Source organism: Malus sylvestris, chromosome 12 (assembly GCF_916048215.2).
Source record: "Malus sylvestris chromosome 12, drMalSylv7.2, whole genome shotgun sequence".
Classification (NCBI taxonomy): domain Eukaryota; kingdom Viridiplantae; phylum Streptophyta; class Magnoliopsida; order Rosales; family Rosaceae; genus Malus; species Malus sylvestris.
This window is the reverse complement of record NC_062271.1, coordinates 4,263,109-4,332,053: the sequence shown is the minus strand read 5'-3', so window position 1 is coordinate 4,332,053 and position 68,945 is coordinate 4,263,109. Positions and strand designations below refer to the sequence as shown.

General features: G+C 37.7%; 7 protein-coding genes and 1 long non-coding RNA gene across 13 annotated transcripts in view; 4 read left to right on the top strand and 4 right to left on the bottom strand.

Moving 5' to 3' along the window:
- Positions 1-4,881, top strand: part of LOC126593147 (nuclear transcription factor Y subunit A-10-like) — a 5,211-nt gene extending 330 nt beyond the window's left edge. The window contains exons 2-6 of the mRNA XM_050259057.1: positions 681-1,015; positions 2,929-3,020; positions 3,149-3,217; positions 3,674-3,814; positions 3,940-4,881. Coding sequence (XP_050115014.1) covers positions 754-1,015; positions 2,929-3,020; positions 3,149-3,217; positions 3,674-3,814; positions 3,940-4,344 — 969 coding nt within the window. The 5' untranslated portion in view covers positions 681-753 and the 3' untranslated portion in view covers positions 4,345-4,881. The remainder of the gene's footprint in view (positions 1-680; positions 1,016-2,928; positions 3,021-3,148; positions 3,218-3,673; positions 3,815-3,939) is intronic.
- A 3,098-nt stretch (positions 4,882-7,979) lies between these two features.
- On the top strand, positions 7,980-9,933 carry LOC126593144 (33 kDa ribonucleoprotein, chloroplastic-like). The gene is made up of 4 exons (XM_050259051.1): positions 7,980-8,613; positions 8,696-8,797; positions 9,002-9,313; positions 9,491-9,933. The coding sequence occupies exons 1-4, from the start codon at positions 8,056-8,058 to the stop codon at positions 9,677-9,679; spliced, it is 1,161 nt and encodes a 386-aa protein (XP_050115008.1). The 5' UTR covers positions 7,980-8,055; the 3' UTR covers positions 9,680-9,933.
- Positions 9,934-10,046: 113 nt separating this feature from the next.
- LOC126593146 (uncharacterized) lies at positions 10,047-14,227 on the bottom strand. Of its 3 annotated transcripts, none has more exons than XM_050259054.1 (13): positions 14,189-14,227; positions 14,073-14,141; positions 13,940-13,960; positions 13,717-13,817; positions 13,568-13,625; positions 13,402-13,445; positions 13,197-13,277; positions 12,964-13,034; positions 12,729-12,839; positions 12,239-12,342; positions 11,242-11,458; positions 10,597-10,680; positions 10,047-10,372 (listed from the first exon to the last, which is right to left on the bottom strand). In XM_050259054.1, exons 2-13 carry the CDS (start codon positions 14,092-14,094, stop codon positions 10,306-10,308), a joined length of 981 nt encoding a protein of 326 aa, XP_050115011.1. In that variant the 5' UTR covers positions 14,095-14,141; positions 14,189-14,227; the 3' UTR covers positions 10,047-10,305. The 3 variants fall into 3 exon arrangements, with proteins under 3 accessions (XP_050115011.1, XP_050115012.1, XP_050115013.1); XM_050259055.1 differs by having other exon boundaries at positions 12,260-12,342; positions 14,189-14,207; XM_050259056.1 differs by lacking the exon at positions 13,940-13,960 and having other exon boundaries at positions 14,073-14,198.
- Positions 14,228-15,239: 1,012 nt separating this feature from the next.
- On the bottom strand, positions 15,240-17,578 carry LOC126593149 (syntaxin-121-like). Its single transcript, XM_050259059.1, has 2 exons — positions 16,948-17,578; positions 15,240-15,770 (listed from the first exon to the last, which is right to left on the bottom strand). The coding sequence occupies exons 1-2, from the start codon at positions 17,471-17,473 to the stop codon at positions 15,418-15,420; spliced, it is 879 nt and encodes a 292-aa protein (XP_050115016.1). The 5' UTR covers positions 17,474-17,578; the 3' UTR covers positions 15,240-15,417.
- Positions 17,579-21,068: 3,490 nt separating this feature from the next.
- On the bottom strand, positions 21,069-22,988 carry LOC126593145 (syntaxin-121-like). The gene is made up of 2 exons (XM_050259052.1): positions 22,212-22,988; positions 21,069-21,634 (listed from the first exon to the last, which is right to left on the bottom strand). The coding sequence occupies exons 1-2, from the start codon at positions 22,780-22,782 to the stop codon at positions 21,201-21,203; spliced, it is 1,005 nt and encodes a 334-aa protein (XP_050115009.1). The 5' UTR covers positions 22,783-22,988; the 3' UTR covers positions 21,069-21,200.
- A 1,245-nt stretch (positions 22,989-24,233) lies between these two features.
- LOC126593141 (uncharacterized) lies at positions 24,234-45,805 on the bottom strand. 4 transcript variants are annotated; one of them, XM_050259046.1, is made up of 28 exons: positions 45,421-45,805; positions 45,201-45,295; positions 44,444-44,543; positions 44,110-44,214; positions 43,764-43,926; positions 33,745-33,862; positions 33,545-33,607; positions 33,341-33,421; positions 33,137-33,231; positions 32,883-33,033; positions 32,608-32,694; positions 31,483-31,602; positions 31,183-31,311; positions 30,999-31,096; positions 30,779-30,902; positions 30,087-30,194; positions 29,046-29,187; positions 28,757-28,867; positions 28,597-28,654; positions 27,807-27,882; positions 27,014-27,199; positions 26,806-26,916; positions 26,333-26,494; positions 26,082-26,240; positions 25,680-25,913; positions 25,388-25,549; positions 25,060-25,172; positions 24,234-24,955 (listed from the first exon to the last, which is right to left on the bottom strand). In XM_050259046.1, the coding sequence occupies exons 1-28, from the start codon at positions 45,581-45,583 to the stop codon at positions 24,412-24,414; spliced, it is 3,858 nt and encodes a 1,285-aa protein (XP_050115003.1). In that variant the 5' UTR covers positions 45,584-45,805; the 3' UTR covers positions 24,234-24,411. The 4 variants fall into 4 exon arrangements, with proteins under 4 accessions (XP_050115003.1, XP_050115006.1, XP_050115005.1 ...); XM_050259049.1 differs by lacking the exons at positions 44,110-44,214; positions 44,444-44,543; positions 45,201-45,295; positions 45,421-45,805 and having other exon boundaries at positions 33,341-33,461; positions 43,764-43,911; XM_050259048.1 differs by lacking the exons at positions 43,764-43,926; positions 44,110-44,214; positions 44,444-44,543; positions 45,201-45,295; positions 45,421-45,805 and adding an exon at positions 34,471-34,732 and having other exon boundaries at positions 33,341-33,461.
- Positions 45,806-45,919: 114 nt separating this feature from the next.
- Positions 45,920-52,791, top strand: LOC126593142 (DExH-box ATP-dependent RNA helicase DExH1). The gene is made up of 16 exons (XM_050259050.1): positions 45,920-46,241; positions 46,603-46,748; positions 46,893-46,992; positions 47,069-47,293; positions 47,379-47,474; positions 48,155-48,430; positions 49,069-49,272; positions 49,368-49,523; positions 49,763-49,855; positions 50,037-50,251; positions 50,593-50,752; positions 50,885-51,158; positions 51,235-51,427; positions 51,519-51,711; positions 51,911-52,279; positions 52,406-52,791. The coding sequence occupies exons 1-16, from the start codon at positions 45,960-45,962 to the stop codon at positions 52,535-52,537; spliced, it is 3,114 nt and encodes a 1,037-aa protein (XP_050115007.1). The 5' UTR covers positions 45,920-45,959; the 3' UTR covers positions 52,538-52,791.
- An 11,421-nt stretch (positions 52,792-64,212) lies between these two features.
- Positions 64,213-65,461, top strand: LOC126593157 (uncharacterized). Its single transcript, XR_007612889.1, has 3 exons — positions 64,213-64,549; positions 64,958-65,118; positions 65,372-65,461. It is a non-coding gene; the product is annotated as an uncharacterized LOC126593157 (long non-coding RNA).
- The last annotated feature ends 3,484 nt before the right edge of the window (positions 65,462-68,945 follow it).

The window sequence follows — 68,945 nt, the reverse complement described above, 5'->3', positions numbered from 1 at the left end:
TCTTCAGTTGTTTAGCTTCTACGGTTGTGATTTCCGGTTTTCGCTTCTGGTTTTCGCTTACATGATTGTTGCTCTCTCTTCTAAGTTATAATATTTTTGCTACCTCACTGCTAAAAAGGGTCTGTTCAGAATCGTTAGACCTGTTTCTATGCTTTCTTTCTTTTCTTTCAGTTATTTAGCTTCTACGGTTGCGATTTCCGGTTTTCGCTTACATGATCGTTGTTCTCTCTTCTAGGTTATCATATTTTTGCTAATATCTTTCACAATTCAGTATCTTTTGTTGAGTTCGTTTTACTCTTTCTGGTATTTTTTTTTTTTTTTTCCCGTTATCTAATTTTTATGTATGTCTATTTTCTTCTCTCTTTTCTTTCGAAATATTCCATTTATTTATTCCCTAAATTCAGCTTGTTTTCATCTTCTATGTACCAATTGGAAGCTCATATGAGCAGTTAGTCATTCTTTTCTTATATCATAGGAACATTTTAGTTGCATATTGTTGTCAAATATTTCATTAAAATCACACACAGAAGAGGCATGTTGATATTCGAGCGATTAGTAACAGAAGGAAAATTGTCCTCTTTGGTGGATTTATTTCAGTAGATACATTTCAGTCCTTTTCCTTCTTTAGCTGAAAGGTAGCATAATTGGTATGTTTTTAACATTCAACTTTGAATTTGCAGGCATATTGTGTGGAATATTTGAATTAGAATTAAGTAAAACTCATTGCTGGGATCATTAGTTTTGGAGGACAATATGGCTATGCAAACTGTGTATTTCAAAGGACATGAAGGAATTGCCCCTAATCCCATAGGCCAGTTTTCATCAGCATTGTCAGGACCTTGGTGGAGTTCCTTGGGATCTCAACCGGTGTATGGTGAATCCTGTGGTCTGTCGAAACCTTCTACTAAGGAGCAGCCTAATACTGGGGACCATTTCAATGCCACTAAACTTGCCGGGCGGGGTACTGAACAAGGACTGGAAAAAGGGAACACAAATCAGTTCACTATCTTTCCTGGTAATAATCTCCTCCTTTACTTTTGATGTCTTTCCTTCTCTAAAAGACTTCTCTTTATGAAGTCTTTTGGTCTATAACATTTACATAGTGGTTTTGAAAAGAAAAAGAAATGCTTTACTAGCTTCTTTTTTGTCGCTTAAATTTATGTCTGAAGATAAGGTTCGTATCCTTCGTCATGAAGATCCCTCGTTGTTTCCTTGTTCATCATAGACCGATTGGAGATGGGCTAAAATGTGGGGTCAGGAAACGTGTTTTTTCTTTTCGTATCAATACATTTAAGGATTCCCTTTTGGCGATGATTGAAGGTAAAGTCAGTAACAAACGTTTAGTCATATTTGGTGAAGAGAGTGAGTGTAGTTAGTACTTGAGAGATACTAGAGGGGGTATGAGAATCTTTCTATGCCAACCTCAAGGTAAGGTTTTTTTTTTTTTTTTTTTTTTTTTCATGCAAGCTTGTCGATAAGTTTTCTTAAATATCATTGCTGTTCCGCAGCAAATCATGAAGAAACTAGCTAACAAGGTGTGTGGAAGATGAGAAATGAGATAGTAGAAGAAGGTTTATGAAAAAGACGCACCATTACATGTTCGAATAATATCCCTTTCGGGATCATATGTCAGAGCTTATGCTGCGATGATCTTAGTGTTAGAGGTTTTAGGAAGTTAAGGTGGAGTTTCTTTTACTATAGTCTCTTTCCCAATAAATTTGATTATGCTGATGCGATATTGGATATCTTATAATTTTTTAAGTATGATCTTCATCAGGTTTAGAAATAATAAAGAAGGGGCTTATCTTTCCCCTAAAGATCGGAGCCTAAATGTCGAACCATCTAGATTCATTCATTGCTTATATGTTATAGGACGCTACTAATTGTAACTTCATTTGGAGTATTCTCATGAATCCCAGGGAGAGTAAGAAAACTATGAAACTGGACGCATAAGGTTTAGGTGATTCTCTAACATTGCCTAGGAAATCAGTGACAGCAATAACATTAACCATGTACCTCCACTAAGAACTTCTCTATGCCCCTCCCTCACCACTCATTCGAGCTCTTCTTTACTCTGAAGCCTGATTGTGTAGCCCACCCTTGTCCCGGCTTAATTATGAAGAAGAGGCTGTCTCAGATCACGTGGGAGTCGGAGCCCTGCTGCCGAGAGTTATTTAATTTTAACTGTTTTTGAGTAATCTGGGTGAGAGGAATATGAAGGACCCATGAGAGACTGGTGAGGGTTTTGACGTGAGCAGCATTAAAGCGAGCTTTTAATCCTTTTTTGACGCTTCTATTCCAAACTGCTCTCCAAATGTCACCTTGTAGGAATTAGGTACAAAATTTGGTTGTCAATTTCCGAAGCATTCTGAGGGTCATTTCCAATGCAATACTATTGGCTGCAACTATAGAAAATGATTCGTAGAAGTGTGCGAGTGTAGTTCGCAGTATTATTATGGAAATTAAATGTAGACTTGGTAGAGTAAGCTTTTCTCCTGCTGAGTAGACATGCCAGTATGAAGGAAATTACTTTATAAAAGAAAAAATGGTTACAAAGAATGGATGTAGATGCTGTAGGAACAAAGTCTTAGCAGTTGATGTTGTCCACTCTACGTGCTTTGAAAGATCGAGTTCTTACTCAACGACGAAATAGTTGTTGATAATTGCATTATTAGTTACACTTGTTTTCTCACCTTTTCTGACCTTCTGTGGCAATAGAGATTGTTAAACTGGTTTGCCATTACAGAAAACCTTCCATCCTCCCTCACAAGCCCTTGTTAACTAGAACCGATGAATAAATTATCAACTCGTTTACATTATCGTTCTTTCACAACTTGTTCAAAATGATTTACTTCTCAAACAGAAGTTATTTTTAGTCATGGATAACCAGCCAAGTAGTTTCTCATTCAGGTGAATGTTAATTTTCAGGGGATGGACAGAAGTCCCAGGCAGCAATCTCTCTGCAATCATCGCCAGGAAAATATCATGGTCATTTTGAGCTCGGATTCAGCCAGCCAGTGGTAAGCTTTTCTTTTTCGATTACTTTCATTTGTTTATTTGTGAATCAATAACTGTTTTAGGAATAATGAATATGGTTCTTGTCACAATTGCTGATAAGTTGATTCTTTGTTTGGAACTTAAAATGTAGATCTGTGCAAAATATCCATTTATGGATCAATGCTATGGACTCTTCTCAACCTATGGACCTCAAATTTCGGTGCTTCTTCCATCTCTTCTCCTACCTCACTATATATGGAGCTATTACTTTTTCAATCATGTTAATTCCTTGAAAACAATATTTCTATTTCTCTGTAACCTGCTAATTTTGGAATATACTATCGTTTTCTTGCTAGTGCATTAAAATGGAAATATGAGAAATAGAACCAGTTTAAGAAGCATGAATCTCTATTTACATTCTTGGTTCTCTACGATAATTTTAGTTTTGCGAACTAGAAACCATTTAGGATTTAACTTAGAAAGTCTCTCTTAGCACCCCTCTGTGTATTTTCGTGAGTTAGAGTAAGCACGTCTCTGCTTGTCTTTGAGTTTTACTCTTATTAAAAGTCGGAACAATGTCAAGACAAGCAGAGAATCCGTTTCTCTGCGAAAGAGGCAGTTCTTTGAGTGTAGCATATTTACTGATGCACGTACTTATCCGTTTGCAATGGATTAGGGACGCATTATGCTGCCACTGAACTTGACTGAGGATGAAGGACCAATCTATGTAAATGCTAAGCAGTACCATGGAATCATGCGTCGCCGACAATCCCGTGCGAAGGCTGTCATTGAGAACAGAGCAGCTAGACTGCGTAAGGTATGACATCTGAATTCGGTAGGATGCAAGTTTGAGAAACAAAATGCACATCTGATGCAAAAATATTTCTCTTGTGCAATGACATAGTCAGTTAGAATGACCTACGATCTATTTTTTTTCTACAGCCGTATATGCATGAATCGCGCCATCGTCATGCAATGCGCCGACCAAGGGGCTGCGGTGGTCGTTTTCTGAACACTAAGACTATGAACAATGGGGACAAGGGAACTGAAGGGAAGCAAGTTGGTGATGGGCAGCTGTTTAGGCTTTCGGGTTCTCAGAGTTCTGAAGTCCTGCAATCCGACAGTGGAACTTTAAACTCGTCAAAGGAAACGAATGGCAGCATTTCAAACATATCCGGGTCAGAGGTGACAAGTATGTACTCTAGGGGAGACCTTGATTGCTTTTCAATCAATCATCTCGGTCCCTCCCTGCACTCTCTCTCAGACATGAGAGATAGTGCGCGTGGTATGGTCATTCCCACGAAATGGGTTGCAGCAGGAGATAACTGCTGCAACCTCAATGTTTGATAGCAAAGGAAAAGATGGGGTTGGTGCCAACTCCGTTGCCTCAACCCCATCTACTCGGCAACCAGATGGAGAAGCTGGGTTGCAGTTTCTGTTACGGCTGTTGCAACAGGCTTTCGGTTCTAGGATTGTCCTGCCCCCATTTGGTTGCTATCAAAAGGCAACTCATTCTTGGCTAATGCTTGCGGAAAAGTTTTCCTGCCGTTCGATGCAGTCAACCTGTTCGGGCGGCTAGCGAAAACAGCGGAAACCTTGAAGCAGCATGAATTAATCAGTAGACTATATATATGGCTCTCTTCCCATAAGAGGAATCAGAACTTGAGAGTCTGGTGTGTGTTTGTGCTAAAATTAAAAAATTAAAAAAAATGCTAAATTTCTTGTGTAACACTGTAATATCTTAGTGTCTGGATTTTTGACCTACTTGGTTGGTGTGATGTATAACTGAATGTTTGTGTTGTGTTCCGAACGTTTGGAAGAATAATGTATCATATTTTAAGACATATTTCTTGACTTGTTGATGTCAAGGAAGATGCTTTTCAAGTGTGGTGATACTCAAGCCAAGCACCTAAACAACACATATAGCATATTGTTCTAAGAATTCCCATCTAGACGCTACGTGGTTGGCCATCGTCTTGATTAATCCCTAAGCATTTGAAAATTAAGAAATGACGTCTAGACCTGCTTAGGCGCCGATCTAGCCGGTCCAGACCCGCCTAAGTTGTGACTCTCATTTGGACAAAAAATAAATAACTTTCAATGAATTTTTTTTTTGTTCAATAAATTGTAAGAGACTTGTTGATGATTTAGATAAACTCACATTATATGCTTATTCCCCATTGTTTCATTATGTTCTAATACTTTATAATCTATATGTTATTCTATTTTGCAATTTATATATCCTAATGTAATTATGTACTTTTTAAGTGTAAGAAGAAACTTATTTAAATGATAATATAATAAATTTACTTAAATCTGTCGAGTCCGCCTAGGACCCCGCCTACGCCCAGCCTAGGCCCTGCTGCCCAACTAGCGCCTACCTTCTTTTAGAGCAACTCCACCGTTGTTTATTGCCTAATTGGGGATAGGCAACCCAATCCACTCTCCCCTCCCCCAAAACACTCCAGCCCACTTGGGCAATAGGACCCAAGGAGAGCCCGATGGAGAAGTCAAACAATAATCGCCTAACTTAGTGCCCTACCTATATAATGTAAGGCTGACATCAACCACAATTTAAATTATTAAAAAATTAGAGAGAATATAAAAAATTATAAATAAAAAAAAAACTAATTTTTTTTCTATAAAGACGTAACCATGTTCTTCCATGTTACAGATACATAGCCACGTTCTTCCACTTTACATTACATTTCAATATTTTTGAATACTTTCAACTAATCTTTTATTATTATATGAAATTAAAAATAAAGTTATCTTTTATTATTTTATAAAATAAAAAATATTAATATTTTAATATGAATTGCCTGGGCTATTCAATTTAGGGGTGGAGATGAACTCGGACAGTTATTATTCATTGCAGGCAATTATAATTCATTTAAGGGGATTGAGTTGCCTATTGCCCAGGAGGCCTTCCTACATTGGAAGTGCTCTTAGAGCCTTGATATCAGGTGACGTTGATCAAGGCTCATTACCAAATTCACAGAGTAATACTTCACCATGGAATTTTGATTAGGGGTGGGTTCAAAAAACCGAAAACCGAAAAAAAAAAAACAAATCAAACACCGAACCAAGATAGAAAAAACAGAACCGAACTGAATTCTTTTGGTTTGGTTTCAGTTTTAGTGGTCTAGAAACCGAATCGAATTAATTAAATTAATTTTTATTTTATTTTATTTATTTAATTATCTGTTTTGGATATATATGTATGTGTGTGTGTGTTGGAATGTGTAATAGGTAATTATTATATTATTAAAATAACTAAAATTGGTTGACAAAAGTTGTATCAAGCACATGAGTGCTTGCTTTCTAAAGACAGAAATCTATCTCTCTCTTATTTTCTGTTGCCTCAGACTACTACCCATTTCTGAGATCTAGCAAAGAGCCATCTTGAGCCCAGAGCCAAACGGCTCTCTTCCACATTTCCATCAGTCCTCTCCCTCAAAACAACACATGCCTCCATTTCTCTTCTCTCAGCACAAATCTCATCGCTGCAACCAAAATCACAGAGCCTCCAAGGGTGCACAAGTCTGCAAACGAAATTGCAGACCTTGTTGAAGGATCAATCCCAAAAACAAACCCCCAAGGTAAAAATCTCTCTTGGCTGCTATCTAGTTTAGTGGGTTTATTTTCATGGAAAATCAAAGAACTAACACATGCATGCATTTTCTCTGCGAGAGCTCTCAGACCCACAACAAAAAAGACACACTGACACCCAATAATGTTAGATCCATGGCCGATCGTCCAACTCCTGATCATCAGTCATAGAAACAAAACCCCACTCCCAATCATCAATCATAGAATCAAAACCCTTATCAGGTGTATAGCTTCCATCTGCTCTTGACTGCCCAGTTAAAAAAAATCATGGAAAAACCGAACTGGACTGAAACCAAACAAAAAAAACCGAAGAAAAACTGAACCGAACAGTAACTTCGATTTGGTTTCCGATTTCGGCCAAAAATCAAACCGAACGGAACCAAACCTACCCCTAATTTTGATTATCTTCACGAATGTGTGACGAAAGAGAGTGGAGTGTCAGAATCAGGAGCCTCTTTCATCACTCAAGGGTTTAGTATTTAGGGTTTAGGGTGTGTTTTACTATTTCAAAAATATCCTCAGTAAACAGTGTACATGAATCTCTCTGCAGACCTGCCTCTCTCTCTCTCTAAAGTATCTCCCTCTTCTCTCCCTCGCCAAGGTCTTTACCCATAAACTCTGGTTCCCAGCCGCCGGCCCCTCTTTTGGTTGGGGTCGGTGGCAATCCTTAAGTTTGCTTTTCCTGCAACTCTTAGCTTTCCTTACTTTTCTTGCTTTACTTTTGATCCTTGTATTTGAGCTCGGTCTCACTTTCCCTTAGCTCTGTCTCGGTTTCCTGGGCTCTGTCTCAATTTTCCTGGGCTGTTAGGCCTTTACCTTATATTTTATTTGGTTGCATTATTGCTTGGTTGTTTTGGTTTTTCTACGGACTTTCCTAACCTTGTATTAGGCTTTATTTAATGAACTTCACTTCTTTTGGTAAAAAAACAAAAAAAAACAGTGTACATGTATGTAAATAAAGGATATGGATTGTATGCCCTCCCCATCTCATACCCTCTTCATGTCCTCTTATTTCTGTGATCACGATTAAATCACGTCAACATTTTATATTTCAATTACTTTTTGTCTTATTATTTTTATAAAAAATCAATATAAAATGCTGACTTGGTTTAACCTTTACCACATAATATAGAAGGGTATGGGATGAGGAGGGCAGACAATCCATGTCTGTAAATAAAGGACTTGAATTGTTTGCCCTCCCCATCTCATACCCTCCACATGCCCTTCTATTTCTGTTGTCACGGTTAAGTCACGTCAACATTTTATATTCCCATTACATTTTGTCTTACTATTTCTATAAAAAAATCAATATAAAATATTAACGTGGTTTAACCATGACCACATAATATAGAAAGGAATGCGATAGAGAGGTCAGACAATCCAAGTCCGTAAATAAATCCATAAAGTGGGTGGGGGGGGGGCGGGGGGGGGGCGGGGGGTTATCAAATGAAAATCCAAAAATCCAGAAAGCTTATCCATGTCCCACACGTGGGCATTCGTCTTAGTCAAATGGGAAGCCCCTCGTCCCGTCTTCTGCCACTCGAAGACCTTCCATCCCCAAACACCATTTCCTCCCACACAATGCTATCCATGGCTTCCACAAGCACTTCTTGTTCTTCTCCCCTCTGCAACAAAATCCCCAACTTCTCAATCTCCCGCTCACTCACTCCAATTCCCACCCACTTCCCACCACACATTAAACTCCTAAAACCCCTCGAGCTCAAAGCCTGTTTCCACAGCTTCCCTCACCTCTCTCCTTCCCCCAGTTTCCGCCGCTCGTTGGCGGCGTTTGACGGCTTCGAAGTCAAAGAAGATAGTGAAAGCCAAGCCGAACTAGACCCAGAAGCAGAGCTCCATGAAAAGCAAGAAGAAGAAGAAGAAAGAGAGGAAGTGCCAAAGAGCTCAGACGCCGGGAGGCTATATGTAGGGAATTTGCCTTATAATTTGACTTCGACCCAATTGGCTGAGGTTTTCGGGGAGGCTGGCACGGTGGTTTTCTCAGAGGTTTGAGCTCTTCTTCTTCATGTTTCCATTGTTTGATTTGATGGGTTTGTAAATTGTTGGTGATTGTGTTTGTTTGGTGTAGATTATTTATAACAGGGTCACAGATAGAAGCCGGGGATTCGGATTTGTCACAATGTCAACTGTTGAGGAAGCTCAGGATGCCATTAGGATGTTTGATGGCTCTGTAAGTATCAGCGAAATGTGTTTCTTGTGTTAGTTGATTCTTTTAACACGAAAAAACTCGAGAACTGTTATTGACGCTCCAAGAATGTCTATCCTTCACTTCACCAAGTGCGATATGATATTTTTGGAATGTCAGTAACAGCTCCCAGAAACTCGAACTCTTTTCGGTTTGTTAATTGTGTGGGATGGTGGCAATGGTTGACAGCAAGTAGGAGGTAGAACTGTGAAGGTGAACTTCCCAGAAGTGCCAAGAGGAGGTGAAAGGGAAATTTTAGGACCCAATAGCACAAGGACAGGGTTCAAGGTGTACATAGATAGTCCACACAAGGTTTATGCAGGAAACCTTAGCTGGGGTTTAACTTCACAGGGTCTTAAAGATGCCTTTGAAGAGCAGCCAGGGCTGTTGGGTGCCAAGGTCATATATGAGAGGGTTTCTGGACGATCCAGAGGTTTCGGGTTTGTGACATTCGAAACTAATGAGGCTGCGGAATCAGCTGTCGCTGCCATGAATGGAGTGGTAAGAAAAGTTTGTTAATAGGTCTTTGGTACGCCGTATTGGACTTTGTGTATCTTATTACGTTGCCAGACTGAATACGAACAGTTGGTTATTAGGTTAATTCTTAAATCAACCTGCGGTCTAGGTTCACATGGTTCCGTAATAATCCGTGTGTTCGTGTATGAAATTGCAAAACAGGAGGTTGATGGGCGGCCTTTGCGATTAAACATGGCGGCAGAAAGAGCAAGGCATGTTGCTTCCTCTCCGGCAGCACCAGAAACAACTGCACAAGACACAGATAGTAGTGAATTGGTCTCGCCTCCTGCATCGGAAACAACCACAGAAGACGGAGACAGTGGCGAATTGGTTTCCAGCGTTAGCATCTGAATTTAACATTGCACTAAAGGGCAGCCTAGTACCAGTTTTACCAAACAAAATGATACCGAGGCTGTGGTGATTTTTCGGTTGCAGGGGCAAAGTGAGACTCGAGTTTTTCCAAGGAGCGAATAATTAGGCCTTAATCATGTATAAACGAATGGAAAACAATTTCAAAGTAATTTTGTTTCATGTATAAAATAAATCAATACAAATGTACCTATTATTTTAAAATGGGGCCGACAACTCGTTGGAATTTTTCTTCAGGTTCCCTGAACAATGGAGGTTTTCTTGTTTTAATGGTCAATTTTGTTAACATGGAACTGCATCGAGTTTTTATCATAACAACCACAATGATTAACTTCGTACTAAAACGTAATGCAGCCTGAGAACAAACAAATTAATCTCTTAAGCAAATTTAGGACAACTCCCAACTCCTCGGAGTAAGATAAAATCTCAATTTTCAGAGCCAGAGGCAGCTAGCAAATAAATACAGAATGCAGTTTAACTAATTTCCCTACCATCCATCAATGTTGTTGAGTATGTCACTTTTAGAAGAAAAAGAAGAGGTTTACGCATTGACATCCCAATAAAAAAGAGGAACTGAATAACCTTCGGCACGAAGGAGTTTGGCTTTATCACTGAGGGTCATGACCATCAAGTAAAGAATCTGCTGCAGAATCCAAATCCTGAGGAAAGAAAACCCTGCACAACAGTATGTTGTTATTAATCAAAGCTCATACTGTGCGGTGATTGATTCTTCTGGCAGATATGGTGTGGAAAAACTGGCACGATCATGATCAGCTTGCACTAACAAAATTCATAAAAGCCAAAATACACAGCGAGAGGTAAGGTTTACTCCATGAGGTTCACTGCACATCTAAAGCAAACACAGACTAGTACAAAATCCAGAGTCCAGGAACATTTACCTGCAAGTATTGTGATACAATGTCCGGCTCAGCTGACCTATGTCATTGATACCCTTACAACCAGCTACCACCTCAAGAACTTGCCTGAAAGAAAGAAAAAAAAAACCTCATGTTGAATGACGAAGCAGATACATAAATTAGGAGCTAAAACAAAATTCACTTCAGATAAACATGCACTTGCTAACAAGGAAATTGTCATAACTGGTATGGTCAAACTAAATTCCATGTCCTAATGTCAAGTTCATGAAATGAAAAATAGACGGACCACAATGTCTTAATATCAAGTTGAGCCAAACAAGAATGTAAGAGACGGACTTTTCCTGACAAAGATAAATGCATGTGTACTGCAGATGTCAAAGCCCAAGGTTGATGATCACTCAATTGACGCTGCAGATAGTATCTTCCCAATAAAATTTGGCTTGAGTCCCATCTATTATTGTACAAAATTATGCAGTACTATGGCTTCCTAAGCAGTAAATGGTTCGTGTTAGGGGAAATACTATTCATTGAACAGTAGAACAGTCCAACATCACGCTATAAGAGTTTTCTTCTTACACATTACAGGTTCATTATTCTTTTTACCACAAGAATAAAAGAAAAGAAATGGAGTTCATAATATGGTGGTAGAAAAATATTTCCACTTACCGAACCAAACACGGTTCATTGCGGTCTTTAACAATGCACTCTTGATCATACTTCTCTTTCTTCTTCGAAGGCCAAATGGACTTCACAAATTTAATCCCAGCACTTGTGTTCTTGATTCCACAATAAGGAGAGTCTGTCTCAATCATCATCCTCTCAATAGGAATGTCCCTCACAACGTCGAGATTCTCAGTTGTCTTCAGAGAGCAACCATTTACTCCTGTTTAGAACCAAAAGGTATTCATGACCTCTATCTAAACCAAGATAAAGTGTTCAATATGTCCATCGTAACTAGCAATTAAAAACTACTATTTTATATTCAAAGAAGCAAAAGAGGAACTTTGTTCTCTCCTTTCAAACTTCAGATATGCAATAAAATCAGAAAATTAAAAACGTCAATGCAAAACTTGTTGCTCTATTTGCACAGGTCACAAAAATTATATATAATCTTTTTTAGAAAATGATTTGTTAATTCGATCAGAAATTCATTCTTATGGTGCTCATTACTCAAGATTAAAATAACCAAGTGGCCATATGTGTTGTATAATGAGGAAAGAGAATCGGTAAATTATATAGGGCAATGAGACAAGTTAGACAAAAGATACCCCTGGCCCTAAAAAAGTAAATATTTAACCAAAATCCAGTCTATAAAAAAATAACTTTCTGCTCAACCCCATTTTGCCTGCACTGGGGTCATATTATTCTCTATAAAGCCCCCAAAATTTCCAAGTACCAGGGAATGTAGGCTAAATTAGTCATAGTGCACTACAGAATATTAGATAGAGGGATTTGTAAATGACTACTTGAAATGAGTCATTTGAAAATCCTTTATTTAGTGGCTTTGTAATGCTCATGTAGTGTGTTTTCAATCTCTCCTATTTAATGTTTTGTAGTGCATAACCATCAATTTTTAAGCATTTATCTACACATAGGATTTATAGAAAGAAACAGACATTGTAAACTTTTGCAGGCATAGAAAGATTTGTCTTAGAAGACATACTATTTTTTATAATTTTTTCACCTATATACATGTTGTTGATGGAAAGAAGTTTATCACGATCTTCTGCACTGCCAGTAAATGAGTGGGCGACCCCAGCACTGAATCTGTGAAATGGTAGAGGAAATGTGACACATCACGCACACATGTACAGCAGGCCACCATCACATAGAATTGAAAGACTATCATAAAAATTCATTTAGTGCAGTACAAGGCAAAATGGAAAGAAAACAGGGACGAGATAAACTTGCAGCTATTCTTTTCCTCATTAACAGAAATGATTATTCATCAGAAAACTAAAATGTCCAGCTGGTATTTCAGTTGTCAAAAGTGCAAGTTCAATCCAATTGTCCAGTTTATTCTGCATCCCCAGTCTAGTAACTTTGGAATTTGAGGGTGAACAAAAATTAAAAAAATAAATAAGAAAATAAAAACAGTGATGATGTTAACCACCACATTTTGACTCTAGAATTATGGTGCTAAGGATTCTCACCTGCCCCTGTTTCTCTCTACAATTTCACAGAAATCTGGAGCAGCTGCACGCATATGCAGAAACATGGGAAGCTTAGTGGTGTGTGCCAATTCAAACTGCTTCTCAAAATACCTGGAGTTCACAATACAGAAAAAAAGATGGAAAAGACAGAACGTATCTTGTAACAGAACGAAAGTAAAAGCATGCAAGCGGAAACAGATAATAAGAAAATCTACTTTTTTCAGAAACCACGTACTTTTTTTGGATCTCTGCTGGGCAAAACTGAAGCCTGTCATAGTCCAGTCCACACTCACCAATTGCAACCACCTTACAAGCACAAGAGAACGAAATAAGCAGTATAAAATATATTGCTCCATGATATGAATATCTGACCAGACCACTCTCTCAAAGATGTTTTAATGACTTGAAACCCTATAATGCACGCCTCATGTTCCTTGTGATATAAAGAACTTAGGGTATGGGGCACACCTTTCCCTTCTCGATGCCCTCTTTGGCCAATGACAGAAGCGCCTGAAAATGCTTATCTGGATCCCCACTCTCTTCAAATTCCTAAACAGAATAGACAATTATCCTAATTCTCAAGCATCTCTAACCAAAACCGGAAATCAATAGACACACATATCAACTTCTTCCGCAGTTAAAAGTAAAAAGTGAGAAAGAAAAAAGGGCAAACCTTGCATCTAGTGGGGTGCACACCAACCGTACAAAAAAGCCTTGCTGCAAAAAAAACAAAGAAGAAACCCCCCAATTGTAGCTCAAATCGACATTTTTAAAACTTGGCAATGACATTTATTCACAACAATACAGTAACAGTAACAAACAGAGCAAGCAAAAAAAACCATCGGTTTCCGCAATTGTTAGAGCTTCCTTTGATTCCTCAAGTGATCCACCAGTGACCTACATTATCCATAAGCCTAGTTCCAATTTCAGAGCGCATTAAACCACAACAATTACTTAACAATTCAAATCGAAAAGGAAAGAGAGTTACGATAATGCGGTCGACGCCGGCAGTCCAAGCCCTGCTCAAAACCGTGGCTATATCCGAGACATGGCACTGCTTTCCATTGTATACTCCTCTGAACATTCCATCTGTAATTTGCATTTCTTCAAAATTTCAGTTTCGATAGTCGGATTTGACAAGTATGAAGTTTGATTTTTGGTAAGACAAAACTGGCATGCCAAGTGTTCGATGAAATGCCTGAGTGACTGACCTGTGAAGTTGACGGCTATGTCTATATTGGGCATCACCAAAAACAGCAGAAAGAGAGAGAGAATTTAAGAAGAATGAATGGAGGTATGAATTGAATTGTTGCAGAAAGCAAGGATATAGGAAGAGATACTTGCCTATCATGCGGATTGTTGCCATGGCCACGGCGAGAGGGAAAGGAAGAGCTGGTGCTGTAATTCTACAAAGGACTTGGATTCTCTGCCCTCCCAATTCGGTGCCCTCTCCGTGCACAATGTTTGGTCTCTGGTTTTTGTATCGGTTAGGATCCGGTTTGGTTCGGTTTAAAACTCATATTGTGAACAAAATCAATCGAACCGGTGTATTGGTCAAATCATGATCGAACTTTGTTGGGTTGGTTTTTCTTTTTACTAGATGGAACGTAACTATAATTAATGACACGTTTGCGTATAAATTGAATTAAATTAAATTCTGATTACAAAGTGCTCCAATATTTACTAAATATTGGAGAATAAAAATGTGATGGGATGCAAATAAATTTTGGAATTCAATTCCTCATTTTGGAGGAATTGAACACTGTATATAGGTGGCATTCCAATTCCGAGTGATGTTAAAATTCCAGAATGAAATTTTTTAGTTATTAGGGTTAAACTGATTTCATGTGAATTTTAAATCGATTTCATCTGTTACAAAATTAATAATAAGCAGCCATTGATGCATTTTCTTTTTTTGTAATAATTAGGCTAACGAAAATGAAAAATACAAAAAGAAAAGGGAATTTGGCTTAGGACCAAACCGCCAGAACAGGTATTGTTAAAACTTAAGTCAAACCAACCGGTATATTTCAATTGGTTCGGCTTCAATTTTAAAATAAAACTGATCCAATCCAAACTATTCTCACCCCTACTTAGCATCCACATGGACCACGTTTCTTTTGTTCATATCATTGTTCGTATCATTGACTGAGGGCTCATTTGGAAGTGTTATTAAAATGACTAGAAGTGTTTTTAGCAAAAATATTTTGGGGTTCTAAAAGCATTTAAAGTGCTTCTTGCAATTGTGCTTCTTATATGACGCATTTTAAGTGCTTTTTGAAAATTCACTTACATTTTTACTAAAGATTGGTTCCAAAAACATTTTAACCAGAAGCGCTTTCAGTTATTTTAAAAGCACTTCCAAACGAGCTCTAAATCTATGAATGTCTTTGCTCTTTCGCCACTACTGCAAACTATATAGATATCCTTCTCTTTAATTAAAAAAAAAATACAAAATGTCATAGAAAGATCACTATATATGAAAATAATGCACTCTTCAACCAATCAACCTAACCAAAAAAAAAAATACAAGTATATATATACACAATACAATATACATACAAAAGAAATGGAGAGAAAAATAAGAACAAAAATGTATATGGACCACAGACATATCTCAAGCAAAAAGGTGAAAATTTAAAGCTAAAGAAACGAAATGGTAACCAAATGATTGTGAAATTATGATTTACTATTTAGGCAGCGTCGCGGCCAATATAATCCCAACGATGATGAGCAAGAGTATGATGCCATAACAAGTCCATTTACGACTGTTTTTCTGGAAGAACCTGGCCTTCTGCAACTGCTGGGTGCCAGCATGCACGTACGAGTTAGCTCTCTCCACATGACCCTGAATGTCGTCCAACTGGTCACCTTGAGCTTGCACAAGAACTGCCATGTCCATGAACACCTGGTGCAACTCATTCAGATTCCTTTCCATGGCCTTCACACCATCATGTCTCTCTTGAATCTCTTGTATGGTGTCCAAAACCCTCCATCTTCCTTGCTCTTGGATTGCCTTCTGTAAAAATGTCTCGCTCTCACCTATGTACATATGCATATATAATAGTTTGCAAATTAGTATTTAGTTGTACGAGCATCATTGACACTCCACTCACTAATTTTGCTCAGGGGTAGAGGTAATTAATAACTTAATACATTACTAATCACTACTCGTAACTTAATTAATATAGTACTAATCATTACTCTATAGTTTCATAATCGATCATTTTTTAGGTATTGAAAAATCGTCCTACAAAATTCATTTCAATCGTAAGTGGTTTGGTTGTCAAACTCTGACCTAATAAATAAACTAATATAGTATTATTAGTAATTAAACAATGAAATGTTCATAATAATAATATTCAAAGGGTTAAATGATTTCTAAATTGAGAAATTTGTTGCAAAGATGATCTATGAATGAAAACCTAAATAAATCAACAAATTAGATTATCATATTATGTTGTGGAGGGAACTGGACTTACGAAATTATTATCGTTTCCTATGTATATAGATACATGTACACATTACGTATATGGCATGACATCTTAATACGGTGTACAAATTTACACGAATTATAACATGTGTATTATATATTATTAAGGGTTAATCTCAGTTTACTATACCCTGAAATTTCTTGGCTTTCAATATTTCATACATCAAGTTTTTTTTGTCCCAGTCTGGTACCTAAAGTCATAATTTTGGGACCCTGTCATACATCCGTTAAGTTTTCCGTCAGAACATCCGCTAACTAATGACGTGAATGATGACTGGACACCACATGGACATTAAAAAATTAAAAAATTAATGTCCATGTGATGCTCAATCATTATCCACGTGGGCGTCACACTATCAGTTAATAGAGGTTCTGACGGAAAACTTAACGGATATATGAAAGCGTCCCAAAATTATGATTTTAAGTACCAAACCAGGACGAAAAAAATTAATATATGAAATGTTGAAAACCAAGAAATTTCATAATAGTAAACTAAGATGAACCGTAATATTAATATCTAACTTCTAAACCTCAAATGAATCCAAGATCTGCACGCCCAAGTGTATCAAATATATGAACCAATAGTCTTTCATATCTGTAGCACTCAAACCTAGATTCACTCTAGAACTCGCTTCTAGGGACAAATCATTTGTTGAATAAATTTGGTGGGCGTAACGTTATTGACCTGCTATTTTTATTTCACATATTTCACACACGTTATGTTACCTGTAGAGATGAGAAGGTCTAGGGTTTTGTCGTCGGGGTTATCTCCGGTGACCGTGAAGTACCTACGCTGAACGGTCTCTCTATGCTCCGATGAGATCTTGTTCCTCAAGTCGTTAAAGCTATCCATGGAATCCTTTAGCTTCTTCCTCAGCCCGTTGACCACCGACGTCCGTGTCCGGTCAGATGAGGAGCCAGGACCGCAGCCAGGCAAGCTCCGATTGGCGGCGTTGGACTTGTCCAATGCATCCAACTGCACCTTAAGAACCTTAGCGGTCTTAAGGGCGGTATGGACGTCCGCGTCCATGCGGGATCGGAGGTCCTTGACTGCCTTGGAGTTGTGGAGACTCTTGCTCTGCTCGTGTGCGCTTTGCAAGCTCTTATTGATCTTTTGAAGCTCATTGAGCTCGTTCTGGACCGACTCCACGTCCTGGAAAAACTTGTTGAGTTCGGTGGATGTCGCCGCCATTTCAATGACATGGTGGTCCGGCGAGTCCTCGGAGAAGGAGCTGGAGAGCAAATCGTTCATTTTCCGATGCCGTAATTTGCTCCGAGATCATAAACTCTCAGAAGTTAAGCTTTTCTCTCTGAGTTTCTATGCACTCAAAATTTAGGTTTTGGATACATGTTATACACACAGAGATGTTTTGGCAGTCTTTCTTGACCTGTAGGTCAGGTCTTGGCTGCGTTTCAAGTTTTCAACTACCAACTTTGAAGGGTTCAAACAAACATTATCCCCCAAGTACCAAGTACATTCCTAGCAGCCAAGGACCATGTTTTTTCCAACCTTCTGGAATCTATTTGGAGAAATGTAGGACCGTTGTTGTAGACTATAGTGGGAACATGTGCTACTAATCTACCATGATAAAGGAGTTTTAACAAAAAATCTGCGATACTATTCACTTTAACGAAAAATCATATTTTTACACTAAAAAAATCAAACCTGATACTATTCACTTTACCCTTTATTTTGTCATTATCGTTAAAACTCAAAGTTTTCAAGCACTTTTTATTAATTTTCTTTTTCTTTTCAGAGCTTTTAGAGATAAAGACTTACTAAAGATGATTTTTAGAATATGACCTGCAAGGTTTATAACATTTAAAATGATCTTTCATTTTAATGCACCATGACATGCATGTCACCTATAATAATACCACATATTTTACCACAATTTACATGGTTGCCATCTTAATTTTTTAGAATGTAACCTACACTTCCTGATTTCAAAAAACGTAATAGAAGGGGCGAGAAAACATTCATATCACAGAATTGAAAACAAGACGTGAAAGCAGGCTACAATTGCATCTGTAATCAATGAAAATTTTCAAATTTTTAAATGGCAACTGTCACAAAACAGTATGTTAGGTATTGTTACCTTCTACATCTCCATAAAAAATCTATTTGAAGCTACAATAAAAAGAGAAATTATTGTTCAGGTTAACGATTCGCTGCCTTCGTCGGAACCCAAGAATCACTTGTAAGCTCACAACAGTGGGTACGGTTTGTGTTGTTGTTGTCTTAATCATAAGGTATATAGTGTGGAAAATGTGTGTAGCTCTCATAATCAACACACCAGTTGATACTTGTGTAGCTTTTTGGTACAGTTGGTATGTTTAGGTTCGATAGTTTTCTTTGTTTTAGCAAGAATAGATTATTTTGCAATGCACACCATACCATGTGTTTGTTGAAATCCTATGTGGTAAATTTGCATTTGGTGGTTTTGTTTTTAATTTAGGTACGACCAATTAGGTAGGTCCGATCGATTCAGTACAGTCAGTTAGGTACGCTATATAGGATGTGAAGCACAGATGGAAACATTGTAAGTAGAATAGGATGTGATGTGAAGGTGGGGGATGAAATCTCAATTAAAAATAGTGTAATGTACATCGTAGCTGGGTAGGGATTGAGGATATGGCCTAAAGTATTTGCTGGCTGTGAAGTGCCATCATTTTTTTGAATTTTTATACGGTCATTTAAGTCCAGTCGATTCAGTATGATCAGTTAGGTACGTTACTTAGGATAGGTTCAATCGTTTTGGTACAGTCAATAAGGTACGGAAAACTTATGTTTGATTCCAAAAAACATAGTTCTATCAATTTCGGGTTCAGTATATAGAAAAGAAGCGTGAACATTGTCATCAGTAGAGAAGGAGGAAAAAACTGCATTGCCGCCAAAGATGGGGAATTCCATTGTAACCAGAAGAGAAGAGATGTGAAGAATCAATAAATACAAAACACTAAAACATTGATTTGTAGGAAACTAAACTACAATAATTCTATTAAAAAATGATATGGAATACTATAATCTGACATGGATGACTATTTTTAGTTTTTAATCTTACATAGGGTTTACTGAAAAAATAATCTTATTTAGGGATTAAAATGAAGTTTTCTACATTTTTTTTCCTCAAGGTTTAGGTTTGGAAATCATTTGCTCTATCTTGGAAGTAGGAAATCTTACATGCCCCAATCACAGATTGACATGTCTGCAATAACTTTTCTTTCTATATTTTTTATGAGTTATTTTTGTGTACATGTCAAATTGTGATTAAAATGTAGAAAGTCTTTGCATATAAATTAAACTAAAGTTGATTAATTCTATCTAAACACACACACACACACACACACACACACAAAATGACAAACTATCTAATACAGGTAAATCTCATATACAACCGTATTATGGATTGATCTTTGGGGTTACCGTAACTTCCTTTCACTAATTTTGCGATTAACAATCAAAATGAAAGGTAACAAAGGACATCGATTGCTAAGCTTAAGTTTTGACCCCAAACAAACAGCACGAAAGTAGAATTACAAGCTTAAGTCATTTACAACACAACGGGGTACGCACAATATACGCCATTTACAAAATTTAAATTTAAAACTTTTTATTTATCAATGACGATGGATACCACTTGATCGTAATACCAAGTGACTTCTTAATTATGTCATTTTCTTGATGCCACCCTAAGAACCATTTGTGACATCCAATATTTATTAATATTTGGTACTACATAATTATCACTCATCTCAATTTTCAGATTCCACGGAGAAAATAAAAAAGAAAAGAACAAAAAGAGCATTTATACGTTTGATAATTGTCTAGTTGCACACTTCCACGTTTAATGTCCATCCTTCAAGTTAGCAAGTTAGAGTCAAAATTGATCTGCCCCCTTGACCACCAGGCCTCTCCAATATTGATCAGAATTGTCCATCCTTCAAGTTAACTCATTATTTTGGCATAGAGGATGCAAAAGGATACAAAAATAGTAACTTCATATTACGGTCGAGCAATATTTTTCTTTATTTTTTACTTGTAAGTGAAAGTTTTAAGTTAGAATCACATGGCCTTTTCCCCCCAACTGTTAGTTTTTTATTATTCTGTCCAAATTTATGTTAAATATAAGCATGTGCACAACATGTAAGGGTAGTTCGGTCGCTTTATTCTTTAAAATAATTGAAAACCCTAAATTTCGAAAATGTCGACCTATGCAAATTTGTGTGATTATGTAACTTTTGTGTCTAAATGTCTAGCGAAATGTCATTTTTTTCTTCTAAACAAACAATATTATCTACACTAAATAAGTGGACTAAGTCTCACAATTGACTAGTAATACACCTCTCAAGGTACCCACCTAGCAATTGCTAGAGTTTCTTGCCTACCAAATGTTGTGGGGTCAGGCGGGTGGCCTAGTGAGTAGTCGGGTCAAAGACCCGGAGACACTAGTTTCAAAAAAAAATAATAATAATAATAATAATAATAATGTAGTTCAAATTCACTTGGCTTTAAACCGTATATAAGACATCTCATTTATAAGTAAAGAGAAATATCACTAAACTATAATCCTAAGTGGCTACATTCTAACTTTTAAGTATTTTAAATCTCCGACCACTTTTCCCACCACACGTTTGACTCTAAACTGACCTTTACAAAGGAGAAGGATCCCCGTGATCGTTACCGTTCATCTTACGCAATGAACCTATACAAGAGCTTGTATTTTAATTTTTAATTTTTTTTTTAAACAAAACGATATTTGAAGCTATCTTAGTACCGAAAAGAGATTTAAACTTGATACGAGTAAGCAAACACAACTCTGATCAACTGGTGAAACCTAACAAAATAAAATGAAGAAACCCCTATTATAAAAAATAAATCAATGTCACAAAAATTTAACACAAACAATAGGAATGTGGAATATGAACAAATCACGATACTCTTTACTCTCTCCTCTCCTCTCCTCTCCTCTCCTCTCCTACTGCGGTTGCGGTGGCGGTGGCGCGGCGGGCGTCGGATTATTGATATTATTATTGTTGTTATTGCTACCGCCACCCCAATTCCAGGGCTTCAAGCTGAGGATCACGATCAGAATAATAACCAGCAGCAGAATAATGGCGAAGCAAGACCACTTGCGGGTGTTCTTCTGGGAGGCCCTGGCCTTGGTGAGCTGCTGGGTGCCACTGTTGACGAACGAGTTGGCTCTCATGACGTGGTTTTCGATGTCGTCGATCTGCTCCCCCTGCGCCTGCACCAGCACGGCCATGTCCAGGAACACCTGGTGCAGCTCCTGCAGGTTCCTCTCCATGTCCTTTACGGCGTCGTGTCGCTCCTGGATCTCCTGAATCGTGTCAAGGACTTGGCCCCTCCCTTGCTCCTGTATTGCCTTCTGCAGAAACGTTTCGCTCTCTCCTGCAGATTTAATTCCCAATTTGGTTAATCAAATACTTCATTAAGCATTTATTTTTTCAACCAAAAAAATAGTTCACTAAGCACTAAAATTGCAGGATTAGTTTTTAAATTGCGACGGAATTGGAGCTTTGGTCCTTAAATTAAAAATGATTGAAACTGGTATTGGAATTCACACAAAATGTGAAGCCTTGGTCCTTCGTGCCAATTCACTAAGAATTTCCGTCACAATTAAGCGACGGTTATAACAAAATCGAGTAACATAATTCTTTAGGCACTTCCGCTTTGCATGCTTAATTTTGACGGAAATTCTAATTAGAATTATGGTTGCACTTTAAGGTTTTAAATACTACATCCCCGTAATTTTGACGGAAATTCTTACTAAAGTTATAAATAAAGATCAATGCTCTACATTTTGTCAAATTTAAATCGAATTTTAATGAATGTTTAGTTTTAAGGTAAAAGCTATAATTTAGTCAAAGTTTGGGACTAATGTCGCAATTTACTCAATTCCATTAAGCAGCAAAATAAATGGCGACGAATGATGGTTAAAATGCGAGAATGACGGATTTGCCCTTACCGGTGGAGATGAGGAGGTCTAATGTTTTCTCGTCGGGATTTTGGCCGGAGACGGTGTAGTACCTCCGCTGTACGGTCTCGCGGTACTCGGACGAGATCTTCTGCCGCAGAGCGTTGAAGCTATCCATGGAGTCCTTGAGCTTCTTGCGGAGGCCGTTGACGACGGAGATCCGCGTCCGGTCCGACGACGACCCCGGCCCGCAGTTCGGCAGGCTCCGGTTCGCGGCGTTGGATCGGTCTAGCGCCTCGAGGCGGACCTTCAGCACCTTGGCCTTCTTCAGAGCGAGAGTGACGTCAGCGTCCATGCGGGATCGGAGGTCCTTGACGGCGGAGGCGTTGTGGAGCGTCTTGCTCTGCTCGTGGGAGGACTGGAGGCTGAAGTACACGCGCTCGAGCTCCTTGAGCTCGTCCTTGACGGACTCGACGTCGGCGAAGAACTTGTCGAGGTTGACTCCGGCGGTGCCCGACCTCACCGCCGCCGTCGACCCCATCTCGATCACGTGATCATCGCGCCGCGGCGACTGCTCCTCGCTCCGGAACCGCGAGAAGGAGCCGGAGAACAAATCGTTCATGATTTTGCGAGCTTAGAGTTTTTCAAATCGAAATCGAAACCAAAATCCGATCGGAATCGATAAGAATAATTGGGAATTTGGAATGAATTGGAGATATGAAATTTTGGGGAGGGGGTTTGAAGAGGAATGTGGGGGGTAGATCTAGTCAACGAGGACTCGGACTGTTCACCTGTGAGAAGAAGAGAAGGGGACGTGGACGCGGTGTAGTGGATTTTGGTGCGAAAAGCGAAAGACGTGATTTCTTGGAAGGTGAACGGTCTCTTTTATGATTGGGCCACCTGTTAATCTAGAGAGAGAAAGAGGATGAGAGAGATAGGGAGAGACTTAATCCTTAATCCGAATATAAATTTTTCAATGTGTCGGAAATAAGGTATGTTATTTCAAGCGTAATAATATCAGTGGTTGAATTTTTTTTTTTCAAGCATCCAATCACTTGTATTTTGATATTTTGTGTACTGAATTGCATTCCCGGCACATTGAAAAATATCTTGTTAGTAAGAGAGAGATTCAATCCTTAACCCTCTGTTTGTTAATGTGTAGCCACTTGGGCTAATTACGCGTAAGAAGAAGAAAAAAAGGAAAATTAGGAATTTAAAGATTGAGTAATTAAGTTGGAAAGCGAGTTAAACTCATGGGACTTGGTCGGGTGTTATTTGGGACTTTGTCTTCTTCTACGTTGTTTCGCTTTTTAATGATGCCATATGGCTGCTAACAAAGGTACATGGCCCATCAAATCAAGCCACCAAGAGAGACTTATTTATCATATACAAAAATAGAATGATATCTCAAAAGCAAGAACGCTTGTCATGTTTGAAAGTTTACCACATATGACATTGTATTATTGGATTTTGAAATTGCCAATGGTACATCCGGTATAAGCCGTCCACTTTATACACCCATACGGCTACATTTCTCGTTACAAAAACGTTACACAAAGTGTTTTTAAAACTCCTACAAAAAGGGAAGAAGCTTACGATGATTCCTAATGGAAAATTATTTATGCGTAACCATTTTTCCTTTCTGTTAAGCAAAAAAATAAATAGAGTTTTAACGAAAAACCCGCGATACTGTTCACTTTAACGATAAACCACATTTTTACACTAAAAAATCAAACCTGATACTATTCACTTTACTCTTTATTTTGTCCTTATCGTTAAAACTCAAAGTTTTCAAATCATTTTCATTAGTTTTCCTAGAAATAAAACCATTTTTTTCTTTCTACACAACCATGTGTTTTTTTCTCTTAATTTTCCTTTGATTTATTCGACCCTCCTGGCCATGGGTGTGCTACCGTCCTCGACGTCCGTCGCGTATATCTCCTCAAGAATTGTCACCGAAACATAATGAGATCCAACTTTTTTTTTTTTCTAGTGAAAATAGGTACATTCATTCATGTATAATAATTTCGGAATACACCAACATTCACTGCTCTAATTAATCGGAGAACAAAATGGAAAAACAATTTGATTTCACCTCCTAACTTTCCTAACCCTTTCATGGTTCCTGCTGTGCTAAAATAAAAAAATTGAAAACGAAGGAGAGACATCGCGAACATTATAATTTACAGGCCAAAGATACAAAACATGGTACACCCATCGTTATGGAGGACGTAAAAATGAAAGAAAATTTTCAATCCGACTGGAGTACGGTAAGGTAATACGGATATCCCTGGCATGTCCCGGAAGACCTTCCATCCCAATTTTCTTGATCGTTAGAAAGTAAAAGGTTCCAATGCAAAACATAGTTCGACAGATCATGTGTCCCGGGAGAGAATACACAAACTTGAAGAGGAATTTCAGTTCTTGACATAGGATCAAGTTGGACTCTAGTTGAGCTTGACCCGGACCAAATAAATGGGGAGACGCTCTCCACGGGAATTGACTTACTGACCTGGGATCCAAGGGCATCGGAGGTCACTTTGATGTCAGTCGCTAGTGAGAGGTCATGCCATCCATCTTGGTTGCCAGAAGACGTGGCAGGTTGAACTGGAGTTGCATCGCCTGAATGATCACTAGTACTGGAGTCTGAGGTGTTTATGCGTACAGATGAAACGACATCTGATGAGTTGTAGATTGTCATGCTAAGATTTATTTCACAAAAGGAAGCAGAGAAGTTATGATACAAGGTTCGAGGTCCGTCCACTAGCCATGATATAGGACTTGGGCTTGCAGTACTGTTGATTAACCACCATAATAGATGTCAGCTTAACATAAATTAAAACAAGAAACTACAAAGTTAGGTAAAGAGAGCAAAAATCCATATTGATACAAAACTTGCCTGCAGTGACATGCATGATGAGAATAAAGATGCGGTGGCTCGGACACTTCAGGATTAATGTCATTCTTCAAAGGCCGGGAAATCAATATGAAATCAACTGGATTAGTGTCTCCCTAATCCATACAAAAAGAAAAGGGTCAGTGTGAAAATAATGCTGAGAAGCAGCCACAGTGCACAAAAGCATAAGCTAATGGGTCATGACTTGTACACGTTCTGATGCACACTTTAGTTCCCCTTCAAGATAAGGTGATTTATGAGTCAAACCAAATCCAAACGGTGTCATGAACAAAAAAAGATTGTTGAAATGATATAGCAAGAATATATCAACCTTATGTAAAATTTCCTGGTGCAGTCTTTCAGAATGGTGGAAATCTGCCAGGGGAGAGCTAGCTATATCAAAAAGTGGTCCATTACTGAATCTCAAATCAGTTCTCCGAAGTCGGGAATGGGAAGATTTCTCATCTTCAGAAGTTGATGACTTGCCATGATTCTGAATCCAAAATTAATTCCATTCATTAGAAAGAAACGAGAAGAGAGAGAAGGGGGGGGGGGCGGGGGGGGGATGAAATTCTGTAAAAAAAATATGGGACCACAGTTTCAGCTTCAGCTTCTTCACGAACCTTGAGCATGAAGAAACATGACAATGCTTGATGAGCGGTCAAAGATTGTGAAGGAATGATGTCATCGACAGGTTGAAGTAATGAGATTTCCCATTGGTTCCCAACAGATGACAACTGTTGAATTTCGAAACTTTCAGAGCTTGTCTTGTTGACAACATCCATGCGCACAAGAAACTCTTGCAATCTTGATGGACAGGGACTAATAAGGAATGACACATCCAATGACGGCAATACCTATGAAAATGAATGTTCATCATTGATATAAGGTAATCAATATATTTGAAGATAAGCATCTATTTTAAAAGATTGCATTGATTTATAATCATAAAAAAAACCATGAAATACTTCTTAGAAAAGTGAATCAAATCAAGAAACTTTCATAATTGACATTGATGCACACACCTGCAAATTGTAATGCATGCGTAAAGTGCGATATCTCATGGTGCTTGAAGTATCGCCCATCTCATAATATATAGTTATGTACAAGGAAATGTTCCCAGGAACAGCTGCCCGAAACCAAAGAGGCCACAATAATGGTGTTTCCCCTTGAATAATTGTGTCCTGTAGTATAGAAAGAGATCAACATAAAACACTAGGACTAGAAACTGGAAATTTATAGCTTCATTACAAACCGGGAGAAATTGGATGCTGACCTCTGGAAATAGAAACAGGGCCTGAGAAATGTCATTGGGGTTAGCATGTTCAGCAGACCGATCAGAATTTGTCTTTTCTAAGCAAGCAGGAAACTCGGTGTTCAAACTTTCTTGCTTTCCAAGATTCAAGAATCTAGGATGACTAATCTTTATTTTCAGATTCTGCAAGAATATCAGGCCATAACATGTAAGCACATTAAACAGATTGTAAGCATATGGTTAGCCCCTGCCTAACATAAAGGTGTATAATCATTAGCTCATGCAGGACTCATGCAATGGCATCTAGTACGACAATCCTGCATGGCAAAGTGATCAAAGAAATTTCAAGACAACTACCTAGACTACGTCCTAAACAATGAAGAGCAAACAAAAATTTCCATAAAAGTCAATACAGTGCAAGAGTTCACAAAAACAACACAGATAAACCAACTACCTGATTATAGATTTAGAACATAGAGTCCAACTGAGCATACCTTCACAGCAAATTCAGATTTGTTCTTTAACTCCAACACAAGATGCCGTAAATCTCCCGCATATGCCCTTTTAGGTGGTGGATGAATGACACCCTCAAGCTTGGGTACACTCTGACATAGGAAAGAAGATAGTCAGAAGAAATGGATGCCCGAACATAGTCATTGCAGAATTCTTAAGGTGGAAAGAATAGAAGGTGGGAGCAAACACCTTAACAACTACAAACTTTAAATTATCGCTATGAGGATGCTTAGCCTTCTGTATTCGTTTTCTGCTTATCTTCTTCATGGGGTTAGTGTCAAATTTATGGAAGCCAACAACAGAACCTGACAACTTCCACTTTACACCAACAATCTGTAAAATGCCTTCTATTCTAGGAGTAACCGTTAGTTGCACCTGAAGGGAACGGGAACTAACAATAAGTAGAATTCAAGAAGTATAACAATGAATTTGTAAACAAGATAGTTTATAAAATGTGTTATAGGAAATCAATTTAACTATATTTTTCAAGCAGAAAGAATAACCAGACATGTAAAATAGATCTCAAAATGTCTTTAAAATAAATAAACAATTGAAGTTGGCACAATGTGCACAGGAAGTACACAGGAAAAAATAAAAATGTAAAGGACTGAGAAAAAAAGGAAGAAAAGACAGTGATTGAAGTCATGCATCATATTAGCTAAAAACTCAGCTCTATTTTATTCTTAGTACAAAGTTACAAATCAAGTTAAGAATGAGAATTATAAAAACATATATTAAATTTTAGTAGTATAACTAACCAGTTTTATTAGTTTCAATCACAAGCGACTTTCTATCATTTGCACGGATTGTGTAGATGCAAATTAATTCACTCCATAGACTAAGAAACACCAAAAGATATATAGTACTCAGTGATTTTAAAATTTTGCAAAAGGAAAAAAATTTGAGAAAAGGGTCTTAATTTATGGAGGATCCTTATAAATTTCTTTCTGCAATACTTTAACAACACAAATGAAGTACTCACCACAATTTTTTCACCTCCTGCTAATGAAAAATCAACATCAGACAAAGAAAATAAAGAACTCTCAAGGTTCACATCCCTGCAAAAGTCAAGCAAACAAATCCACCTTAGCAGGTGCAAACATAATAAGAACCGAAATAGGGATACTGATATAGACAAGTAATGAATGTTTTCAAAGCCACAGGGTAATTATCAAAGCATTTACGAGTAAGCCTTTGGGACACAAAGCTCTACAACAAGAAATATACACTGGTCATGGTTTAAGCCCCAAATACAATGACTTATTAAGTAGTCCATGGGACAGCCTAATATCCATTAAAATCATGAAATACGGAAGCCCACAAGCCCTACTATAAGGCCCGAACTTGGCAAAGCCAAAACTCATTTTACAAACCCAACAGGTTCTGGTTCATATTAAAATAAAATAAGTAAAGAATCCACCAGTTGTGCAATATAAAGGCATGCAGTCAGCCAAACGAATGACAGACAGTATTACTACAGGTTGATACTAGTCTTGCAAAAGGAGAAGATGAGATTTCTCTACAAACTCCTCAAATCTTCAGTGATTGTCTTGATTAAGAGCTTACAAAGTCATTAAAAGATAATTTTGGCCAGTAAGTATTCAAAAATAAAAATAAAAACTATCAATTCAGCAACAAAATAGCTCATGCCTGGTAATGCAATAAGATGCTGAAAGTTGTCACCCAATGCATTTTAGGGTCGCATTGCACTGAATGCCTCACCAGTGCCTTTTAAAAATACTGAAAGTAATTATAAACAATCATATACACACCTATGAATTAAATTAGTAGATTCCCCATCCTGAATCTCCGTCAACGAGCTACTTGCATCTACATCATCACAAACCGATCCGCCAATGATTGTGACATGTGCTTGCCAATAATCAACTTAAAGAGTTAAATTGTGTTTGTGTGTGTTGGGGGGGTAGTTACCAGATTTCATTTCATCAGAGCCTGCAGAAAGCTCGCATATTAGGGAAACACTAGACAGGAGGAGGGGGATTTGCAATGGGTTTTTGAATTCAATATCAATCCTGACAGCTTCTGCATATGGTAATAAAGAACAAAATATCAAGAAATGTCAACAAAGCGTAAAATAACCCTAAAACATCTTCTTTCTTCAATATCAATGGCAAGAAGAATGTGCATTAATCCTTAGAAGGATGCAATTTAATATATAAAGTACTAATCAAGCAACTTCATATATTGTTCATGTTCATACCTCCTGCAACACAAACATTTGAATCTTTGTACTTCTTTGGGACAAGCTTTGATTGTAACTCCAACCAATTAGTTCTAGCGGTAGACAAATTTGGAATCATTTCCTCCTCTAAGGAGACCCATATTTTTTCCTTGACATTTGCCTGGAATGTTCATAAACACAACACTGGCAATTACAAGCCATGGTCTAAACCACCTTAAAGAGTCATTCAAGAAAGTCCATGAGAAAGAAAGGCTTCTCATCAGCATCACATATAGATGAAAGGAATAAGTATGATCACATTTTCTGCGCCTATGATCAAAGCACAAATTACGTGAGTTTTCATAAGTAATTCATGCTCATTAGTACATTAGTACATCATACTACGTGTACCACATTTAGAAATTCCTATACAACACTCTCAAAATTCTTTTCTTGAAGTTCGCAAAAATTCAGTACACAATTTAGTAAGGCTACAAAGAAGAATATGCGTCCATAAGAATAAACAATCAATTTGTAAACCTTCATTTTTCCCAATCATGTTGTGTGTGTGTGTGTCACAATACATTCATTGATATGTTGTACATGGTTCTGCAAAAGCAGACTCCAGCAGCAGCATAGGAAAACTAAAAGAGTCAAGCATGTCAAAAGACATATTCAGGCAGTTTTGTTTGTTGTACATTGTGGCAATCCCTACACTACAATTTGTAACCTCGTTCAAAGACTTTATGCACCTTGGGAATATATGCATTAACAATGCAAAGCTCCTAGAGGTTTACAAGAGCTGGTATATTTCCATCTATTTGTATTCCACTGTTGTACCAAAATTACTGAAACAGCAACATCCACATATTTTTTTCATAAGGGAGTACAACCCTTATAGACAATAAGAACATCATCCTCATATTCTACAAGTAAACTCACCAGCCTCCTAATAGCTTCATCAAATGGGAGAGAAATAATGAAATTACAAGGAAGAAATCATTGAAAAATAAGGAAATAGAGAGAAAAGGGGGAGCATTGAATAGAACATTTATAAGATAGAAAGGAAATATAACTTACAGCTGCAGATGATGCATAAGTCCGATGATCCTCAAAAATTACCCTAACAGATGAAATATTGATCTCTGGCAATTGAAGCTTTGATACTTCAACTGCTTTCCCTGCTTTCTATATAATCGAGGAGGAAAGCTGAGTTAGTTTTTAGTAAAACCTAGTTAAAGGACCATGTTGATCTCATTTCAATTGCTTAAAATGTTTTAAGAAATTTAATCTGTTTAATCTAAGAAAAATAACATAAGCAAAAAGCGCAAACCATAAAAGAGTGATAAATAGGACGGAAGTCTACTAATTTTTGCTACAGAAGTTGCTAAAACTTCCGTTCCAATTTGAACAGGTCAGTGGATGTCTAGAGGGCCTGAGAAGTTATCATGTTTCCTATCAGGATCATATTTAACTTTACACTCTGGGGGTGTAGAATCACCTAACATTTTAGTCCACCCTAGGTGGGGATAAGAAAAAAAGTCGTACGCATGTTTTAAAATACTAAAAAAATTAAAAATATGGCATTAAACTCATTCTGAATGCAGGTTAATGAATTTAAAAGGTCAAGCCAAACCATATTATACCTTGAGATCTGAAATGAAAGTTAATTTTTCCTACGTTCTAAAGAGCAAATACAAACTATTTTAAGGACCTTACACTTTTTCCTTCTCCTCAATCAAGCACAGAATACAAAGAGTACTAGTGCTGACCTGAACAATTTGAAGGAAGTCTCTCAGGAATAACTCCTGCGTTTTCTTGGACTGATGACTACAGGCCAGGACCTCCAACACATGATTTACAGCCAAATCATATAGCCCAAGAAGAGCATACCACCTGAATCACAATAATGGTATGAAATATGCTATAGATTGGTCCGCAAGAAGTTGGCATGCAAAACTACATACCAAATAAAGCTGCATCTAAACTTACTGTCCAATATGGAAATGAACATGGTCTTTGATATGACTCCACGTAGTTCCTGTATACACAGACATGGCACCTCTATATGTGCGAATTGCATGTTTGACCTGGAGAACACAAGGCAAGAAATCTTTTTCAAAAGATGCAGCATTTATTTAAACAAGTTAAGTTGAATAAACTAAAGAATAGCTACCTGATCACATTTCTTGTAACGGTCACCAGAAAGAACAAGATGAAATCCATATTTGTGCAACATAGGCGGTCTAGACAGCAAGTAACAATAAGAAGCTTGCTCAAGCATTACAGCAGAATGTAGCGGCTCCTATCAAAGAATTAGTCAGGAATGAGAAAACAAGACCTCCTAACTGATTATAGTGAAAAGCTAGCAGTAGACACTTGCTCAAGCAGACTGTAGCAGCTCCAAAAAAAGAATTGGTCAGGAGTAAAATAAAAAATGTTCCCATAACATATTAAATTGAAAAATGAGCATAACCTCAGTACAAACACGGAAGTAAACAGTTGCAGCCTCTTTATACTGATATCTTGTCTTCAACATCTCCACCCACCAAAGACCACACCTAGTTGCATTTTGCTGGCTAGATGGTGCAACTTTCTGCTTGGATACCAATAAAACGAAATTAGGAAGGATCAACCAGAAAGAAGAACGGGAAAGATATGGGGGAGCTGCAAGTGGATATTATAATATAAGTCTAACAGGCTCAAAAATTTGCCAATTTAGCCAGTCGAGTTCCAGAAAAAATGCAGAACAATCCGTGCAATGCAAACCTGAGAATCTATTGAGAGCAAAAATGGAATTGTAGGATGTCAGAGTTGGATTTTAGGTGGATGGGTTGGATTGGCATGCAAATGATGAGGAGACAGCATATTGGTTGTAAGGCCTTTAAAGGAAGATGAAACTTGAAAAGTTTTGTTTGCCTGTGGAAGGATAGATCCCTTTGCTTTGGTGGGTTTTCAATGACAGCTTCCCAGGATTGTTGGGCTGTAACTAGAGACTAATCATCTAACAAAATATAAGTATTAAGAGTGGGCTTGTGATGAACGCTAATGCTATTAAAATAGGGAATTTTAACAAAACACTCCCGGTACTGTTCACTTTTAATGAAAAACCACATTTTTACCTTTAACTGACACTATTCACTAAAAGGTCGTACCCAGTGCACAAGGCTCCCGCTTTACGCAGGGTCTGGGAGAGGTGAATGTTGGCTAGCCTTACCCCCATTTATGGAGAGGCTGCTCCCAAGTCTCGAACCCGAGACCTACCGCTCATGGGCGAAGGCACTTGCCATCGCACCAAGTGCGACCTCTAACTGGCACTATTCACTATACCTTTAAAAAAGGCTTTTCATTAAAAGAGAAGGTTTTTTGGATTTTTCATTAGTTTTCCTATATGCTTGATTCCTAAAACTCCATTTGTTCGAGTTATGGACTACAGACCTACAATTTGGTTCACTAGTATCTACATGATCTTAGCTAACACTCATATCCCTGAGATTGAGAGAGGAATTGGGTAATGTCATGTGATACCTATTCCTCAAGGGCTTTTGGCTAGCAAACTTATTAATCTCAAACCAAAAAGGACAATAAAAAATATACATACTAAATAGGTAGTAAATGCGTTTTCCATGCAATACTCTGCATCCTTTCTTGATTGGTCTAACATGAAATATGCAAGCCCCATCATTTCCTGCAAGGACAAATGAAATAAGTGAGATTTGTTACACCATGAAACCCTCACAACAAAATAAAGACCTTTTAGCCGAGGGAGAGAAATCGAATGTAGGGATACATAAGCAGAGGGGTAAAATCAAAATCCAAAAAAGAAATATATAAAAATTAGAGAAAAAGTTACAATCCAGAAGTCATTAAACCCACCTGTACGCCAGCATAGCGTTTCCAGGCTTTGTCAAGCTTGTAATCTGTGGATATTAGGCGATAATTTGACAATGCAAGTTCATAATCACATAGCATGAAGGCATAATCACCCAAAACTCTAATTTGGGATTCAATGGAGTTAAAGGTATACCTAGAACAAGGAAAGTAAACTCCATATTAGTAGAATAAAAGGATATAACAAAGAACACATAGTAACAAAGTAATAATGAAATGAAATCTATTGTACAGCATACATAGGGCCACTGGGAGAATCCACCACATCATCTTTTCCTTTTCTCCACCATAGATTTTTTATTTGATTCCTGAAACCTTTCCTTGTTGCAGCAACCTGAAAACCAGAGAGTCAGACATAATCTAATTAATTACACATATACCAATTGTACACTAGAAAGTAAAATACTCACAGAAACTAAAGGTAATATTGTCAAGTTAAATACCTGCTGATTGAGCGCACGTATTTTTTGCTCCATGTAGGGAATAATGTGTTTAGTTGATAAATCTTGCATGAGATCCTTTATCTGTCCCAGTTTGTACAAATTGGATATCATGGTCAAAATTCTGACGTAAGCAAAACGTTTGAATTATCAACCTAACATAGGATTATACGAAAATTAGATAATGAGCAACAAAAAGTACTTTACCTCATTAAAATCGTTAATATTAAGGAAGCAGCGAAGCGGTTGAGTAGGTAAATCTTCAAATTTCTGTCAATAACACACACAAGCACAGAGGCTCAGCTATAATTCGTCTAATTACTTTGTACAATAATACCATCAGACAATCTACCTACGGAAAAGCAAAGCAGAACAAGGTAAAAACAGAGTACTTCAGAATATCTTACATAAAGCACCCAGGGATAATCTTGATGTTCAACCACACCATCTAGAGAAGAATTAATGCATAGTAATTGACAGTCAGAGCCAAAAGTGCTCCTCATTTCAGTTAAAATTTTAGTTGCCCTGCAAAAATAATATGACTAACAATATCAATTTTCCATTGTTGTCACCTTTGATTATCGAAAGTTACTATTTCTCTTAGAGAGCTCATCCAACAGAAAAGTTACAAGATTGTTTGAAAGGAAAATAAGAGAAGAAATAAGTAGAAGGAAAGAGAAACAAAATGTCCAATAACAAAAAGTCCAACAACAAAAAGCCCACAATCAATATAATACTCCCCTCTCCCCTCTTTCCAACACCAAATCTAGAGAGGAACTCAAGAAACCTCACTCTGATTTTTTATTTATGTTTATATGATAGGACTCTATTGTTTCTTATCATTCCATCCAATGAGTTCACAAAATTTCCAAACATGACATAACCACAAAGTTCAAGCTTTCATTCGAAGTAACTCCAAAATGATACTCCCCGAGTAAGGAGTAGCAATCTCTTGACAGCGCATCACAATACTAAAAACTTCCCCCAACTATGAGTGATAAAAGGACAATGCAGGAAGAAATAACTAATACAAGTTGCATCTCTAAAGCAAAAAAATAAGATTTAGATGAAAAACACCAAGCACATTTGAAGTCCATATGATGCAAAGGGAACTGAAGATCAAGAACACTCACAATTCTCCCGCATTCATGTAACACCTAAAAGTCAAGAGCCAATAAACAGATGTAGAGGGAACTGAAGAGGCAAACAAGCAACTGAAGAGAAAGCAGCATACTGATTTAATGACACCGATTATTAATGAGAGAAGAAGACTCCCAAGACAAACTTCTACCAAGATCTACTCGTATTCCATCCCCCTCCAATTTGCTACCTCAATGGTGCATCTTAAGCAAATCTGCCTCTGAATCAACCAACAACAACAACAACAAAGCCTTTTCCCACTAAGTGGGGTCGGCTATATGAATCCTAGTACGCCATTGCGCTCGGTTTTGTGTCATGTCCTCCGTTAGATCCAAGTACTCAAGTCTTTTCTTAGGGTCTCTTCCAAAGTTTTCCTAGGTCTTCCTCTACCCCTTCGGCCCTGAACCTCTGTCCCGTAGTCACATTTTCGAACCGGAGCGTCTGTAGGCCTTCTTTGCACATGTCCAAACCACCGGAACCGATTTTCTCTCATATTTCCTTCAATTTTGGCTACTCCTACTTTACCTCGGATATCCTCATTCCCAATCTTATCCTTTCTCGTGTGCCCATACATCCCACGAAGCATCCTCATCTCCGCTACACCCATTTTGTGTACGTATTGATGCTTCACCGCCCAACATTCTGTGCCATACAACATCGCTGGCGTTATTGCCGTCCTATAAAATTTTCCCTTGAGCTTCAGTGGCCTACGACGGTCACACAACACGTCGGGTGCACTCTTACACTTCATCCATCCAGCTTGTATTCTATGGTTGAGATCTCCATCTAATTCTCCGTTCTCTTGCAAGATAGATCCTAGGTAGCGAAAACGATCACTTTTTGTGATCTTCGCTAGATTGCTCCGGTCATTAGTGTGGATAAGTATATAAATGGATAGAGATAGGAAAGCAAACACAAGATGTACGTGGTTCACCCAGATTGGCTACGTCCACGGAATAGAGGAGTTCTCATTAATTGTGAAGGGTTTACACAAGTACATAGGTTCAAGCTCTCCTTTAGTGAGTACAAGTGAATGATTTAGTACAAATGACATTAGGAAATATTGTGGGAGAATGATCTCGTAACCACGAAACTTCTAAGTACCGGAGTGTGGTATCGTCTTGACTTGCCTTATCTGTCTCATAGGTAGATGTGGCATCTTCTCTGGAAGTACTCTTGCTCCATCCAGGGGTGGTATCTGTAACTAGTGGAGATTCACAAGGTAATGTATCAATTTCACTTGAAGCTTACTTGTAGTTTCAGGCTTGGTCAAGCGCGATACAAACCATGTAGTAGGAGTCCCCCAAGTCGCCGGGCTAGGGGATCTGCTGAAAGAGGTGACAGACAAGGTAAGCAATCAGAGCTCCGGCTGATTGTTCACATTCTCCCTATCTTGCAGGCAGCATGAAGGATAAAGAGAAGAAAAATGAGAAGAGATGATATGGGATACTTTTGCTTTTGAAGAAGTAACTTTCCACAGGCTTATTCTTGAACCGGGCTGGAGGGTTTTCTGGTTTCCTCCAGAGTATAAGGCCGACTGAAGAATTTGAGGGTCAAAACAAGTCCATCAAATCTAGAGTACGTTCGACCCTGCTGATATGGGATACTTTTGCTTTTGACAGAGTAGTGGATGTATCGGCACGTGTGCTGTTACGCTTGTCTCCACATGCTTCCTTGTATCCTTCTCACTTGCCCTATCTGTTCCTCAGGCAGATGCGGTATCTTCCCTGGAAGCATAAGATGTTGAAGATGAGTACTCGAGAGCAATGCCAGGTAAGTAATCAGGTAAGGGGTTCCAGGCAGTCAGTACCTGGCTGGAAGCTTGATTCCAAGTGCTAACTGATTGCTCTCTTTCTCCTTGTCTTGCAGGTAAGAACAAGGCCAAAGGAAAAGACAGGGAAAAAGCATGATATGGGATACTCTTGCTTTTAACCCTGATGATATGAGATATTCTTGCTCTAGTATAGCTTGTTTACAGAGGTATAATCGGGGGGAAAGAAAGCTGAATATTTCGAAAGGCTTCGTTGGGAGTGCCCTCTCAGATAAGAGAAAGGGTTGAGCATTTTTGCAGGTCTGCCTGTCCGTTAGGGATGGAGGTCGACATATATAGGAGTCTCCCTAACATCAAGTAATAATGCTATTCCTTTACCCTGCTTGGTCATAGCACGGTAGTGGGAGCTGCCAGCTTCACATGTTTTAACTCTGTCGGAGCACTTTGAAAACGTGGTCTGTGGTATCTGGAAAGCTGATGTTGCGTGTGAAGATTACAGACAAGCTTTATCCAAGGAGATCCAGCTCTTGAAGTTGGGAAAGTGGTGCCTCTTCGGTTTTCGAACAAGCAATCCTGTCGGGGATCTGGCCCTCGAGATTCGGAGAACGATGCCTCTTCGATTTTTGAGAAAGCAATCCTGCTGGGGGTCTGGCTCTCGAGATTCGGAGAGCGGTGTCTCTTCGATTTTTGAGAAAGTAATCATGTTGGGAGTCTGGCTCTCGAAATTCGGAGGGCGGTGCCTCTTCGATTTTGGAGCAAGCAATCTTGTTGGGAGTGTTTTTTCGAATGTGAGTAAAGGTTGGGCATGTTTGCTAGTCTACCTTGCCACGAAGCACAGAGGTTGACACACAGGGACTTTCCAATTATCCAGCAGTGGTACTGTTCCTTTACCCTCTCTTCGATTTTTGAGAAAGTAATCATGTTGGGAGTCTGGCTCTCGAGATTCGGAGGGCGGTGCCTCTTCGATTTTGGAGCAAGCAATCTTGTTGGGAGTGTTTTCTCGAATGTGAGTAAAGGTTGGGTATGTTTGCTAGTCTACCTTGCCACGAAGCACAAAGGTTGACACACAGGGACTTTCCAATTATCCAGCAGTGGTATTGTTCCTTTACCCTCTCTTCGATTTTTGAGAAAGTAATCATGTTGGGAGTCTAGCTCTCGAGATTCGGAGGGCGGTGCCTCTTCGATTTTGGAGCAAGCAATCCTGTTGGGAGTGTTTTCTCGAATGTGAGTAAAGGTTGGGCATGTTTGCTAGTCTACCTTGCCACGAAGAACATAGGTTGACACACCGGGACTTTCCAATTATCCAGCAGTGGTACTGTTCCTTTACCCTTGTGGGTAATAATATGGTAGCTAGACCTTCAAAATTTATGTGTCTAAACTTTGTTAGTGTTGTTTCTTTGCAATTCTTTTACCCTTCTTGGTCAGAGCGATGTAGCGGGAGCTGCAAGCTTCACGTGTCTCAACTTTGTCAGAGAACTTTGGCAAAGTTATCTGTGGTACCCATGAGTTACTGTTGCGTGTGGGAAGTGGGTGATTGAACAGTACGATTCATGTGCTTTCTACTTCGCCAGAAATCTTCGACAGAATGCCCATAATTTCCGCAAAGCTGAGTGTGCGTGTGACAGGTGCTGACAAGGCTGGAAAAGTAGGTGCCTCTTCGATTTCTGAGATCGGCCCTCGTGGTATCTGAGCAGCCCAGCTTTTGAGAAAGCAAGCCTCTTCGATTTCTAAGATCGGCCTTCGTGGTCTTTGAGCAGCCCAGCTTTTGAGAAACCAAATGCCTCTTCGATTTCTGAGATCGACCCTCGTGGTCTCTGAGCAGCCCAGCTTTTGAGAAAGCAAACGCCTCTTCGATTTCTGAGCAGGCGCCTCTTCGATTTCTGAAGCTTCGTCGAGTGCAGATTTTTATAGGGGGTTGACATTAAGTTCCAAAGCACACTTGAATATCCACCAGTAGAAGCTCCATTCTTGCACTTCTAAGATCTTGATTTGTCCGACCTCTTCTCTCTTCAACACCTTTGAAAATGTCTGGCCCCTCCGACCGTCGTTTTGACTTGAACCTTGTTGAAGAGGCAGCCCCGCCTTCTCCAAACAACATACGGCGCCCATCCTTCGTCTCCCCTACTGATCCTCTTACCGTTGGGGATTCCGTGATGAAGAATGATATGATCGCTGCGGTAGTGGCCAGGAACCTTCTCACTCCCAAAGATAACAAACTACTTTCCAAACGGTCTGATGAGTTGGCTGTTAAGGATTCTCTGGCTCTCAGTGTTCAGTGTGCAGGTTCTGTGTCTACTATGGCTCAACACCTATTTGCTCGAACCCGCCAAGTTGAATCATTGGCGGCTGAAGTGATGAGTCTCAAACAGGAGATTAGAGGGCTCAAGCATGAGAATAAACAGTTGCACCGGCTCGCACATGACTATGCTACAAACATGAAGAGGAAGCTTGACCAGATGAAGGAATCTGATGGTCAGGTTTTACTTGATCATCAGAGATTTGTGGGTTTGTTCCAAAGGCATTTATTGCCTTCATCTTCTGGGGCTGTACCGCGTAATGAAGCTCCAAATGATCAACCTCTGATGCCTCCTCCTTCTAGGGTTTTGTCCAGTACTGAGGCTCCGAATGATCCCCCTCCGGTGCCTTCTCTTTCTGGGGCTCTACCGACTGCTGAGACTTCTCCTAAGCAACCTTTGTGAAGGCTCTCTCTTGTTTGTTTATTTTGACTCAAGTATATGTACATATTTGTAACTTATCGGGGATATCAATAAATAAACTTTCCTTCATTTCAACGTATTGTGTTAAATACATCAAAGCCTTCTTCGCTAAGTTCTTTGAATTTTCTTTTGTTGAAGCTTGTATGTTGAAGCTTTGTAAGTGGAGCATGTAGGTTGAGGTAGTGTTCCCTTAATTTCCCGAGTGAGGAAAACTTCTCGGTTGGAGACTTGGAAAATCCAAGTCACTGAGTGGGATCGGCTATATGAATCTTAGAACGCCATTGTGTTTTGTCCTGTGTCATATCCTCCGTTAGATCCAAGTACTCTAAGTCTTTTCTTAGGGTCTCTTCCAAAGGTTTCCTAGGTCTTCCTCTACCCCTTTGGCCCTGAACCTCTGTCCCATAGTCGCATCTTCTAATCGGAGCGTCAGTAGGCCTTCTTTGCACATGTCCAAACCACCGTAACCGATTTTCTCTCATCTTTCCTTCAATTTCAGCTACTCCTACTTTACCCCGGATATCCTCATTCCTAATCTTATCCTTTCTCGTGTCCCCACACATCCAACGAAGCATCCTCATCTCTGCTACACCCATTTTGTGTACGTGTTGATGCTTCACCGCCCAACATTCTGTGCCATACAGCATCGCCGGCCTTATTGCCGTCTTATAAAATTTTCCCTTGAGCTTCAGTGGCATACGGCGGTCACACAACACGCCGGATGCACTCTTCCACTTCATCCATCCAGCTTGTATTCTATGGTTGAGATCTCCATCTAATTCTCCGTTCTTTTGCAAGATAGATCCTAGGTAACGAAAACGGTCGCTCTTTGGTATTTCTTAATCTCCGATCCTCACCCCTAACTCGTTTTGGCCTCCATTTGCACTGAACTTGCACTCCATATATTCTGTCTTTGATCGGCTTAGGCGAAGACCTTTAGATTCCAACACTTCTCTCCAAAGGTTAAGCTTTGCATTTACCCCTTCCTGAGTTTCATCTATCAACACTATATCGTCTGTTAAAAAGCATACACCAAGGAATATCATCTTGAATATGTCCTGTTAACTCATCCATTACCAACGCAAAAAGGTAAGGACTTAAGGATGAGCCTTGATGTAATCCTACAGTTATGGGAAAGCTTTCGGTTTGTCCTTCATGAGTTCTTACGGCAGTCTTTGCTCCTTCATACATATCCTGTATAGCTTGGATATATGCTACTCGTACTCCTTTCTTCTCTAAAATCCTCCAAAGAATGTCTCTTGGGACCCTATCATACGCTTTTTCCAAATCTATAAAGACCATGTGTAAATCCTTTTTCCCATCTGTATATCTTTCCATCAATCTTCGTAAGAGATAGATTGCCTCCATGGTTGAGCGCCCTGGCATGAACCCGAATTGGTTGTCCGAAACCCGTGTCTCTTGCCTCAATCTATGCTCAATGACTCTCTCCCAGAGCTTCATTGTATGACTCATTAGCTTAATACCCCTATAGTTCATACAATTTTGTACATCGCCCTTATTCTTGTAGATAGGCACCAAAGTGCTCATTCGCCACTCATTTGGCATCTTCTTCGTTTTCAAAATCCTATTGAAAAGGTCAGTGAGCCATGTTATACCTGTCTCTCCCAAAACTTTCCACACTTCGATTGGTATATCGTCTGGGCCTACTACTTTTCTATGCTTCATCTTCTTCAAAGCTACAACCACTTCTTCCTTCCGGATTCTACGATAAAAAGAGTAGTTTCTACACTCTTCTGAGTTACTCAACTCCCCTAAAGAAGCACTCCTTTCATGACCTTCATTGAAAAGATTATGAAAATAACATTTCCATCTGTCTTTAACCGCGTTCTCTGTAGCAAGAACCTTTCCATCCTCATCCTTGATGCACCTCACTTGATTTAGGTCTCTTGTCTTCTTTTCCCTTGCTCTAGCTAGTTTATAGATATTCAACTCTCCTTCTTTGGTATCTAGTCGCTTATACATATCGTCATAAGCCGCTAACTTAGCTTCTCTCACAGCTTTCTTTGCCTCTTGCTTTGCTTTTCTATACCTTTCACCATTTTCATCGGTCCTATCCTTGTATAAGGCTTTACAACATTCCTTCTTAGCCTTCACCTTTGTTTGTACCTCCTCATTCCACCACCAAGATTCCTTTTGGTGTGGGGCAAAGCCCTTGGACTCTCCTAATACCTCTTTTGCTACTTTTCGGATACAACTAGCCATGGAATCCCACATTTGGTTAGCTTCCCCCTCTCTATCCCACACACACTGGGTGATTACTTTCTCTTTGAAAATGGCTTGTTTTTCTTCTTTTAGATTCCACCATCTAGTCCTTGGGCACTTCCAAGTCTTGTTTTTTTTCTCTCTTTTGATATGTACATCCATCACCAACAAGCGATGTTGATTAGCCACGCTCTCTCCTGGTATAACTTTGCAATCCTTACAAGTTATACGATCCCCTTTCCTCATTAGAAGAAAATCTATTTGTGTTTTTGACGACCCACTCTTGTAGGTGATCACATGTTCTTCTCTCTTCTTAAAGAAGGTGTTGGCTAAGAAGAGATCATATGCAATTGCAAAATCCAAGATAGCTTCCCCATCCTCGTTTCTCTCCCCAAAACCATGGCCACCATGAAAACCTCCATAGTTACCTGTCTCCCTGCCCACGTGTCCATTTAAATCTCCTCCTATAAATAACTTCTCCGTCTGAGCAATTCCTTGCACCAAGTCTCCAAGGTCTTCCCAAAATTTCTCCTTCGAACTTGTATCCAACCCTACTTGAGGTGCGTACGCACTAATCACGTTGATAAGCTCTTGTCCTATTACAATCTTGATTGCCATGATTCTATCTCCTACCCTCTTGACATCTACAACATCTTGTGTCAAGGTCTTGTCCACGATGATGCCAACACCATTTCTCGTTCTATTTGTGCCCGAATACCATAGTTTAAACCCTGAGTTTTCTAGATCCTTTGCCTTACGACCAACCCACTTAGTTTCTTGTAGGCACATAATATTTATCCTTCTCCTCACCATAACTTCTACTACTTCCATAGATTTTCCCGTCAAGGTTCCTATATTCCACGTTCCTAAACGCATTTTGCTCTCTTGAACACTACCTTTCTGTCCTAGCTTCTTCACCCTTCCCCGTCTAATAGGATCAAAGTACTTCTTTTGTGTGTCCCGTGTAAAGTTGATAGGAGCATATGCTCCCAAACAACTTTGAGTGGAGTTGTTCGAAAAGAAGTTTCTATAGCCCCCTTGCTCATTTAACACTGCATCCGGGTGCCGATGGAGATACAGCGACCCTTGCTCACTTATCACTGTGCTCGGGCCACACAGCGCGCCACTTACGGGTGACGCCCTAGCTTTAGCGCGATTTCGTTCTGGATTCATTTTCATAAGGATTCGACGTGATCATGGAGTGCCAGCTGTCGACTACCTGACGCCCTCCCCCTCCTCCTTTATCCGGGCTTGGGACCGGCAATGTAAGATAAACTTACACGGCGGAGTTTGCCTCTGAATCAACCAACCACCTTTTTTCATTGTCCTGTGACTTTGAGTTTATGGCTGATGTTGTTCAGGGAGAAGGTATCTCTTGGGTAATACCAAAGCATTGTCTTTCCTCATCAAAGCCGGGGTATTGTTTGTCTGTATGTTTCATGCTGTGGTTTAAGTTGTTTGGATGCAGAGAAATAAAAGGATCTTCAAGGATTATGGGGGAGCAAATAAACTTCAGTTTCTATCAGTCTAATGGTCTTCTGTTTCTAATGAGTTCACACTGGAATATCAGTTTCCTTCCTTTGTCTAGATTGGAAGGCAGCTATTTGCTAGTCTGGCTGTTTTTGGTTCTCAGCTGTTGTTTGTTTTTGTTTGCTTGGGTTTGTGGTCTTTGTTGTGGTAGGAGTGTTCGGGCTGGTATGCTAGACCCCCCTCTCTGTTTGCTTCTTTTGTTAATGAAGTTGAATCATTATTAAAAAAAAGTTTCAAATCTTCATCCTTTCCTGTAGAAAATCTCTAGGATTTTGTTCACTCTTTGGGAGTCTAAATATAGACATGAAATTAGTAGGAATAGTACTTAAGACTGACTGCATGAGCATGAGTTATAACCTCTAGGCAAACACGGACATTCCCAGAATTTTACAATTCATAATCCCCGAATTTCAGAAAGCATGGATTACACCCCGAAGGGTGCCCAAGATAAATCAAGGCCACCCACCAGCTTCGCAACTCACACCCAAATCAGGGACACCCTTATCTGAACATTGATATCCACCATAACACTCTTGAACACCTTGATTATGAAGCTCAATAATCCTAATATAGTTTATAAGAGAACTAAGAAGACTATTTGGATTATCAATGTTAGCTTACCTTGACCTAAGAGTGTTTAGTCTAATGGTCAGGCCCTTGGTTTGTTACCAAGAGGTCTGGGGTTCGACACCTCTCAAGGTACCCACCTAGCAATTGCTAGAGTTTCTTGCCTACCAAATGTTGTGGGGTCAGGCGGGTGGCCTAGTGAGTAGTCGGGTCAAAGACCCGGAGACACTAGATTCAAAAATAAATAAATAAATAAATAAATAAAATGTTAGCTTACCTTGTTTCAACTCCATGTACCTTGACGGTATGAAAAATACCCCTTAGTTCCTTACCTCCCTATATTTACTAAATTCAGTCAAATGTGTACACAAATTAATTTGATAAGTTTTGAGACTGCTGACCAACAGGTATAAAAGTTTTATGGCCATGCAGATTCTTCAGTCACTTTCTAACATGATTAGAAGGCCAGAAAGGTACTTACTTCTCTAAAGGTCCATCTTGATTATCATGCACTAGTAAATAATGCTTCAAAATCCTTGGGTCCATTGCCCCATTAGTAAGAAGGGAGGGCAACTTGGTCGAGTTAAAGAGGTCAACAAATCTGTTGATGGGCTGATCATCCTTTGAAGAAACTACAACGAGACCTGCAAGTAAAATCAAACAAGATAGTTACATCAGACCACCAATTAATACCACAAAAAGAAAAACTAGCATTTTGAGAACTACGATTCTGTGACTGATAGCGTGGACCAGACTTTTTGAGCTTTGTCATTAAATTGTAACTAGATAGGCAAAAGATAGGTACTTTATAAGTTTCAACATCTTACATGCCACAGGATGATCAAAAGCTTCATGGTCTGAAAAAGACACTGTATGCACAAGCTCTTTATTGAAAAACTGAAACCATGATGGTTGAACTTCAGATTCCGATACTGCAAAGGAAAGCCATAATCAATGTTAAAAATGCAGATCTGGGTAAAAATAAGCATTCATTTCAATTTCAATTGTACAACACAGGTGCAGAGAATAGCCTATGAAAGATAATTGCTCAATCAATTTCACAAAATCTAAAATTAAATATAACAGAAAATAGTTGGCCACAACACAACTCCCTTGAGAGCAGAATGTTGACCACGGATCTATATGAGGAATATTACTTACTGGATAATGCATTATCAATTTGAGGTAGGTCCGAGCACAATTCAGAAAGATCTTTCTCCGCAGCCTGGGTTATGACTTGTTTCAACCTTTCTTTTGCTACCTAGGTGACGTTAAATAATATATCTCAGGCTCAGACAGTTGAGAATCCGAGAGGAAATTAACCTTAACTATAAAACTACATATGCAAAACAGATATAATATTCAAACCCAAAAGGGCCAAAACCCACCTAAACTTCAACATGATACTTCTTCTCATTTTTTTCTCCCTTTGCTTCACTGAGAAACATACCATGATGGAAAGCAACACAGTGTACATAAGAGATAGAACCAGCCAACGAGGAACATTTAACATATAACAAGTTGGACTTGTAATTGTTTCAACTTGAGCTTAAATTTCTTCTTAATGCTTCCTCTGTGTACTCAATATCTAACAAGTATAGTCCTTTTTCCCTTTTCCCTTTCCCATCTCTCGGTTAATGTCCGTGCTTTCAAAAATCAAGTCAACTGTTTATATGTGCCAGCCTAGTAGCTTACCAATATCCACTAGTCAAATTAGTAGCCAAGAAAACTTGAGTTCAACTAACTCAAGTTTGACGCTTTCGCATATCTCTTTTCCGGGTTTTCAACTAATTAACACAATCATACTCCAACTGAAGTGAAGGTTTGTACCTTCCCAAGTTCTAATAAAAATCCTAAACTCCAATTTTTTCAGTTCCCACATTTTCACAGCAACAAAACAGCACAATCGAAAAGTTACCTCTAAGTTTGGTTGCCGAATATCGGACTCATAAAACAACCGCAACCCGAACTTCTGAAGCCTGTAGGGTTGATCACTCGCAGTCCGCACCGGCACTGAACCAAAACCGAAACACAAAAATCTCAATTTCCACTCAAATTCCACCATCAGAAACCCTAACACGCACATAAATAGGTGCATAAATTAGTAGAGAAGTGAGAAATAAGCGCGTGGCGTTCACCGTCGATGTTGTTGAAGACGCAGAAGGGCTTGAGCATTTGAACGAAGGTGAGGCCGTTCTTGAGGCAAGCTTCTTCGACGAGGGGCGTACGGAGGACCATGATGACGGGAGTGATCTCCTCCAATAACATTCTGCCAAGTGGCGTATTCGCCGGATCCACCATTTCTCTGGAAATGCGCGGTGAAATTGGCGACGGCGACTCGGAGTAAATGACGGAACTGAGTCACTCACCGGGTCGATGCGGGTCGGGTGAGTCAGGCGGGGGCTGGGCTCTCTCAGATCCCGGGCGTCAATGGAAGATCAGAGAACGAGCGATTCTGGCGGATGAAATCTGCGTAGAGAACTCAGAGAAGAGCTTCTACGACTTCGTTTTTGTTTTTGTTTTCGTTTGTTGTCCGGTATTCGGGTCGGGTAATTATTTGGGCTTTATCGGGTTTGTCGGTGGGAAGCCCAATTACATCACTTGGACGCGTGCCCGTGCGCAGCAGCGCGCACAAACATATCTGAAGTGGGAAGTGCAGTCCGTGTGTTTGTTATAAATGTCAGTGCGCTTACTCCTTGGCGCAACAACAAGCTGCCCGCTTCCCCGACACCTCCTCGCCGCGCCCAAAATCTTCGCGTTTCGCCCTGGGATCTCGACACTCGCCATGTCCGGACGCACCAACTTCCAAGGCGGTCGCCGAGGCGGCCCTAACTCTGGCGGAGGCCGCCGCGGTGGCGGTCGCGGTGGCGGCGGCAGAGGTGGAGGCGGCCGCGGCGGAGAACAGCGCTGGTGGGACCCGGTATGGCGCGCAGAGCGACTGAGGCAGCAGGCTGTCCAGGTAGGCAGTGGGTTAGATTATGTGTTTTGCTTTGGTTAATTGAAATTTGAAGAGTTTAGAGTATCTGTGGTAAATTAAGGAGTTGTCTGGTACACACTTAACTCATTGGTTTCGAAAACAAACAAAAATTGGATATAATATGGGTACCAAACAGGCCCTAATGATAATGGATATGATATGGACAGCAGATGGAAGTTCTTGATATGGGTTGCTTGGTATTCTATTTGAAACGAATTTATAGTTTTCGAAAATGATGAATGTAGCTAAATCACCTTGACTCGTGGGTTTCGGAAACAAAAAAGTTGGATTCTAGTGGATAACGAACAGCCTGTAGATGTAATGAATATGATATGCTTGGCAGATGGAAGTGCTTGATGAGACCGAATGGTGGGGAAAGATGGAGCAGATGAAGAACGGAGCGGAGCAGGAGATGGTAATTAAGCGTAATTTTAGCCGGAATGATCAGCAAATTCTATATGACATGGCTTATCAACTGGGGCTTTACTTGTAAGTAGCCTCACTATGACATTATTTCGTACATTTGGTGTGCAATGCATAGTCCTCTTATTTATATTTTGGGTAAAAACAAAGCTGCTTATTAGTCTTACAATTTCATTTTTTGCATGTTTTTTTATGCTTGGGGAAAGAAAGCCATGCATACAATAAAGGGAAGGCTTTGGTGGTCAGCAAAGTTCCATTGCCGGACTACCGGGCAGATCTTGATGAGCGCCATGGTTCCACACAGAAAGAGGTACGACTTTACTTAATGGGCGTTGGTACAATGCTTCAAATTTGTACTGGAGTATTCATTTTTGTGTTTTGTACAGATTAAAATGTCTACAGAGACTGCCAATAGAGTTGGGAGTCTTTTGCACAGCTCGCCGTCACAGGGGGAAATATCTGTCAGTGGGCCTTCTGGGTCAGGGCAGGGAAACAGACAAACTTCAGCTAGCGTAATTACGAGTAAACCTGTAGCCCAGTTAGAGCCTGATAATGTTAATGAGAAAGAGAAACTCAGCCTTCAACTTAAGGAGAAACAGGAAAAAATGAAGGTACATACATGCATATCATACTTCTTGTTTCGTTTAATGGGTTTTGTTGGGAGATTTATCCGTGCTATTGCTTACTTATGAGCAGGTGAGCAATAGTTTAAAAGCAATGCAATCGTTTCGAGAAAAGCTTCCTGCTTTCAAAATGAAGTCCGAGTTTCTGAAAGCTGTTTCAGAAAATCAGGTGCAATATTTTGCCCACTTTCATTTAAAATTCTCCTTTTTATCCAGAAACTATGCAAGTTGAACTCTTGTATGAATTGCTATTTATGATGTTTATTTTAGTCTAAACGGAAAAAATATGGTTTGAACATCTTCTGCACAGAGAGAGAGAGAGAGAGAGAGAGAGAGAGAGAGAGAGAGAGAGAGAGAGAGAGAGAGAGAGAACCTAATTGGGACACTCTGTGAGTTGCATCAGATGAAATTCATTGGTCAGTGTATTTGTAAATATACAACACCAGTTCGAGATAGCTTGGTATGGCTCATGATGCATATTGCAATTTTGCAATGAATCCCCAGATGTGTGTACAGCTTACTTTATGTAAATTTTAGGGTACACTTGTCAACCTTCCACGATAATTTGGCATGAAGATACACATTTATTTAGGTCAAAATTTGAAAAGCATTTCTTAGATGTTTGCTAGGAAGAATAAAGGATGAAGGTGGAATATATCAACAGTATTGACTAGGTGTTCATCATTTTAGTTGATCTTGATCTAGTGGTCTATATTGGTCTGATGACTAGGTACTTTTTACAAATATGTTCAGGAATAGAGGTTATGTTAACTGTTTACCATATAACTGATCCTTTTTTCCAAGATGCCACTAATTTGCTTACACTTCTTAAATTTGTTTACAATCCAGGTCTTGGTAGTCTCTGGGGAGACAGGTTGCGGAAAAACAACACAGCTTCCGCAATTTATTCTAGAAGATGAGATCTCACGTCTGCATGGTGCTGATTGCAACATAATATGCACACAACCTCGTCGTATTTCTGCTGTATCTGTTGCAGCTCGTATATCCTCTGAAAGGGGAGAGAATCTTGGTGAAACTGTTGGTTATCAGATCCGTCTTGAATCAAAGCGTACTGCTCAAACACGACTGTTATTTTGCACCACTGGAGTGTTACTTCGACAGTTGGTAATATGTTTTATCTGTTATGTTTCCAACAATTGGTTTAGACTGGTATCCTGATTAGTCCTTGTTTTCTTCCCTAGCTAGCCTTCAACAACGTATAAATATGTTTTTTTTTTTAACTTCCTGACTTGGAAGTTGCTTGATGTGTAGCTTGATTCAGTCCTTAGGTTTCTGTTTGTTCTGAGACCTTGAGATAAATAATTGTTTAGATCTCCCCTGGGAAAACAAGTTGTTTTTGTTTATTCACGAGTTATAATTTTGTGCATCCTAGCACTCAGAAAAGTAATGTTAAAGTGTATAATTATACTTCGCAAAACAATGGTGATTGTTGGAACATTTGTTAGTCCATGTTTTAGAAACCTCTCCCGTTTATTTTCTGTAAAAGCTATCATCTAGGGAATATTTTTCTAGTTTTTATAATTAGTTCTAATGATTAATTAGTTCTAATGATATTGGTAGTGGTAACAATTTTGTAACATTTAATACATTCTAAGTTACCTTGATATACTCTTTAAGTTAGTGCTATATCATTGATGGTAATATGCTTGTATTCCAATGGCACCATTATACATGCAATCTTTCTAATCCATTTAATTTATACTATCCGTGACAACTCTCTTGTATTTGATGTTGAACTACAGGTTCAAGACCCAGAATTAACGGGCGTGAGCCACTTGCTAGTTGATGAAATTCATGAAAGAGGCATGAATGAGGACTTTTTACTCATAATTTTGCGTGACCTTCTTCCTCGGCGTCCAGATCTACGATTAATTCTAATGAGTGCTACCATCAATGCCGACTTGTTCTCCAAATACTTTGGAAATTCCCCAACAATACATATACCAGTATAATTTTCTTCTTTTTCTTTTGATTTACTTGAATCTTTTGAGTTCAAATTTAAGATACATGTTTAAATGTTATTGTTGTTGAAAAATGGCAGGGATTAACTTTTCCTGTGGCAGAGTTATTTCTTGAAGATATTCTGGAGAAAACTCGTTACGCTGTCAAGTCAGAGTATGACAACTTTGAGGGGGGAAATTCCAGGAGAAGGAGACAGCAAGATTCCAAGAAAGATCCTTTAACTGAATTATTTGAGGCAATCCAGCATTCCCTTATTATTCTCAATGTCCTCATTGAAATCTACCTAATTATCTTCTAGTACACATCTTTAATACTTGTACATGTTTAGAGAAATGATACAGCTCTTGGTTCATTAAAATATTTGACAGCATAGACTTATAATCAAAAGAATGTCTGTGTTTATAATTTTTAGCTTGAGCATTTCCTATATTGTTTGTGTTAAGTAGTTATGAGGATAATGCTTTGGACATGCAGGATGCCGATATTGATGTTCAGTTCAAAAATTACAGCACAGCTACAAGAAAGTCTCTTGAAGCTTGGTCTGGTTCACAGCTTGATTTGGGGCTGGTAAATCACTTACTTTAGCACCCGCATGTCTCTGTTGCTTTGAAGAATGTGTTGCATCTCACTCTCTAATGAGCATATGCTGTCATGCTGACGGAAGTTTTTCTATGTAGAAAATGAATTCTCGTCCTTTGTTAAAAATGGATAAAACAAATTTGCATTCAAATCATCATAACTTTTGTAGGTGGAGGCGACAATTGAACATATATGTCGCAATGAGAGAGATGGAGCAATTCTTGTATTCCTTACAGGCTGGGATGACATATCAAAGTTACTTGACAAAATTAAGGGAAATAGATTCCTTGGAGATCCCACAAAATATATGGTTCTTCCCCTGCATGGGTCAATGCCTACCGTCAATCAACGAGAGATATTTGATCGTCCTCCCCCTAATAAAAGGCAAGCATGTAGTGTTGAAAGAATTTGAAGTTCTATTCTGTTTAGGCATTGAGATTCATCATTTGATCTTATCTTCTATATTTCATTTTTTATCTCCATGTCCTTTGGACCATATGCTCTTGTCTATACAATTAAAAATCATTATGCTTAGTGTTTTCTTCAGTTGAATCAATTGTTTGAACTGATTGAAAATGAAATATGTGCTTTTGTTGTGAGCTAACTTGTTGGTAATCAACATTACCCTGCATGATCCATATTGTTATATTTTATTAAGACCTCCTTAATCTTGTTTACTTCACCTGTTTTCCAAATATTAAATTTCCTTGTATTTATGTTTTCAGAAAAATTGTGCTAGCAACAAACATAGCCGAGAGTAGTATCACCATAGATGATGTTGTGTATGTCATAGACTGCGGAAAGGCAAAGGAAACCAGTTATGATGCTTTAAACAAGTTGGCTTGTCTATTACCTTCATGGATTTCAAAGGCTTCAGCACATCAGGTATAATTTACTAGCAGAAGTAAGAGAATATGAGGCTTTGCCTGTATTTTGGACTCGCTGAGACCAAGCCGGAGCCATTTTATGTTTGGCTAAATGAGCATTAATTTTATTGCTATGGTGCAATGATTTCAGAGGCGAGGGCGTGCTGGCCGTGTGCAACCTGGAGTTTGTTACAGACTATATCCGAAAATGATCCATGATGCAATGCTCCAATATCAATTACCTGAAATCCTCCGGACGCCTTTGCAAGAGCTATGCCTCCACATCAAAAGTTTGCAACTTGGAGCTGTTGGGTCATTTTTGGCAAAGGCACTTCAGCCACCAGATTCTCTTGCAGTTCAAAATGCAATTGAACTTCTCAAAACCATTGGAGCTTTAGATGACACAGAGGAGCTTACCCCGCTTGGTATGTATCACTTTATGCAACTTATGTCTCTACTGAATATCTGCTCTGGTAGTTGACCAAATATCTTACGTAACAGGTCGCCATCTTTGCACTCTACCATTGGATCCAAACATTGGGAAGATGCTTTTAATGGGTTCTATATTTCAATGCCTCAATCCTGCTTTAACAATTGCAGCTGCTCTCGCTCATCGTGACCCATTTGTACTACCAATAAATAGGAAAGAGGATGCTGATGCTGCAAAGAGGTCCTTTGCGGGTGATTCTTTCAGGTACAGCTCATTAAACTGAGGCATATTGCTGAGTGTTACAAGGTTGAGCTTTCCTCTATATTATTGTATCTGTTTATTTATTTTCTTGCAGTGATCACATAGCTCTTGTGAAAGCTTTTGAAGGATGGAAAGATGCAAAACAAAATGGAGCGGGAGAAGGAAAGTCGTTCTGCTGGGAGAACTTTTTATCCCCTGTAACATTGCAGATGATGGAAGATATGAGGATCCAGTTTCTTGATCTATTATCAAATATTGGCTTTCTTGACAAATCCAGGGGTGCTAATGTAAGCTCCTTTAAGGGCTCGTTTGTTAATCGTTTTATGTTCTGTTTATTTGCTGCTCTTTTTCCTAATTACAAGACAATATGGAACAAATTTTACATAAAAATTGACAAGTTTAAAATTGATTTTCAGTTTTCAGCTCTAACTTTTAGTTCACTTGGATGATGTGCAATAACTAAATATAACATGTGCGTGCGGGCAGGCTTACAATCAATACAGCCATGACTTGGAGATGGTGTGTGCGGTCCTGTGTGCTGGGCTCTATCCGAATGTCGTTCAGTGTAAAAGAAGAGGAAAGCGGACAGCATTCTATACTAAGGAAGTCGGTAAAGTTGATATCCATCCTGCATCAGTCAATGCTGGGGTTCATTTATTCCCTCTCCCTTACATGGTTTATAGTGAAAAGGTGAAGACAACCAGCATTTACATCCGAGACTCTACGAATTTATCAGATTATGCTCTACTTCTATTTGGTGGTAGTCTTATCCCTAGCAAGACCGGGGAGGGCATTGAGATGCTTGGAGGTTACCTTCATTTCTCTGCATCAAAGAGTGTTTTAGAATTGATTCGGGTAATGGCTCTCGAGATCTTATGTTAAACCATCACTTCTAGAGGACGGTAGTTGCTCCTACACTATTTTATTTGGATAGTGAAAACAATGTTCTGAATATTTGTCTTTCGTTGTGGCTTTTTGCAGAAACTGCGTGGTGAACTTGACAAGCTTTTGAACAGGAAGATTGACAACCCAGGATTGGACATCTCCAGCGAGGGAAAGGCAGTTGTGTCTGCTGTGGTAGAGTTGCTGCATAGTCAGAATGTACAATATTGAAAACTTTGTTCCTTTTGGACTGTCACAGTTTTGGTAAAATTTTGTCTCCCATTATGTAATGCAGATGTAATTTTTTTTCGTTTTCCATTTGAATGCGCAGCTTAATTTCTTGTGATGTCTTGTATGACGAGTCTTTAGAAAAAAGTGGCTACGAAGTAATCGTTTTACCATCATGTGGGCATCATAGCTTTTTCATCAATGAATATTGTTAAAACTAAACTTCGAAACAATATAGAAGATTACTTTCTTGCTGATTGTATAATTCTCCATATGAAAGAAAAATTCTTGTTGATATTGATTCAGATTCATTAATCGATAGAAGGGATGTATAGGAGACAAAAGATGAATAAAGAAACATGGTGTAAATATAATGTATAAAACAAAAATTGATAATGGAAATGACTTATGATTGTTTTTCATTCTTTGGTTTTAATAAGGTTTTAAAAGACGCTAATTACTAGTTGGGCAGCGGACTGGAGCTTAGCGCATAGGTAGTTAGTAGGGCCTAACGTCTAGGCTAGGATTTTTAGAATAGTGGTTTTAATTTTCATGTTGTATACAATTCCATATATACTTTTCCACATTTCTCCGATCATCAACTCTTCTTTTATTCATTCTCTATTCCGCGTATATTTTCCTTTATATTTTTATTCAAAATTAGAACGAAACAAATTAACTATCAAATAGTACTAGATTGTATTAGGGAAAGGCATTTATTGCTTCATATGGATCGCACTTTAGCTCTTAAGGATGATGGAACTTAAGTATTAAAGGTAGGGTTTCGAAGCCTTAAAGATTAGTCTAAATGGTGAGGACGGATGAAATAATGAGTTAGGATTAATATATATTTATAGTTTATATTTCTCTAATTAGAATGTCAGAAGCACACTTTGGTGTCTCACGACTTCACAAAAAAAAAATTGGATTGAAAAGCCCATTAAACAAAAAAAAGAATAAAAATAGAACTGACCGAATTTGATACATGAAAACACGCAAGGGCAATTTTGTAAAAAAAAACATAAATCTGAAATTCACTTTATATTTCTCTAATTAGAAAGCCATAAGCACACTTTGGTGTCTCAAGGCTTCACAAAAAAAAAAAGATAGAAATGCCCCTTAAACAAAAAAAAAATTAGAACTGATCGAATTTGATACATGAAAACACACAAGGGCAATTTTGTAAAAAAAACATAAATCTATATTCTTTTTATTAGAAGAAAAAAAAATTAAAAAGGGGGAAGACGTGCTGGACTAAAGAGATATTAATCTCACTAAAAAAGGGGGCAATGCAACTAACCCCACTCCTCCTCCAATTTAGGAGAGTGATTATTCTTCCATATAAATTTGTAAAAATTTGTTTTATTGGAAAAAAAACAAATAAAAAAGAGACGAATACTTCAAATAAAAAATAAAACATGGAAACTGAAATACTGCAACCACGTTTAGCAAAAAGCAGAGTTTCTATCAAATTGAACTGCCAATATATCATTTTATTGAAAAAAAATGATAAAGAAACAAATTAAAAAGAGACATGATAAATCCCTCAAATGAAAAATAGAACGTGGAAACAGAAAAACTATACCCATGTTGAGCAAAAAGTAGTTTGATAAATCCTTCCACAAATCTCATTTCAATTCAGAATCAGATAAACGTGCACAGAGTTTCCATTTTACAAAATTTCCAATTTTTTCTCAACTAGGTTCGCTACATATTATATGATTACACAAATATATTTTTTATAGCAAATTGTTTCTCTGATCGTTGCAAAAATAAAGGAGAAGAGAACGAGGGCGAGGGAGAGGATGAAACAGAAAGACAAATCGACAAAGAGTCTTCCTTGGCACAACTTCTCAACTCTCAATCTTAATCTTTTATTCTCAATTCTCAATCTCAATCATTTCCTCCCTCCTGTCAATCTTAATCTTAATATTTTTTGTTTGTATCTCTTTAGATTAATTCAAAAGGTTGTTTATGTTCCTCCTGCGCATTAGTTTATTTTAATTATGAGAAATTAGGTTCTCATCCCTCCTTTTGCTACTCCATTAATTAAAACCTTATTCCTCTCAATTTTTTTTATCAAGGTCCTTGGGTATTAATAACATCATTAATTATTTCAATAATAAAAAAACTTATTTCTAAATATATTCATTTAGTGTTAAAAATGTTACAATTAATATATTTATATTTATGGCTAAATTTTTTATCATATATTTTTATTTGTAGTTTGTACCCATTTTTAATTTGCAACCCTTTTTTAATTTGTACCAATTTTCTTTTTAGTTTTAATTTGTATCCATGTATTAATTTCTTTTTGTGCCATATTTTTTAAAGTTTTATTTGTATTTGTACCCATATTTTTTTTATTTATTTGTACCCATTTTTAATTTTTCTCAATGTACCCATTCTAATTATATGTATTTATTTTATGTTTTAAAATATATTTGCAGTCATTTTTTAAAATATGTTAATAATTATATGGGTACATTATTTTCTTGCTATAATTTTGTGAAGAACAATATTACTCTAATATTATTTTCAAGTATTTATTATATTTTAAAAATATTATTTTAATTTGTTTAAATTTCATAATTTGTGGGACATTAAATGCATAAATGCATAAGTTAAATCTCTTAAATGATGTTAAGGACCTTGATCAAAATATTTAAACAAACAAGGTTTTTATCTAACAATTAGATTCGAACTTGAATCCTGAAAACACACTGATATAGTTAACTTGGCTACGCTAATAAGCAATTGTCAGTAGTATGTCTCAATGGCTGGTCTCAAAACCTAACAATGGACCTTAAAAGGAATTGACCTAACAATTATCACATCATTTAGTTCCTGAGATACGGCAAAAATTATCACATCATTTGTTCTTTTGAATCAATCAGACATTTGAAAAATGGTATTAACTTAAGACTAGGTCAATATAGGTGATTACCTCAGATACGGCAACAACAAATCATACACCCTGAGTAAAGCTTTGAGAGAATCTCAATATATCTTTCATAGTTCTGTAATCTGTATAAGAGAATTTAGGTCACACATTAAATCCGAGAAGGCGAATGTTCGACCTTCGCTCTTCTCGTCGCTTAATCTTACACCCGCTTTTTACCAAAAGAAAAATGACAGAAGAGCAAGAGAACCTAGCTTGGCACTGAATATGACTCAAGCTGTTATTAAGCTGTTATTAGCCTTTTATACAATGGCGAATACAATGCAGTTATAACTTACTCATAGAAACAGATCCCAGCTCTTTGGCCTTGGCCCTCAGCAAATGCTTCTGTATCTTCCCGGTAGCGGTCTTTGGCCACGGTCCAAATACCACGGATCTCGGAACACAATAAGCAGGCAGCTTAGACCGGCAGAACTTCATTATATCTTCTGCCAGATGCTTCTCATGATCAGAATTGTCGACACCCGGCTTCAATGTCACAAAAGCACAAGGAGTTTCACCCCACTTCTCACGTGGCCTTGCAACCACTGATATCTTGAATATGGCTGGCTGTTGATATAGAGTGTTCTCGACCTCCACGCTACCGATGTTCTAACCACCAGAGATGATAATATCCTCTGATCTGTCTTTGATTTCGATATAGCCATCTCGATGCTTCACTGCAAGATCCCCAGAATGAAACCACCCGTTGGCAAAAACTTCCTCATTCACCTTTGGGTTCTTTAAATACCCCTTCATTGCAAGATTGCCCCGCATCCTTATCTCTCCCAATCCCATGGTTGCTCCATCTGCGGGATCAGGTTGCATAGTCTCAGGGTTGAAAACATCTACCCCCTCCATGCCAATGTACCGAACACCTTGGCGTGCATTAAGTCACGCTTGTTTTACGGGGGGGAGTGAGTTCCACGGCTTCCACGCACATACTGTGGAGGGGCCATAAGTGTGCGTTACTCGGAAGCCCTTATTAATTTCTTTTTGTTTCCATATTTTCTAAAGTTTTATTTGTATTTGTACCCATATTTATTTATTTATTTGTACCTAATTTAAATTTTTCTAAATGTATCCATGCTAATTATACGTATTTATTTTATGTTTTAAAATATATCAGTAGTTATTTTTTTTAAATATGTTAATAATTATATGGGTACATTATTTTCTTGCCATAATTTGTGAAGAACAATATTACTCTAATATTATTTTTAAGTATTTATTATATTTTAAAAATATTATTTGAATTTATTTAAATTTCATAATTTGTTGGACATTAAATGCATAAATGCATGAGTTAAATCTCTTAAATGATGTTAAGGACCTTGATCAAAATATTTAAACAACCAAGGTTTCTGTCTAACAATTAGGTTGATTAAGGATGGGAACTAAAACGACCCTTTTAATTAATTAGTAGAAATTTTCATTTTTATGTTCCTTCTGCCAATGAGTTTATTTTAATTAATTTAATAAAATTTTCATTTTTAATTTTTGGGTAAGTGAATGATTGAAAATTTTTAATTTGTATATAATCAGTCTTGAAGTTGGTTTCACAGGGAAAATACAGAAATATTATGTTTTGCACCATCCGACTCTGATAGGTTTCAGCCCCCTTTTCATTTGTTTTATTGCAAGAAGTATGCTTGAAATATCCATTAACTTCTTTATTATATACTAATTTATTAGTTAAATAATGGTTAATCATTTTTCAGAATTTAAAGGGTGGTTACTCATTTTTCAGGATTTTAGTTTCACTGTCCATTTTAATATGATGTTTTCCAATTTATATTGATTACTTATGTAATGCAAGGTGGATGTACTCATTAATCTTGAGTGACCAAGATATTGCTATCAAGTTTTTAAGGTACACTAATATGTATTTTTATGTTATTTTTTTCGTGATTTCACGAACCCCTAATTGTGTTGCATTATTATTATTATTATTATTTTGAACAATCAATATTATCTACAGTAAGAGGAGGGGGTGGGCTTAGTCTCACAATAGGTTAGCAATAATGTTGTTCAAATTTGTCTTTGGCAAAAATCGAATTTAAGACCTCTCACTTACTAGTGAAAAGGAATACCACCAGACCTGTTAACAATTTATGGTTTAATTTTATTAATATATTGTATCCGATACAAAATGACACCAATTCCATTCAATGTATATATATTAATTAAAAATCCTAACTTTATTTTGAATGTAACTGATGCTTGCAGGGATTAATAGTCCTTAGTCCCACCATGCTTCAACTGTACTGAGGTTGCCGTTTGTTTCAAATTGTACCACTCAGAAATTGGAATTATCACAAAGTTTGGTATACTAATGCTTGAAATAGAAATGGTTTCAGGGAAGAAAAGATATGATGGAGTAATATTTTGCACAGGCAACTTCAAGGAAGAGGAGAAACATGCCTTGGTTTGCATGTATGTCGATATTGGCTTCTCCTTTTTAACTAACATTCTTATTATGTTATGTTTAATTTATTGTTGATACGATTTTTCTTTAATTTTGAGGAATGCGAGAAATAATTTTAAAATATTATTAATTTTATTATTTGATATGTTTATATATGTTGCGCGACTAATTCAGACTTCAAGTTTGTAATTTTATTGTGATTTTTTTTTCACACGTAGGGTTAGTTTTCTCTTTATATATTGAGGTTGTCTTTTTGTGCAGTTTATTTACTTAGTTTGACGATAATTTAAATGGTGTATTCATATGTGACTTTTTTGCTATCATTTGGACATAAAGTTTCATTTTTGTGGCATTTGTGATATGGGAGATTAAACATGAACATCATTTTTAGCTTCGTTTCATTCATATGCTTCTTTCTTTTCAAGTTGAGAGGCTTGTAGTATCTTGATTTAAATCTAACAGTACAAAAGTTCATACAAATTTTTAGCCAAAAAAATTAAAATGAAAGAATATCTCTTGACAAGTAAAAATTTTATAATTAAACATTGTATGTTGCGCTTAGGACATTGTAACTATAAGAATGTCTTTAAGCGTGAACGAATGTAAAAAGAAAAAAATAACTCTAGATGTCACACGTAGCACGCCATGATGCAAAAAAAAGACATTTTGCATGTGCATAAGTACATGCAGAAAGGCTAGTATTTCTCTAATATAATTTAAAAATAGAAGATGGGATCTTGCAGGCGACAAGTGTTAAAAAGGAGAAAATATGAAACTATTAAACATAAAATATTAGTTTTTTATAGGATAAATTATACAAAATTACCTCAACTATGAGTCAAATCACAATTTCATACCTCATGTTTTAAATGTTGCAATGTCATACCTCAACTTATAAATTCATTACAATGTTAGACCTCCGTTAAATTTTCTGCCAATTGGCTGTTAAATGCTGACGTTGCAGGAACGGGACCTACTCTTTTGTTAATTTAAATAAAAAATTAATTAATTATTAATTTTTATTTAAAAATTAATTAAAAAATCTCTCCTTATTGCAACTCTCCTGGTTGCACTAACTACTGAATTATGCAAGGAAGAAGGCCAGAAAATTCCAGCTTCGTTCAACACTGAAATCTCCGCCAAAACATACAAAATTGATATCAAAATGAAGATCAGTGAAAAAGGAGGCCCAGAATACTCCCTCGTGCTTGCCAGGTCCTCGTCACCGGCGCCCCTCTCGCCACTCTCCCAAGCTCCCCAACCTCAAATACCTCAACCTCACCAAAGATTAATTAACCTCAAATACCCACTTAGTGATCTACTTAATTCAACATAATTAAGCAGTGAAAACCAAAATTTGAGAACAAATTAACAAGCTGGACCAGTTGCGACCCGACCCTTACAGAGATCAGTTAGATTAGCAGCTCCATAGCAGGGTAGCCATGGAATCGTCGTTAACTATCAGGATCTTCTCATGCGCCTCGTTGTCGGTTGGCTTCTTTGCCTGAATGCCATGACCACAAAGACAGAGGCTATAGCTGCAGCAACTTCGATGACTCGTCGTTCTGTTCGCATAATCGAGATACTGGTGAAAGGGCCTTAATTTGACAGAAATTACAGGCCTTAAGGTCATCTCTAACAGAGGGCTGGCCAGCCAGAGGGCTCGTTTTAGTCATCTGGCCCTCTAAGATTTCCCAATATATTAATATTTTAATGAACAGTACAAGGTCATATTTGCCTCCGTCTCCAACCGAGAGTCAAAGGGCCATAGGGCCAAACATAATTTATTATGCAAAAGTACAAATTTTGTGAAATAGAAGTTATAGGAAAAAAATGGAATTTAAAAAAAATATGAAACAAATTTTGTGAAATAGAAGTTATAGGAAAAAATAGAAGTTATATGAAAATTTTTGTAAATAAAAAAAAAAATAATAATGTTAAAAAAAAATTTCAAATCAAATGCAACGGCTAGTAGCCGTTTCATTTGAATTTAAAAAAAAATCCTGTTGGTTGCCATTATTTAGTATATTAAATAATAGCATGTATTCTTGTCGGTTATAACCGACAGAAATAACAAAACTATAAAAAAAAAGCCAGCCCTTTGGCCCTTTGAAATTCCGTGGGGCCCTCCCAGATTCCCGAGCTCTCTGGCCTAGCCATCGGTTGGAGACGGTTTTAGGGCTATTTTCGGCCCTCTGGCCCTCTGGATCCTTCAGTTGGAGATGGCCTAATCTTCTTCGCGTAACCAGGGTTGAGGGAAAGCTTTTTTATATATCAATTTTGATTTTGTTGAGTAAGATTGGATCTGCATTTAGGCTTAGGAAATTGGGGGAAGAAAGGAAGGAGAAAGAGGTTTTTTTTAATTAATTTTGAATATTAAATAATAATTTTTTAATTAATTATTAAATAAGAAAACTAATAATTTATTAAGTTTTTATTTCAATTGGCAAAAGAGTGGGCCCCACTCCTGCCACGTCATCATTTAACAACAAAATTAACAGAAAATTTAACGGAGGTCTGACATTGCAAGGAATTATAAATTGAGGTATGAGATTGTGATTCGACCTATAGTTGAGGTAGTTCTATATAATTTACCCTTTTTTATATGTGAGACAGCATTTTTCATTGCATATAAATTAGAATGTCATGGCACAAAACTTTTCTTTTGTAATTTTAATGGGATATTTTGCTACTGTGTCAAAAAAAATGATTGACACTTAAAGATGAAATGATGTCTTATATGTACAGAGTCAAACAATGTTTTCCTAAACGCCCGAATTTGGTCCTGTAATCTAAATGAACCAAAACGGGGACCCACTCATGTAATAGACTAGAAAAGGATCACGGGCCATGTCTTCGTCTCCAAGATAAAAGGATTAAGAGGCCCAAACCAAGAGGAATGAAGATCTTACCCTTTTTGGGAACCAACTTAAAGAAGTTTTTAAGTCTTGTAATAGATTAGAAAAGGATCACGGGCCCTAACTTCGTCACCAAGATAAAAGGATTAAAAGGCCCAAACCAAGAAAAATGAAGATCTTACCTTTTTTGAGAACCAATTTGAAGAAATTTTTACCTGTATCAAACCCTAAAGTACGCATATGTAGGTTAGACCATTTTGGGCCTAGTAGTGCACCTAATAAAAATGTGAAATCTCATTCCTGGATTTCATTGTTATAACCTACGTATTTGTATTATTGAGATTTTATATATTTTTTTTTTTGAGAATTTATTTTAATTCATTTGAATGTATATTTTAATTAAACTAGTTACGAATTTTGAAGTTTGGAAATTAATTATTAAAATTCGCAGACCCTTCGAGGTCACAATTTATATTTTTGAATAGAGCTCATCTCACGAATGCGTAGGCGCAAATCATTCGTGAAACGGAGTTATAACAAGAGAGTTATTAACGTTTAAAGTTAGGGGTATTATTGTAAAGTGGCCCTTATATAGAAGGCTCCAGCAATTTTGGAGCAGTGGGAGAAATGCCACGTGGGTGGCCAGGATGGAGAGTTGAGGAGAGAAAGGAGAGAGATGGATGAAGGAAAAGAAAAGAAAAGGAGGAAGAGAGAGGAAAATGAAAGGGTGAATGGAAAGGAAAAGAAATTAGGGGAAGGGAGAGATGAGAGACTTACCAGATTGCCTACCCCGTCCTTCACTTTGACCCGACCCGAGTTCCGTTGACATTCCCGACGGTTTTTCCATCCATTTTTCAGGTGAATTACGGCCTTCCACCCCCACTAAACAACTCCATGGCCCCTCCCTCTTCCACTTTCACAAAAAAATTTGAAGATATTTGGTGGTAATTCGATGAAGAACCGACGACGATGTCTCGAAGCCACGGTGGCGGAATCTGTCGTTTCTGCAAGCTCTTCTGTCAACCATCACCACCCTTAGGTGTCCTTAGAGTCCAGGAACAGAGCCCAATCAACGTTTGGGGCGGCGGAGCAACGAAATGGATGAATCGAAGTTCACCCTTTTAGGGTTTTCCGACAGTTCTTGATGATTTCAAGCCACTTCCTGACCAAACTAGGCTTCAACCCATGTATGAAAATTGCTCCCCTCACTGAGATATACTTTCTTGTAAAATTTGGTAATTTTTAGAAATAGTTGAATTTTCTGGCAAATCAGGGTAGTCGACCGCCACCCATGACGGTGCGTGCGGCGGCGCGTGGCCAGTGGGCCACCGATGCCATTTTATGCTATCTTAGATTTGATATACGTATGATGTGATTTGATTATTGTGAACCTAGTTTCATTATGGTACGCTACTTAATTATTATAGGAATCGATGATCCAACAGTTGGATTGTCACCAAACTTTGATACATTATAGTACGTAATATTCGAGAACCATAGGAACTGACGGATCATGAGTCTGACGTACGAATCTTCTCGAATTGGATTTGTAAGTTTATAAAATAATGCCTTGACTGCCACTTGAATTTGTGATTGGCAGAGATCCGACTGTGGGATCGTAATGATATTTTAGTATGTTATTATATAAGCATAATTTGGATCTTTGGAAGTTACGGATTAGGAATCTGATAGGCGGATTTTCCGGTTTAGATTTATGAGGTTGTGGACCCTAATCTCGACCTTGATCAACGGTTGACTTTTTAGTCAACTAGCATGAGTTCTTCTAGTGTGTTGCCGATCTTAGAGTGCAGTTGAGATTTTATGAAGCTTGATGGGCTCCTCGTGATGACTTGTTCCTCGATTGACGTGCACCTCGATTTACGTAATGATGGCATTATATGGTGATATGCTTGTATATTTTATGTGATTGGATTTGTGTATTGAACTTGTTGTGGAATGTGTGGTTTGATTTGTATGATTGGTTTGATGTGATGAAATGTGAGGGCTAGTAGTGAACCGTTAACCCAATGTCATGGGGTTTGTTGCTTCGAGACTTGTTTCACATATCGTATCATTGTTCCATTTATTGTTTCGTTAAGTTTTTGTATCTTGAGCACTTGATTCACGTTTGTTTCTTTGAGTTGTTGATATGTTCTTTGGCCCTCCGCTCGGTTCTGTTGAGTGATTCGGAATTGAGTATCCGCTAGGGCTTCGTTGAGTGGTCTGGTTCCCTGCTCCGTTTAGATTCCATTAGGAGGTCTGGAATCCATCGTGATCCGTGATTCCGTTGAGTGGTCCGGAATCGTATCCAGCTTGGTTTTCATTCAGTGGTTCGATATGCATTGTACTCTACGATTTCGTTAAGTGGTATGGAATCGTATCCACTCGGATTCCATTGAGAGGTCCAGAATCCCTTTTACTTCGTGGTTCCGTTGAGTGGTCTGGAATCCCTTTTGGTGACTTGGTTCTGTTGAGTGGTCTGGAACTCGATGTTGATGGATTTTGTTGAGTGGTCCGAAATCGCATCATTTGACTCATTGGTTCCTTGGTTTAATTCATTTGAGACGGTTTTAGAGATGTAGGCTTTGGCCGAACTGTGTCGCTCTAGTCCTGCATTTTGGTGTATTGTATGAGTTATTGATTGATGTGATAATTGGATGGTGTTGGAATGCATATGTGTGGATGAATGACGAGATGACTAGATATTATTATTGTGTTTTGTTAAATGTTCCTTGATATGCTACATGACTGAATTGTGGTATTATGTTAAGACATTTATATCTACTAAAGCTCAGTTGGCCTTCACTGTTCATCATGTGAGAGGGGCAACTGTTCACCAGCAGTGAACTCCCTAAACTGCCCTCCCATTCCTTCCTTGCCGGGCATTTTTTCCCTCTCTGCTGCAAGAAAATGATCTCCTTGCCCTTATTGTTACCCTTCTTTTCTTTGGGATTCTTTCGCTCTTTGGCCATATATTGATCAATATGGGTATTCTTTTTTTCCATTCTAACTCCCTCTTTTATTTTATCTTTTGTGTCGCCATTCGACTCCCTTTTTTATTCACACCTGGCAGCAATGGTACATGCTTTTCCACCAAAAAATAATTAAAAAACCTTACCTCATCACACCTGACAGCAATGATGCATGCTTTTCCACCAAAAAAATAATTAAAAAACAAAAATCTGGAACATGCATTGAAGCCATCGTTTTTTTTCTAGCCGTATGGTCTCCACGTGTTGATTATCGCTTCGACTTCTCTTTTGGGTAGGTCTTTGGCCTTTTTGTTGCTTTTTTGTTTTTATCTCTCATTTCTCTTTGTGGTTGTTTTCTACCGTTTCTTTCTTTTGTAGACTGCAGTTGCTTTCTTTGGGTTTAGACTACATATTTTTTCCATTTCCCACCCTTTCGTCTTTATGCAGTTGGAGATTAAGAGGTTGTTTGTTGATGGGAAACCATGGTTCGGTCATGCTAGATCTTTTTTTCTCTCGGAACGCATCGTGTTCGATCTTGGTGGATCTCTTTTGTTGGGGGGACACATCGTTGCTTGCAAATTTTTGGGTGTTTTTTAACGTAGCTCTTTGTATTTTTCTGTTTTGGTTTTAGATGCATGTATAGATTTTGTATTTGAATTTTTTTCCCTCATTTTTAACATTTTTTTTAAAGGTTTGAGGGTTTGGATTTTGGTTTTAATTTTGGGGGATTCAAGTTTTAAATTTTTTTTTTTCAGATTTGGAAAACATCTGTGTTTAACGTTGGAGAGTCCATTTAAAGCTCTAGTGTTTTTATGGGTAAGTGAAGATCATCTGTTGGGTGAGGTCTGGATTTGAATTTTTTTTTTTTTAATTTTTATGCAGAAGTTTATTTGCTCAACCAATTTTTGTGATAAAAAAAATATGGCATTCATTATATTTTTTATGTTCATTGTTTTATTCTTTTTAATTGTGAGTACAGTCCATTTTCATAATTTAAGACTAAATTAACGTAGTTTATTTGATCAATGTTCATATAGCTTGGGAAGTAATTAAAGGACCTTAGTAGTTTAATTTGCCATTTGAATGTCTTTAATTGTTGAGAAACAATGTTGCACTACAAAACATGTTATTCTCCAATTCATGTGTGAAAAATTATTCTTTGTTTAACTATTCGTTTTTTAACTTTTTAATAATAATTATTGCTAAATTTATATTTTATCTCAGGAAGTTAAATGGATATCATATTTCCAACTCCCATTCAAGAACTAAAGCCATATGGAAGAGTGACAAAGATCAAAGTTCAAATTTTTAGAATATGGAAACTAGACATTCCAGTAATGGATGGAAAAAATATGGGACTACATTGTATATTAGTTGACGACATGGTAAGAAATTTTTTTGCAATGGTTTTTATTATAGATGATAAAAGTAATAAGCAATTGAACAAATGATTGTTTTCTTTGGTATGTATATTTGGATATTCAATGTTAATTTTTATTGTGTAATGTCGCGCTTAATGTTTGGTATTTACATGTGCAATCATGTAAGCCAAAATGTAATATGCACTATCATTTGTTTGTTGATCATATTTGTGACCCGTCCTTTTCTTTTTCCTTTTTTATATGATGAATTGCAAAGCAAGATGCAATTGAAGCCTGCTCAACAGAAATGGATCATGAAATCTTAGCGTTGAAAGTCCAGGCTGGGAATTGCTATGAGATTACAAATTTTTGCATCAATAGAAGGAAGGCCGAATGCAGAGTGGTGCCAAATGACAACCAAATTATGTTCACGCTCAAAACAATTTTTCTTCTCTGTCGCTAGAAACTTTGCCCCCGCCAGTTATTGCTGTTTTTACAAGTTTAAAAGTGAGGTTGTACAAAGGTATTTAATTTAACAAAATAATAATCAGTTTTACATCATTCTCTAATAAATTTATTATACAGTTTGTCTTAAATGTTGCCATGTTATTTAATTTGAATATTGCTATTCTTTCATTACATAGATACACATGCATTGTCAATTACAACATTTGCTTATACTTGCATTTATTATCATACAAGTTAATAAATTATCATTTCCTTTTGGTACTGCTTTTTAAAAATTTATTAAAACTAAAAGTCAATTTGTATTACATTGATGTGTTTAAATTATATTGATAGATTTTTTTATTTTTTTTAATTGTTGGTTTTCATTTTCTTTGTTGTTTTCTTGGTATGCAGACAACGTTATCCTAAATAGCACTGGTTCCTCACTTTTCTTCATTGACCCATACATTACAGAAATAAACTCATGCAAATCAGTGTGAGCATATTTAATGATGTTAAAACATACTGAATATATGTTTAATATTTTTGAAATGCAAATACATCGAGATAAAATTGCATATTAATTGTTGTAGGTTTTCCAGTTCGACAGATTCTCTCAGAATATTGCCCTCCTCTTCAAACAAAATAAATGAAACCGAAATCTTGCAGACTGAAAAAAAAATGACAATTGATCAATTGGGTTTTTTGGATCCAGATTTACACAAGGTATACAAACTGATCACATGTTATTTTCTTTGGCTAAAATTTTGTCATTGGATTCTCGCATTTTTAACAAAATATATGTATCTGAACATCACTGATGCAAATGTTGGTTAAAATATTTTCTAGGATGATACATTTTTGTGTGAAGCATCTGTCAAACGCTTTGACACACGTCACAACTGGTAGTACAATGCTTGCCCAACCTGTGTCAAGCAAATGCATAAGGATCCAACTGGACAGTTAACTTGCCACAAACACCCAAATCAAATTCCAACTTCTTGGTATTTTCTTCTTTGTCTTAAAATAATGAGTTTGGTTATTAATAGTTTTACCAATTTCTAGCCTCAAAACTACATGTATAGCAAATTCAGCACTTCACTTACTATGTAAAAAACATAAATTTCCATTAGCTCTATTTGTAATAACTTTCTGATTAAATAAATCTATTATGAATAACTGTTTTTGTTCATCAATTGCATTATCTATTTTTCTTGCCACTATAAACTAAATTACAACATCTAACTTTCATTTTCAGGTACAAGGTAACCTTGGTTCTTCATGATGAAGCTAATGAAATCAGTACTTTAATAACTAATTCCTCACCTGTGAACCATATATATAGCAAATTTACCACTTCACTTATTATGTACAAAGCATATATTTCCATTTACTTTAATAAATGATATCTCTCTGATCAAATAAATCAATTATGAATAATGTTTATGTTCATCAACTGCATTATCAATTTTTCTTGCTGTTGTAAATTGAATTACAACAACTAACTTTCATTTATAAACATAGGTACAAGGTAACCTTGGTTCTTCATGATGAAACTGATGAAATCAGTGCTTTGATCATTGGTAAATGCAGGGAAAAATTATTTGGTACAAGTTGCAAAAATTTGGTCTTCAATTAGAGACTAGCAGATCAACAACAGTTGCCAAATGAATTTTTAAGACTGATAAGCCAGAAAAAAACTTTCCACCTCAGATTCAGCAAGCTCAAAAATTACATGAACTCTAATGATCTTCTCATCCACAATGTTTTTGAAGATGTGTCCATGCAACCAACAACCCTGCTACCCCTTTTTAGACAAGCATCAATGTCTTCCACTATAGTATCATCATCAACCTCAACCCCAGATGCAAATGCCCAATCATATAAAAGAAAGAGGGAATCAGTCAGTAGCGCTTTTTATCGATGCCAAGAAAATGTGATATATTGGTGAACAACTATCTTTGTCGTGTTTAAATTATTATTATTTTTTTCTATTATGCATCCCTATTTTTCAATGTTTGTCCAGTTTTAAAAACAGTGATATGAAAGAAATTTCAGAAGCCAGTATCCAAGATTTTGATGAAATTCCTATCAAGTTATTGAAAAGGTCTTCTCCAACTGGTTCAGGAAAAAACATCTCTCCACCAAAAAAATATTAGGTGACCATCTGTTTTTATTATATTTTCCAGATTTTAATTTTATTCTTGCATAATTCTAACATCTGTTTTGATGTTTTACATTATTTTTCTTTTCCCTAGATTGCTTTCTCAACAATCAAGAAGGTTTGATGCAAATGCTTCATGTTTTGCTGAAGAAAAACAAGGCATAGCATGCATGCTTCATGTTTTGCTCAAGAGAAGCAAGACATAGTTATTATAGATTTTAATAAATCCACACAATGTTTCTCTATTTTTTTTGCTAACTAAACAGCACGACATGGTCTAAATGCCTTAATATTTTTTGCATGTGAATAACACAATGTTACTAAAGTTTTTTGCATGTAAATAGCACAAAGTTGCCAATATATTTTGAATGTAAATAGCACACAAGTGTGTAATATTTTCTGAGCAACTATTGCATCCAGTGTAAAACTACAAACCACTGAATTCAAATCTTTGGCTGCATCATTTTTTGCATGTAAATAGCAGGATACCACGAGCTATTAACCCAGAGTCTATATCCCATGTTGCACCCCTGTTTTACAAGATTTTTTTTTGCAAATTTTATCCGTTGAACAAGTTTTCAAACATTTTCAATTTAAAAACTTTTAGTTTTCTCTCAAATCATTTTTACATTGTTTGAACAGAACATTTGACACAATTTTAAAATCCGCAGCAATGCGCAGACAATATAATCTAGTAGTGGTCTATGTGATGAATGTTCGAGTGTAGTGAAATGGTGAACTACGAATGACTTGATCCCTATTGAGGGTACGTAGACAGTATAATGAGGAGGTTAGATACGGCAATAAAGTATACGAAAAATTATTATGCTAGTTAAGGCTTGAGTTATGCTTGGTACATATTCTGAAGGCGGGGTATGTTAGATATACGGGTTTTTGATGACGTCATGTGCTGGTCCTGGACGTATGTTGGGATTGAGATGTGACAAAAAAAATGTATAGCAAAATCTCACAAGATTTCGCCGTACAGCTTAATATAAGTCTTGATTAAGAATGATGATGATCTACATTTCCTCCATGCATGATTTTGTGGATAATCAAAACAATTTTGGGCCGTTGATAATAAATATATGATTTTAAGCTAGACATGAAAGTCCAAAATCAATTATCCAATCCAATGCATTTCGCCATTCCCATTAGCGCGTGATTAAAAATTCGTAACTCTCCAAAAAGACCTTTTACATAGGCATGAGCACGTATGAAGAAGTAACCAGATCCCCTC

What these genes read in the sequence shown, in the direction of transcription:
- LOC126593149 (XM_050259059.1), bottom strand. Translation starts at nt 17,473, where the DNA reads ATGAACGATTTGCTCTCCAGCTCCTTCTCCGAGGACTCGCCGGACCAC. An exon ending in AGACCTTCTCATCTCTACAG is followed by an intron (nt 15,771 to 16,947) that starts GTAACATAACGT and finishes ATATGTACATAG; the next exon opens with GTGAGAGCGAGACATTTTTA.
- LOC126593146 (XM_050259054.1), bottom strand. Translation starts at nt 14,094, where the DNA reads ATGGCAACAATCCGCATGATAG. An exon ending in CCAGCAGAGATCCAAAAAAA is followed by an intron (nt 12,840 to 12,963) that starts GTACGTGGTTTC and finishes TGTGAACTCCAG; the next exon opens with GTATTTTGAGAAGCAGTTTG. An exon ending in AATGAACCGTGTTTGGTTCG is followed by an intron (nt 10,681 to 11,241) that starts GTAAGTGGAAAT and finishes TCTTTCTTTCAG; the next exon opens with GCAAGTTCTTGAGGTGGTAG.
- LOC126593144 (XM_050259051.1), top strand. Translation starts at nt 8,056, where the DNA reads ATGAAAATCCAAAAATCCAGAAAGCTTATCCATGTCCCACACGTGGGC. An exon ending in GCACGGTGGTTTTCTCAGAG is followed by an intron (nt 8,614 to 8,695) that starts GTTTGAGCTCTT and finishes TGTTTGGTGTAG; the next exon opens with ATTATTTATAACAGGGTCAC. An exon ending in TTAGGATGTTTGATGGCTCT is followed by an intron (nt 8,798 to 9,001) that starts GTAAGTATCAGC and finishes AATGGTTGACAG; the next exon opens with CAAGTAGGAGGTAGAACTGT.
- LOC126593141 (XM_050259046.1), bottom strand. Translation starts at nt 45,583, where the DNA reads ATGGTGGATCCGGCGAATACGCCACTTGGCAGAATGTTATTGGAGGAG. An exon ending in CAAGATGGACCTTTAGAGAA is followed by an intron (nt 33,863 to 43,763) that starts GTAAGTACCTTT and finishes TTATTTTTGCAG; the next exon opens with GGCAACTAAAATTTTAACTG. An exon ending in TACGTGCGCTCAATCAGCAG is followed by an intron (nt 33,232 to 33,340) that starts GTATTTAACTTG and finishes TCTGGTTTTCAG; the next exon opens with GTTGCTGCAACAAGGAAAGG.
- LOC126593142 (XM_050259050.1), top strand. Translation starts at nt 45,960, where the DNA reads ATGTCAGTGCGCTTACTCCTTGGCGCAACAACAAGCTGCCCGCTTCCC. An exon ending in AGAGGAGCTTACCCCGCTTG is followed by an intron (nt 51,159 to 51,234) that starts GTATGTATCACT and finishes CTTACGTAACAG; the next exon opens with GTCGCCATCTTTGCACTCTA. An exon ending in GTGTTTTAGAATTGATTCGG is followed by an intron (nt 52,280 to 52,405) that starts GTAATGGCTCTC and finishes GGCTTTTTGCAG; the next exon opens with AAACTGCGTGGTGAACTTGA.
- LOC126593145 (XM_050259052.1), bottom strand. Translation starts at nt 22,782, where the DNA reads ATGAACGATTTGTTCTCCGGCTCCTTCTCGCGGTTCCGGAGCGAGGAG. An exon ending in AGACCTCCTCATCTCCACCG is followed by an intron (nt 21,635 to 22,211) that starts GTAAGGGCAAAT and finishes TTAAATCTGCAG; the next exon opens with GAGAGAGCGAAACGTTTCTG.